The sequence below is a fragment of the Symphalangus syndactylus genome, chromosome 9 (genome assembly GCF_028878055.3).
Source record: "Symphalangus syndactylus isolate Jambi chromosome 9, NHGRI_mSymSyn1-v2.1_pri, whole genome shotgun sequence".
Taxonomy (NCBI): Eukaryota; Metazoa; Chordata; class Mammalia; order Primates; family Hylobatidae; genus Symphalangus; species Symphalangus syndactylus.
Window position 1 is genome coordinate 84174805 of NC_072431.2, and position 72089 is coordinate 84246893.

The 72089-nt window shown below is 38.7% G+C and overlaps 1 long non-coding RNA gene across 1 annotated transcript; it reads left to right on the top strand.

Moving 5' to 3' along the window:
- Nucleotides 1–20929: 20929 nt before the first annotated feature.
- Nucleotides 20930–37036, top strand: LOC129490567 (uncharacterized). Its single transcript, XR_008660290.2, has 4 exons — nucleotides 20930–20970; nucleotides 24428–24528; nucleotides 28725–28853; nucleotides 36970–37036. It is a non-coding gene; the product is annotated as an uncharacterized lncRNA (long non-coding RNA).
- Nucleotides 37037–72089: the final 35053 nt, after the last annotated feature.

A 72089-nucleotide genomic window follows, 5' to 3' on the forward strand; every position in this document is an offset into this window, starting at 1 on the left:
CAGTTTCCTCTGAAAATTCGTGCTTGTGGATTTGCTGGTGGACTGAAGTTGTTCAAGGATTTACATTTACTATTACTTATTCTGTATGCAGATATTGTACTATTCTGCCCCTATGTGCAGTAATTTCAATACATTTTAATGCATGAGACCACACATGTAACTCAAATTCAAAAGAAAATCATTTCATTTGATGAAAATCTCTGTTGATTATTTGCAGAACCCAGAATGAGATTTGGTCATCCTGACCAGAGAACCCAACTACACTTTGTATCTGCTTTGGGAATATCTCACATAGTTATTTTCTTAGCAAACACATCTGCAAAAATATCAAATATACAATGTTTAGAGATTTCACAAAGTGAAAATTTCTCAAATTTCACAAAGGTGCCCAGACTGGCCACTTACCCCAGGCTATAAGTTTTTTAACTGAAGTTTATTCAACCAAGTTTTATTATCAGGGGTTGGGGGAAAGCATGTCATTTGAAGATTATAGCTCAAGATGGGAGTGTCTTGATAAAATTATTAATATATTATAATATCTCTTTGGTATCATCTCCAAGTCACCATTGTTATCAGAAAGGTTAACAGTACAATGTTGATTACTTATCTTCTACTCTATTATTGGATGCTTCCTTTAGCTTTCTTTTTTCTTTTGTCACAAATTATGGGCTTTTTTATGCTTTCTCTTGAAGGAAATTTTTTAAAATTATACTTTAAGTTCTGGGATACATGTGCAGAATGTGAAGGTTTGTTACATAGGTATACATGTGTCATGGTGGTTTTCTGCACCAATCAACCTGTCATCTACATTAGGTATTTCTCCTAATGCGATCCCTCCCCTAGGCTCCCACCCCTGACAGGCCCTGGTGTGTAATGTTCCCCTCCCTGTGTCCATGTGTTCTTATTGTTCAACTCCCACTTATGAGTGAGAACATGCAGTGTTTGGTTTTCTGTTCCTGTGTTAGTTTGCTGAGAATGATGGTTTCCAGCTTCATCCATGTCCCTGCAAAGGACGTGAACTCACCCTTTTTTATGGCTGCATAGTATTCCATGGTGTATATGTGCCACATTTTCTTTAACCAGTCTATCATTGATGGGGATTTGGGTTGGTCCCAAGTCTTTGCTATCGTGAACAGTGCTGCAATAAACGTATGTGTTCTTGTGTCTTTATAGTAGCATGATTTATAATCCTTTGGGTATATACCCAGTAATGGGATTGCTGGGTCAAACAGTATTTCTGGTTCTAGAGCCTTGAGGAATCACTACACTGTCTTTCACAATGGTTGAACTAATTTATACTCCCACCAACAATGTGAAAGCATTCTTATTTCTCCACATCCTCTTCAGCATCTGCTGTTTCCTGACTTTTTAATGATTGCCATTCTAACTGGCATGGTACAGTATCTCATTGTGGTTTTGATTTGCATTTCTCTAATGACAGTGATGTTGAGCTTTTTTTCATATGTTTATTGGCCACATAAATGTCTTATTTTGAGAAGTGTCTATTCATATCTTTGCCCTTTTTTGATGGGGTAGTTTGTTTTTTTCTTGTAAATTTGTTTAAGTTCCTTGTAGATTCTGGATATTAGCCCTTTGTCAGATGGATAGATTGCAAAAGTTTTCTCCCATTCTGTAAGTTGCCTGTTCACTCTGATGATAGTTCTTTTGCTGGGAAGAAGCTCTTTAGTTTAATTAGATCCCATTTGCCAATTTTGGCTTTTGTTGCCATTGCTTTTGGTGTTATAGTCATGAAGTTTTTGCCCATCCCTATGTACTGAATAGTATTTCCTAGGTTTTCTTCTAGGGTTTTTATGATTTTAGGTCTTATGTTTAAGTCTTTAATCCATCTTGAGTTAATTTTTGTATAAGGTGTAAAGAAGGGGCCAAGTTTTAGTCTTCTGCCTATGGCTGGCCAGCTATCCCAACACCATTTATTAAACAGGGAATCCTTTCCCCATTGCTTGTTTTTGTCATATTTGTCAAAGATCAGATGGTTGTAGATGTGTGGTGTTATTTCTGAGGCCTCTGTTCTGTTCCGGTGGCCTATATAACTGTTTTGGTACCAGTACCATGCTGTTTTGGTTACTATAGCATTGTAGTATAGTTTGAAGTCAGGTAGCATGATGCCTCTAGCTTTGTCCTTTTTGCTTAGGATTGTCTTGGCTATACAAGCTCTTTTTTAGTTCTGTATGAAATTTACCATAGTTTTTTATAATTTTGTGAAGAAAGTCAGCGGTATCTTGATGGGGATAGCATTGAGTCAATAAATTACTTTGGGCAGTATGGCCATTTTCATGATATTGATTCTTCCTATTCATGGCCTTGGAATGTTTTTCCATTTGTTTGTGTCTTCTCTTACTACCTTGAGCAGTGGTTTGTAGTTCTCCTTGAAGAGGTCCTTCACATCTTTATTTTGAGCCTACGTGTGTCTTTGCATGTGAGATGGGTCTCCTGAATACAGCACACCGATGGTTCTTGACTGTTTATTCAATTTACCAGTCTGTGTCTTTTAATTGGGGCATTTAGCCCATTTAAATTTAAGGTTAATATTGTTATGTGTGAATTTGATCCTGTCATTATGATGCTAGCTGGTTATTTTGCCCATTAGTTGATGCAATTTCTTCATAGTGTCCATGGTCTTTACAATTTGGTATATTTTTGCAGTGGCTGGTACTGGTTTTTTCTTTCCATATTTAATGCTTCTTTCAGGAGCTCTATTAAAGCAGGCCTGGTGGTGACAAAATCCCTCAGCATTTGTTTCTCTGTAAATGATTTTCTTTCTCCTTTGCTTATGAAGCTTAGTTTGGCTGGATATGAAATTCTGGGTTGAAAATTCTTTTCTTAAGAATGTTGAATATTGGCCCCCACTCTCTTCTGGCTAGTAGGGTTTCTGCAGAGAGATCCGCTGTTAGTCTGATGTGCTTCCTTTTGTGGGTAACTAGACCTTTCTCTCTGGCTGCCCTTAACATTTTTTCCTTCATTTTAACCTTGGCGAATCTGACGATTATGTGTCTTGGGGTTGCTCTTCTCGAGGAGTATACTCGTGGTGTTCTCTGTGTTTCCTGAATCTGAATGTTGGCCTGTTTTGCTAGGTTGGGGATGTTCTCCTGGGTAATATCCTGAAGAGGGTTTTCCAACTTGGTTCCATTCTCCCTGTCTCTTTCAGGTACACCAATCAAACGTAGGTTTGGTCTTTTCACATAGTCTCATATTTCTTGGAGGCTTTGTTTATTCCTTTTCATTCTTTTTTCTCTAATCTTGTCTTCACGCTTTATTTTGTTAAGTTGATCTTCAATCTCTGATGTCTTTTCTTCTGCTTGATCAATTTGGCTATTGATACTTGTGTATGCTTTTCGAAGTTCTCATGCTGTGTTTTTCAGCTCCATCAGGTCATTTATGTTCTTTTCTAAACTGATTATTCTAGTTAGCAATTCCTCTAACCTTCTTTCAAGGTTCTTAGCTTCCTGGCATTGGGTTAGAACATGCTCCTTTAGCTTGGAGGAGTTTGTTATTACCCACCTTCAGAAGCCTATTTCTGTCAATTTGTCATACTCATTCTCCGTCCAATTTTGTTCCCTTGCTGGCGAGGAGTTGTGATCCTTTGGAGGGAAGAGTTGTTCTGGTTTTTTGAATTTTCAGCCTTTTTGCGCTGGATTTTTCTCATCTTCATGGATTTATCAACCTTCGACCTTTGATGTTGGTGACCTTCAGATGGGGTTTCTGTGTGGACATCCTTGTTGCTAATGTTGATGCTATTCCTTTCTGTTGTTAGTTTTCCTTCTAACATTCAGGCCCCTCTGCTGTAGGTCTACTGGAGTTTGCTTTTGTTTCAGACCACTTGTAATCACATATATAAAAACATATTTATAGATTTTGTCAATGCTTCTACTAACCTCTCTTTCTCCTGATTTTCTTTGATATCACTTTTTGATTTTCTGTTACCACTTTTCTACTTTATCCACTCTCAATTGTTGGTAGAGTAGTGGTTTCTTTAGAGTGAATTGATCAGTATGATAGTCAACATACTGATTATAGTGGTATGCAATCAATTGCATTAAAAGAATCAGGTAAGAACCAAAAACATTTGCTTTTCCTATTTTTTCCATTGACTCCTTCAATCACTGTGGATAGTCTCATTATGTGTTTTATAATTGTGAATTGTGAACTCATCTTCAACAAGGCTGTATCCATGGGAATCCTCTACTTGAAGACATTTTGTTCTAGTGATATTGTGCATTATCTTTGAAAAGATTTCCCAGGTATATCACACTTCTAAGAGCAATTTTATTTAATTACTAAGTTTAGGGTTTCTGGAACATAGGTATGCTATTTGATTTTTTTTTAAAATAGCTTTATAAATATATAATTTACATACCATAACATTTGTCTATTTAGAGAGCACAGTTTGATGTGTTCAGTATAATTTCAGCTGTACAACCATCGCCATAACCTAATTTGAGAAAATTTTTATTATATGAAAAATAAATTTAGTACCCATTATCAGCATCTTTGTCCATTTGGGATACTGTAATAATATACTGTAAACTGGGTGGCTTACAAATAACAGAAATTTATTTCTCACAGTTCTATATGCCGAGAAGTGCAAGATCAAGATGCCAGCAGATTAGGTGTCTGGTGATGACCTGCTCCTCTGTTCATAGATGGCACTTTCTCACTACATTTTCACATGGTAAGGCGATGAATGAGTTACATCAGGCCTCTTTATAATTGTACTAATCCTATACATGAGGGTTCTACCCTCATGAGCTAATCACCTCCTGAAGACTTCATCTCCTAATACTATCATCTTTGGAGTTAGGATTTCAACATATAAATTTTAGAGGACACAGTCATTCAGATGACAGCAAGTAGCTATTTCTTACCAATTCTGCAACATTTCCCAAGCCCAGGGAAACCACTTATCTACTTTCTGCATCTATTGATTTAACTATTACAAACATTTCCTATGAAGAAAATCATATAATATGCAGTCTTTTGTGACAGGCTTTTCTTTTTATTAACATAATGTTTTGAAGTTCATCCATGTTGAAACATGTCAGTATTCCTTTTTATGTTAAAATAAGAATTTATAGTATAAATATACCACATTTTGTTTTTCTTTTAATCAGTTGATAGACATTTAACTCTTTGGCTATTAATAATACACTTAGGAATTAGAATCTTCATATGCAATTTTTTCATGGATATATGTTTTCATTTTATGTGAATATCTACCTAGGAATAGACTTTCCAGGTCATGTGATAGCTCCATGCTTAACATTTTGAGATAATGCCCAGTTGCGTTTCAAAGAGCATGTATATTTCTATGTCAATTAGCAATAAATGTGTTCCAATTATCCACATTCTTATCAACACTTGTCTTTTTGTTAAAAATCTTATTCTTTTTTAAATTTTTTTTTTAACTTTTACATTCAGGGGTACAACTACATGTTTGTTACATAGCTGAACTGTGTCATGGGGATTTGTTATACACATTATTTCAGCACCCAGGTATTAAGCCTAGAACCCATTAGTCATTTTCTCTTCATCCTCTTCCTCTTCCTCTTCACACTCTCTACCCTTGAAAAGGTCCCAGTGTGTGTTCTTCCCCTATAGAGTAGTTTTAGGTTGACAACAAATTTTAGAGAAAAGGACATGATTTCCCATAATTCCCATCTCCCACATATTCACTGCCTCCCTCATTATCAACATCCCCTGGCAGAGCAGTATGCTTGTTACAATTAATGAATCTACATTGACACATCATCACTCAGAGTCCAGAGTCCTAATGTTAAAAAATGGTTTACATTAGGGTTCTTTCTTGATGTTGCACCTGCTACGAGTTTAGACAAATGTATAATGGCATGTATCAACCACTATAGTATCATACAGACTAGTTTCATTGCCCTAAAATCCTCTGTGCTCCTATTTATCCCTCTCTCTTCCAACCCGACAATCACTGATCCTTTTACTGTCTCCATAGTTTTGCCTTTTCCAGAATGTTATATAGTTGGCATAATACAGACTAACTTATTTCATTTAGTAATATGCATTGGATTTCTTCCTCATCTTTTCATGCCTTGGTAACTCATTTCTGTTTAGTGCTGAATAATATTCCATTATCTGGATAAACCACAGATCATTTATCCACTCCCCTACTAAAGAACATTTGGTTGTTTCCAGGTCTTGTCAATTTGGGATAAGCTGGTATAAACATTTATGTGCAAGTTTTTGTGTGGATGTAGTCTTCATCTCATTTAGGTAAATGCTGAGAAGTGTAATTGCTGTATTATCTGATAAGAGCATGTTTATTTTTGTAAGAAATTGCCAAACTGTCTTCTAAAGGGATTTTTCTATTTTACATTCCCACCAGTAATGAATGAGAGTTTCTATTACTCTACAGCCTTTCTAGCATTTGATATTATCAGTGTTCTGGATTTGGGCCATTTCAATAGGTGTGTAATTATATTTCATCCTTGTATTAATTTATATTTCCCTCTTGTCTGTCTTTCTAGAAATTGTATCCATCTTATAGGGATATCAAGTGATATTGTGGTTTTGATTTGCATTTAGGTAATGTCTAATAATGTGATGTTGAGCATCTTTTCATGTTTTTATTGGCCATTTGTGTATCTTTTTCAGAGAAATGTCTATTTAGATTATTTGCCCATTTTCAAATGAGTCATTGGTCTATTTATTGTTGAGTTGCAAGTTCTTTATATATTCTCCATACATGTTCCTCTTCAGAAATATAATTTGCAAATAATTTCTTCCATTTTGTGGGCTGTTCTTTCACTTTCTTGATGGCATCTTTTGAAGCAAAATAGTTTTCAATTTGAAGTCCAATTTATCTATGTTTTATTCCTTGTGCTTTTGCTATCATATATTTAAAAATCAATGTCTAAACCAATGTTATGAAGATTTACTATTATTATTTCCTCTAAGCATTCTATAGTTTTAGATCTTACATTTTTGTCTTTGATATGTTTGAGTAATTTTTACAATGATGTAGTGAAGGTGTCCAACTTTATTCTTTTGCATGTGCATATTCAGTTGCCCCAACACTATTTGCTGAAAAGATTATTTGTTCCCCTTTTATTTTCCTTTTCACCTTTATTGAAAGTCAGTTCATCATGAATGCGAGAGTTTTTTTTCTGAACCCTCAATTCTATTCCATTGATGATGTGATTATTCTTATTCTAGTGCCACTCTCTTTTTTATTACTTTGTGTTGTATATTAACTGAAACAAAACAAACAAAAGTCTGCCCCTTCTAGTACCACTTTCCTTACTACAGCTTTGTGACAAGTTTTAAAACTAGGAATTGTGAGTCCTCCAAATTTGTTCTTCTTTTTAAAGATTGTTTTGGCTACTCTGCGTCCTATGTTTTTCCATATGAATTTTAGAAACAGTTTGGAAATCATTGCAAAAAAAACCCCACAACAAGTCATCAGGAATTTGGTAGGGGTTGTGTTCAATTTCTAGATCCATTTAGAAAGAATTGCCATCTAAGCAATATTAAATATGCTGATATATGAACATGGAATGTGTTTCTACTTTATTTATATCTTCTTTAATTTTCCTTAATTTCCTTTAATAATCTCTTATACTACTGTTTTTAATTCCAAACATTATGTACAGGATCACACAATTGAATGTTTTGATAGCTGCCAATCACCTATTACAAATGCTAGGGTAAAACAGACATATTACTTTATTTTTTTGCTATCAGCCTGTACCAATGACCCAAATTTTTCAAAGTCATGGGATATAGCCCTGGCAGTTTCTGCCTTTAGAAAAGGCATCCTTCCAAACCCTTCACATTACATTGGTCCAGTGTGAACATCCTCTCTCCAGTAATCCCAAGCCTGGCTCATGATTCATACTCCCTGTCTCTGTTTCTTCTCAAAAGAACCTCAGCATTAGTTTACTATCTTGTCTTTAATTCCTTTTTTTTTTTTTTTTGCATCTAGAGATTTCATTCCTTGCAAGATCAGAAGTATCTTATTCTTGATTTCTAGATGTTTGTGGTGAATGTATTTCACTTTGCCTAAGCTTCTACAGTGGACAAACTGGAAGTGTCTTGCCACGTACATCTTACCAGGTCTGTTTATACAAAACTCCTAGATGATACTAAACCATTATTTCTCCATAAACCATGCTATTTCTGTTATAAGAGGGTAAAAAGTCATTTTCCTCTTAAGTATTTTCAAACCAATTTGTTTTTAAATACAGTTTAAGCATAGTCTCAAGAAAAAGTGTTAGTTCATACCCTTTCAAATGAAATCCAACACCTCCCACTTTTTTAAAGAACATTGCTCTTCCAGCTTTCTTCCAGCCTTTCTCAGATATTTAGGTATTAAGTTATATTTAGGGGTGTCCTCTTTGATTGAGTGAAAGTATGGAAATCTCAACTAATTATTAAGAATTCAGAGAGATGACCATTTGATCAGAGTAGATAAAAGTAACAAACTACAAATACAAATAAACCAGAACACACTGCAACAAAACAAACAAAAATGGAGATTCAGGGAATATTATTAAATTAGCAAGTAAGAAAAAAATACGTCATGTAAAATAATTTTTTCTTCACTACTATCTCTGTTTTACAAATGAAGAAACAAAGACTGAAGAGAAATAATTTGCCTAAGGCCATCTAGTGAGTGAACGGCAGAAGCCAGATTCTAACCCATCCAATTTGATTTCATAGCCATGGCTCATTAGCTGTCTGGCTCCCATTGGGATATGAACAAAATAAACCACCATTCCCATTACGATCCTCACAGCCTTGTTCCCCAAAGTGCTCATTTTCATCTTATATTTCTTCTTCCATTTTCTAGACATCATTGGCATTCTAGTTTTCCAAATCAGAAATGTTATGATCCTCATTGCTCTTTTACCTTACATATGCAATTTGTCAGAAAAGCACTGATTCTTCTCCTTGTTTCTTTCTTGGTAATCTTTTTGTTTCACCTTATGTCTACTGTGATGCTCCTGGCTCCATCACCTCTCACCTTCTGGGAGACTTATGCTGTCTGTAATAGCTCCACCTGTGTGCTCGACCTATCCTTTGCATCTCTCTTCAAACCAGTGCCTAGCGGTTCCAGGGATCTTTTTCTAGAACATTGATGACAATCTCACTCCATCTCTAGCAATTACTTCCACTGCTAAGAAGGTGTTTCTCAAATTCACTTTAGTGAAGAACCAGTTGATTTTGTTTTTGTTTTTTAATTAATTATCAGACTGGTATGACGTTCTTGTCTCCCTGACACAGCTCATGCCATTGGAAACTGCCCATTTGAGTTCCACAGCACTAAAATCTCTCTGTGATCTGATGAGTCATGTTTATTGATTGTGCACCTGAACAACACAGCAAGGTCAGATTGCTAAGTTTCCAACATAAATTTTCCTAGATTCTCAAGGCTAGTAGTTATTTCATGACAGTCTGGCACTGGCCTTGCAGTTACACTGTGAGTAGAATCAGTTTAGTGACTTCTATGGACTGAATGTTTTTATCCCCCAATAATTTATATGTTAAAATCCTAAACCCCAAGGAGGATATATTAGGAAGTAGGTTTTTGGGAGGTGATTAGGACATGAGAGTGGAGCCTCACAAATGGTATTAGTGTTTTTATAAAAGAGGCCCTAGATGCAGTGAGTCGAGATCGCACCATTGCACTCTAGCCTGGGCAACTGAGTGAGACTCACTCAAAAAAAAAAGAGGCCCTAGAGAGTTCCCCCACTTCTTCTACCCTACAAAGGCACAACCAGAAGACCCCATTTATGAATCAGGAAGCGACCACTCATCGGACAGCAATCTGCTGATACGTTGATATCAGAGTGTCAGCTTACAGAACTGTGAGAGATCAATGTCCCTCCTTCATAAGTCACCCAGTCTATGGTGTTTTGTTATTGTTGCCTAAATGGACTAAAACAGTTACTACAGCAAGAATTTGTGTAAGATTTAGGTGTGAATCCTTTATTGGCTTCAGAAAAAAATGGAGTGAATTGGAGCAAGTCACTTGGTTCACTTCCTTTTTTTTGAGATGAAGTCTCTCTCTGTTGCACGGGCTGGAGTGCAATGGAACTGTTTCAGCTCACTGCAATCTCCGCCTCCTGGGTTCAAGCGATTCTCCTGTCTCAGCTTCCCACATAGCTGGAATTACAGGCCCCCGCCACCACAACTGGCTAATTTTTGTACTTTTAGTAGAGACGGGGTTTCACCTTGTTGGCCAGGTGGGTCTCGAACTGCTGACCTCATGATCTGCCCACCTTGGCCTCCCAAAGTGCTGGGATTACAGGCATGAGCCACTGTACCCAGCTGTCACTTGGTTTACTTCTCAAAAAAAAATATTTTTTTTAGAGATCATCACAGAGCTGCTGTGACCCTCAGAGAATATAAAATTACAACATGATGTCCAGCACATTAATTAATCGCAGGCAGTGATATTTCTATTTCTGACGTAAATTCAGACTCCTTATCCTTTTCCCACAAAGTCCTTATTATCTGGCTTTTGCCTAACCATTCAGCTTCCTTTCCTGGATTTTTGCCACAGGCCCTAGGCTTGACTTTTGCCACATCATGGCTGTTCTTTGGCTGAAATATTCTTCCTCAACTCCAGTTATCTGTTTTCAATAACTCTCCCCTAGGAATGATATCTAGCAACATCTTTTCTTTGTCTGAGGAAGCTGTGCATCCTCTTTGCTGGGTGCTCTTTATGATGGAGTACTTACTGCATTGTATGTGTTCACTTGCCTACCTTATGATAAAATCACAGATGAATATTCATCTTCAGTGCCCATGTCTACCAGACACGTACTAGAAGCTCGGTGAATTAAAGAACTGATAAATGAATGATTGAGTAAATGAATAAATGGCCAGCTCATTTGAATGGAGTTCAAAAAGTTGACAAATGACTTCTCTAGCTAAATATATAATTGATTATTTTTTTCTTACTAAAATTACTGAGACTATGGAAGCTGTCATTTCTAATTTTTAAGCTTTTTGCACCTTATGTTTACCTAAGTTCATTGATATGCATACAGTTACATCAAAGAGAGATTTTAATTGGAATCTAATGCACAACATGAAATCTAAAGGATGCAAAATCAGAATTAACCACACACGATGAGGCTATTGATTGAATAAAGGCTTTTGTTGTTTTGCATTTCTCAATATGTAAAACTGGAAATAATTATAGAGCAATTCAGCAGAAGTGACGGGGAAACTAGGTTATTTCCACTATAATCAGTGGAGCTATTGACAGTGGCAGCCCTTGTCTTTCATTCCTGAGGCCCTCAGTTTCCCTGACTCAGAGCCTCCCTGATGCTGGCATGGGACTCTCCTTGAGATCAGTGTTTTCCTCTTCACTACCTACTGATCTATCCATTAAGTAAGGCACAGAGTTTCCAGGCCAAGCCATGCTCAGGTTCATAGTGACTCTGGATGATTAAGTTAGCTTAAGGGCCAAATAAGTGCTTGTGGGATAACCTTAGAAATATTCCCACTTCCTACATTGACATTGTGGGGATATGTACTGCTAGGGGAAGAAAACAAAAAGCAAACAAAACAATGATGAAAAAAACCCTTTACTTGGTCACATGTCACATCACAATTTGAAATTTGAATTATATATATTTCAAGAAGTAACATAAGGTATTTACTTTCATATTTACTAGAATATTGAACTTTTGTCTTTCTACAATTCATAACTTAATTTTAAACTATTTTTTTCAGAATATCTGAAGTGAGGTTTACTAGTGTCCATTTTTATTTTGAGAATTATGTTCATTCTTCTTTGAAATTGGTTGTTGAACCAATGTGTTCTCTGTTTTTTCCATAACTAGTACTTGTTTTAAAGGAAAAAGCAAAGATTATTTTAGAAATTAACTGAATGGTGAGGAAAGTCAAGAATGTTAATGCTATTCAGATTTGTGGTTAGATCACAGACTTTCTTCAGGAATCAAAATGTCTTCCCTCTATCCTTGTTTGAAAGAGACTTTTTTGATTTCATCAGAGGACTTCTACAGCTAAGAAATACAGTCACATGAACACAATGGGAAAAATTTAAATTTTTTCTTAATTAAAAAATGTTGAGAACTTGAGAAATTGTTCTAATATGATGGATGAGAGTATTTATCAATCACCAGAAGGTAGATTTAGAGGTATGTTCAGAGCACAACCAGCTCAAAGAATTGGAAAGGCCCAAGTAATAATTGTCACTAAAATATATGAGCAATACCCACACAAAGAGTATTCTATTCATTCTCAGAAATCTATAAAATTGAAGAACTCATAAGCATTTTTTACAGAAAACAAAACTTGTAATTGTAGTTTACGTAAAGCTAATTTATACAGCAGTTTTATAAAAGCAATGATTTATATATATGACATATTTTGGATTTGAACAATTTGAGTTTGAAGACCATTGGGCCATTTCATTTTTGCCTGCCAGTTAATAATCTGAGATTAACAGAAGTTAGTTAGTGCTGAACAGTTGCAGTATGCAAGTTCCTTGAAGAATTCACACTGAATGTAAACAGGAAGAACCACAGTTTTGCAGGAAATTCAGGGCTGATCAGATTGCAGGCCTCATTCTGGAGACAGGATAGTTTTGGATCAAAATTACAAAAAAAAAAAGAAAAAATTTTCTCTGAAATAAACTCCAACCCTTCCAAACTCACTTTTATTAACATTTAAATAGCCTAGATGTTAGTTTAATTTTTAAAGTAATAAAAAGACCATTATTTTCTGCCAGTGATTTATGATTCTGGCAAGAATTTCAATCTTAAGTATCCCAAGTCTGCTATTTATATAAAATGATACTATTTGTTTTACTTTTATTTTTATTTTAGACCAAGGCAATAGATCTTGGTTTTAAGAAAAACTTGGTTTGGCAAAATAATGAAAGAAATAATAAACATCTGTAATTAAAAAACAAAATACCAAAACAAAAACAAGCTGATTAGTGTCCAGGTCCCCAAAACTTAAGTTTATTTCACTTACTTTTTCTCAGAGACAATATGAAAAAGAGAATCACCTGATCCTATTTTACTTCCTTCATTTAGTACAAGGTCTGGGATGGAAAGATCCAAGTTGATGTTTTGGCTTACCCCTTCCTGAGTGTTTTGACCAAGTTATTTCTCTGGGAAGAAGCCAGAAAAGTTATGAACCTCATAGTTCTATGAAGAGAGATGACTGTGAGAATGACTATAAATCTTTTAGAAACTTGAAAGCATGTTCTGATAGGTGTTGTTACTGTTGTTGTTACTCTTTTCATCCTGGCTAACATCTTAGAGTAAAACCAGTACTGGGCATCTCTCATAAATCAAGAAGAATTTTCCAAAAAGAGAACGCTGGATGCTATGATCTGTGAGTTGAGACGCTTTATGTGGGTCCCTGGCAAAATTTAGAATGGGATCTTCATGTGGTTTGGTTTAGGACAGAAAATATATATTAAAATGATCACCAGGAGCTTGCACAAATTAACTCTTAGAGAGACAGGAAAGTACTACTGTGCTTTCTCAACCAGCAGATAAAAAGACTGTCACAGATGTTGAATCATTCATTTTACAGGTTTTTAAACAGATTTTTGGAACATCTCGGGGTAAAATGGGCAGGATGCTAGCTCCATTATTTGCTTTTATGTATGTTGAGATATTAAACCATATAATGATGACAATGGTGATGATAGTGAAAGGAAGGGGGCCATGCCAACACACTGTAGCTCTTCCATGGCTCAGTTCCCACTTGAAATGTTCTGTCATTGGAGAAGATAATCATATTGCTAAATTTAAGGTGACAGAATGATGAGAGATCCAGTAAGATGATCCCAGCTTCAAATGTCAAAATCATTAAAATCAAGAGATTAGAGAAAGAATAAAAATACTCGCAATTAAGTCTAATAAAGCTAAGGGTGAAGTTTCTTCTTAATATTTAAAAATTCCAAAACACATATTTTCTGCATGTAAGCAGATAATTAATCAATATTTCAATATTTTTCTTTCTTTCTTTCTTTTTTTTTTTTTTTGAGACAAAGTCTTGCTGTCACCCAGGCTGAAGTGCAGTCATGTGATCTCTGCTCACTGCAGCCTCTGCCTCCTGGGTTCAAACAATTATCCTGCCTCAGCCTACTGAGTAGCTGGGATTACAGGCATGTGTGCCACCACACCCAGCCAATTTTTGTAATTTTACTAGAGATGGAGTTTCACCATGTTTTACAGGCTGGTCTTGAACTCCTGACCTCAACTGATCCACCTGCCCCGGCATCCCAAAGTGCTGGGATTACAGGCGTGAGCCACCATACCTGGCCATCAATCAATATTTCTTAAATTAATACATAAATAAATGCATGAGTGGGCAGAAGGATAGATGAATTTCACATTCTGTGTGAAGAAGAGTTTACTTGACTGTAATTTATACTTAAAAATACAAATGCAGAAGTCATGAAATCAAAGCTGGGGTTCCCTCACAAACCATCTGAGTGTCTCTATGGGAGTTCTTCCACTGGGAGAACTGAGGTAAGGTGCCCATGGCCTCCCAGCCAGTAAATAGCACATCTGAGCTCAAAGAGGTGCTGTTTGCCTTCACACCTGGCAGGTAAGAAGAGCAGAGTCAAAGACAAAAGGAGGAATGAGGGAGCCTTGAAAGATTAAATTGTAGAATTAGTCATGACTGGCTACTGATGGTCATGTTCCCTTCCATGCATATCACTTGCTTTTACTGTTTGAAAATTCTCCACATGTATCACCTCATCTCCAAGTCCAAAGATAACCTGAATAGGTGATCTGGACATCAGTTCAAAGGTAAGGAGATGAACATCTTTCTTTATGGATATTTGGATGTTAATATGTTTGTAAAGCATGCAAACATCTTTTAAGCTCTATATTCTGCACCCTTGAGAAGATGTCTGTATTGCAGTGGTTCTGAAACTGTGGTAGCCACATCAGCAGCATCAGCAGCTCCTGGGTGCTGGTGAGTAACACGAGTTTTCAGGCCCCACCCAAGACCTAGTGAGTCAGAACCTCAGGACTGGGCCCAGCAGTCTGCGTTGTGTCAAGACTTCCGGCTCATTCTAAGGCACACTCAAGTCAGAGAACCACTGTTGTATTATTGGTGCAAACATCCCAACAGAGAAAGTTAGAAATACAATTTATGAAGACGTGGAAGAATAAGAGATGTCAAGGTATCTGTAAAGGAAGAATAAAATCTTATTTAGATGGTTAAAGCCCAGCAAATATGTAGTGTTTAATTGACATCTGGGAAGGTTGAGTCACTTGTCAAAGTTCACACAGCCTCCTAGGAGTTTAAATCATTATGAGTTTAAAAACACATTTAGAATGACTACTGAGAATAAAAATGAAAAAGGACAACAAAAAATATTCAATAGGAAGTGATTCCAAATGCTAGGAATTGCTAAAAGAAGCTAGAGAGGAATTTATCTGTCAAAGCAATGCAGTTTGCTTTTTTCTACCCTGTGGTACTAAATCATGCTTTTAATTCAATAATGGCATGTAAGAATAAGCTCATTAAATGAGTTAAACTTTTGTGACCCTGAAAACTAGTTTTCTGCATGTTGAATCTGTTGAGAGCACAGCTGAGACCCATCTTCTACCATCTCTGTTGACATTTTTATCAGGCAAGAGGTCACTATGGTAATTATAGAAGAGAAAAATATAAACAAGTGCATATTTATTGTATTTCAGATTTTATCTTCCGTGTCTTCTATCCTCATAGGATGCAACTATCTTTCACACTGATAAGAGTGGCCTTCCTCCATGTTCACTCTGTCAAATGCCTTGTCACTTCGTGTTGGAGGATAATGTCTATGTCCATGTGAATGAAAAATTCAGACAGGCACAGATTTCAAACTCTCAGCAACTAAGAACAAATAAATTTTGAAGTAAGAAATCAAAATTTTTTAAAAGCTTAACATTTGTTTCACTTATTTAGAAAATATGATTTTAAGCATTTACACCCTTTTTTTAAACATTAAAAATTGCGACGAGACACACCAAGTGTGAGAAGCCTGTTTATCAGGTGGCCACATAAACTCAGGAATGGAGGAAATGTGATTGATGTAAATTTATAGTAAGCGGTTAGTGACTCAGGTGGTAGGTTAATAAAAAACTCCTCAGAAAGGGCAGGATGGACCTCAGGCTAACAAGGCTGGATTGTATATGTTTAAATATCTTTAAAGATAATGAATTGGCCAAAGAGTCAGGGAACTGCCATGAACACAGAGAAAAGACAGTAGTTGTGGCAGAGGCAGATAAGACAATTGACCCATGGACAGCAATTGCTACTTTGCAAAAACGACAGCTGTACTGCCCTGACCACGCTTTTTAGATTACCTGCTCTCATTTTTTTCTGATTCTGTATCTCATAAAGCCTTGCTTTTGCTAGTTTTCCAAATATGGGAAAAAATGCCTGGTCAAACCACTGTGCATTCCAACCTGCAGGAGGATTTTTATTTATCATTGTGAATTAGTAACACTGACATTGCTGTTGAGTTCATTTATTCATCCAAGTATTTCCTTAGAAAGGAGCTTCCTGGGTTTCTGAGATAGTGAGCACCCTGGTAGGGGGGAGAAAGATGGCATGCAGGTGTTACTATGACTTACTTTGGAAAGCGACCCAGTGGGGGACAGCCCAGGACAATGATCTACCTGTCAAGGAGGAGGTAGTGGCACCAACTGCACTTTGGAGAAAATGACACCCTTGAGCTGGTTCTAAAATGACAAATACAGTTTGGCCAGATTTGTGTTTTTGTTTTATTTTGCCTTAAAGGAGTAATAGGAAAGGACTTGGAGGCAGAGAAGGGGACAGAAAAGCACCCCTGTAGGTAGAGTGCCCCATGGGGGGGGGTGGTGTTAGGAGAGGAACTGTTTCCACTAGGAGCCTGTGAGTTGTGATGTGCCAACTTCCAGCCGCAGTGCCCAGGGCAGGGCAGAGAAGTCAGGCTTCAGGGAACACTGGGCTGTATTCCACAGGCAGATGTCAGGAAGGAAGAAGTGAAGAGCCAACAGAGCACTTCACTTGCTGGTAGCAGGTGGAATATGGATTGAGAGACAACCAATGGATTGAGAGGTGGAACATGGTGGGAGGATTGGTTGAAACAAACAATAGAAATGTTGTGTGATCCACAAAGGCAATTTTAAAATTCTTTTTTTTTTTTTTTTTTTTGAGGTGGAGTCTCACTCTGTCGCCCAGGCTGGAGTGCAGTGGCACAATCTTGGCTCACTGCAAGCTCTGCCTCCCGGGTTCACACCATTCTCCTGCCTCAGCCTCTCCGAGAGGCTGGGACTACAGGCGCCCACCACCACACCTGGCTCATTTTTTTGTATTTTTAGTAGAGACCGGGTTTCACCGTGGTCTCGATCTCCTGACCTCGTGATGCGCCTGCCTCGGCCTCCCAAAGTGCTGGGATTACAAGCGTGAACCACCGCGCCTGGCCTTAAAATTCTTTAATAGCCACAAGAAACAAGTGAAATAAATTTGATAATGTAATTTATTTAACACAATACATCCAAACTTTTGTCATTTAAAATGTCATCAGTATACAAATTTATTAATGATAGTTTATACTTAATCTTCTTGTACTCGGTGTTTGAAACCTTGCATGTATTTTACACATAAAGCATATTTTTATTTACAGATGCTAAACTCATCACAATTACTAGATCTGTATTTAGATTTCATTAAATTTAAAGTTGAAGAGTACATTCACAGGCCGGAGTTTTTCAGAGATTCTGAAAGGGTTTTTTTCTCTCTCTTTTGTTTTTTTGTTTTTCTGTTTTGAGATGGAGTCTGGCTCTGTTGCCCATGCTGGAGTGAGGTAGTGTGATCTTGGCTCACTGCAACTGCCACCTCCTGGGCTCAAGTCATCCTTCCACCTCAGCCTCCTGAGTAGCTGTGACCACAGGCACATGCCACCATGCCCAGGTAATTTTCTGTGTTTTTGATTGAGACAGGGTTTCACCATGTTGCCCAGGCTGGTCTCAAACTCCTGAGCTCAAGCAATCCAACTGCCTCAGCTTCCCAAACTGCTGAGATTACAGGCGTGAGCCACCATGCTCAACCAGAGATTCTTAAGTTTTCTAACAACTGAATCCAGTATCTATATTTTCTTGATTTGATGAAATTAAATACTACTAAAACTTTAGATAACTGGTTACACCAGTCACATTTCAAGTGCTCAGTCGATAGCAACATGCGGCCACTGGCTAGCGTATTGGACAACTCAGGGATAGAGCAAGGAGACTTGGAGGATAGGATCTATTTGGAAGATTTATGTTGTGGTCACAGAAATTATGACAACATTTTAAACAAGGTTAATCATAGAAGAATGAATATGAGATGGAATATTGGAGAACTATTAGAAGGCATAACGGACAAACTTAGTAAGAGAGAGAGGGAGTAGTCAGGCAAGGTCCCCAGGGAGCTGGTGGGAGGGAGTGAGCAAATGGTGCTCTCCCAGGAAGACTGTGTGTACAGGAGAAGACAAGAGTTGAGAGAGAAAGAACAACTTCTACTTTGGACAAAGCAATTCCAAGGAGCCCATGGGACTCTGAAGCAGACTGACCACACACAAATAGCCCTGGAGGATTAGTTCTTTGAAGAGAGTTGGAAAGTAGTTATTGAACTTTGAGAGCCATCCGCAGGTGGTAGTCAAAACCCGCCAGGCTCTATGAGGTCTTTGTTAAAGTGAGTCCATCTCTGAGCTGCACACGTGCTTCAGCACACAGAGAAAATTAGAGTTTGAGCCTGAAGAGTCCTGGCACAAATTGTGGCCTATGTTAATTTGACCTAAGTACTGCCTGCTGCTGACATCTTGGTAGGCAATTTGCTAGTGTCTTTGGGAAACTCCTAGATTCACAACTTTGTTCCATATTTGTCTTCCAGATTTTGCAGGTGTCATCTGCTTGTCATCAAAGGCTTATAAGCAAATATATTTAAGAAACATTTTCCTTTCTTTACTTATCCCTAATAGATAGTAGTTTTGTGTCTCATAGGTTACATGCAAATTAAACACATATGAATGGGAGAATTCAAATACACTGAGGAAAGCTCTAGATAATAGATGTGGTGTTATTTTGTAAATGTAAAAGCAGTCACAAGTTATACAAGTTACCACTAATTAGTACAGAAATTTAATGAAACTTTTTTTAGTACAGCAAATAGGAAAACTCAGTTTTAAGTTTGGATTTTATATTACAATCATTAAATATGAACTCAATTTAAATTGGAGAAATTTAAGCTTTAGAATGAAAAGATTTCTTTCTACTTTTATGGAAGAAAGTAGAATTCTTTCATCATTACTGTACTTTCTTTATTATTTATTATACTTTAAGTTCTGGGGTACATGTGCAGAATGTGCAGTTTTGTTACATAGGTATACATGTGCCATGGTAGTTTGCTGCACCCATTGACCCGTCAACTGCATTAGGTATTTCTCCTAATGCTATGCCTCCCCTAGCCCCCACCCCCCAACAAACCCTGGTGTGTGATGTTCCCCTCCCTGTGTCCGTGTGTTCTCATTGTTCAACTCCCACTTATGAGTGAGAACATGCTGTGCTTGGTTTTCTGTTTTTCTGATAGTTTGCTGAGAATGATGGTTTTCAGCTTCATCCATGTCCCTGCAAAGGACATGAACTCATCCTTTTTTATGGCTGCATAGTATTACATGGTGAATATGTGCCACATTTTTGTTATCCAGTCTATAATTGATGGACATTTGGGTTGGTTCCAAGTCTTTGCTATTGTGAATAGTGCCACAATAAACATACGTGTGTGTGTGTCTTTATAATAGAATGATTTATAATCCTTTGGGTATATACCCAGTAATGAGATTGCTGAGTTAAATGGTATTTCTAGTTCTAGATCCTTGAGGAATTGCCACACTCTCTTCCACAATGGTTGAACTAATTTATACTTGCACCAACAGTGTAAAAGTGTTCCTATTTCTCCACATCCTCTCCAGCATCTGTTGTTTCCTGACTTTTTAATGATTGCCATTCTAACTGGCATGAGATGGTATCTCATTGTGGTTTTGATTTGCATTTCTCTAATGACCAGTGATGATGAGCATTTTTTCATATGTCTGTTGGCTGCATAAATGTCTTCTTTATATGCAGAAAACTGAAACTAGACCCATTCCTTACACTGTATACAAAAATCAAGTCAAGATTGATTAAAGACTTAAATGTAAGGCCTAAAATCATAAAAATCTTAGAAGAAAACCTGGGCAATGCCATTGAGGACACAGACATGGGCAAAGACTTCATGACTAAAACACCAAAAGCAATGGCAACAAAAACCAAAATTGACAAATGGGATCTAGTTAAACTAAAGAGCTTCTGCACAGTAAAAGAAACTATCATCAGAGTGAATAGGCAACTTGCAGAATGGGAGAAGGTTTTTGCAATGTGTCCATCTGACAAAGGGCTAATATCCAGAATCTACAAAGAACTTAAACAAATTTGCAAGAAGAAAACAACCCCATCAAAAAGTGGGCAAAGGATATGAACAAATACTGTACTACTGTTAATAAGAATCATATATAATAATTCACAAACATTTCATTAAAGGGCTGGTTAGAGTAGCCTTTCCTTTATGAGTTCCTCTTCTTTAAAGGACAGAAATGGCAGTGGATTGCAAGTCTCCAGCAGGAGACAGCCCAGGTGCTCACAATGGGGACACAATTGATGACACAATGACCCAAATCAAACAAAGTGAAACATCATAGAGGCAGGAAATTTCTGCCCCAAACCCTACAAGAACAGGGATTTAGAAAAGCTTAGACATTCGTAGGAATAAGACCTCCAGCTATTTATTGGTTATTTACAAGCTCAGTCTGATTCAATTGATAATTAGATAGTAGATATCACCTGTAACAATTGGAGACCTGCAACCAAGAGGACCCTGTGAACTATTTCACCTGATTAGGCCACACTAGGCTTTTGTGCTTGGGTAAGAGGTCGTGCTTCCCCAGGACACGGGCAGCAGCCTGGAGAGAGGAATCTCAAAGGGTAACCCTGCTCTTCTCAAATATGGAGAGCTCCTATGTGGAAGAGCAGTGAGTGGGATTTATCTTTTTCTGGGGATTCCAGATGGCAGAGAAGTAAGTTACCAATAAGCAGTGGTCAAGGGTTTGAACTGAGAAAGAGGAGCACAAGTACTTCCCAATTCTTCCCACAAAAACTTTTGGGCATTACACATAATGCCTCTCTGCCTGCCAATGTCTCTTATGAACCAACATAAAAAGACACTGGCAGGCAGAGAGAAGGCAGCCCAGCGAGGGACCTTCAGACTCAAGGCCCGGTGTGGTGGTGAGCGCCCTGGTTTTTTCTTTTTACCTCACATGTTACAGACTTGGATCTCAAGAAGTGAGCAATGAGGAAAGGCCAACAGGCACAGACAAAATGAATAAATAAATGCAATCCCCCAAGAAAAAGCTCGCTGTGTCTAGCGAAAGCACCAAGAAAGGGGCAGCCTAGCAACACAGGAAACTTTTAAACAATAATGTCCCCACTCCAGCCAAATACCAGAGAAAAACTGTGGCCCCACCCCCACCCAGGCCAGGAAAAGCCAGGCAGGGACCCCAGACTTCCACCCTGCACTGGCCAGAACAATAGGCTGCAGGGAAGTGTCCCAACCCCAACCTGCAGCTGAGGAGGTGTTAGGGAATGCAGAATAGGGACCTGAGACTCATATCCTCACCTAGTGGATGCCACCCCTCTTCCCCAGTGTAACAGAAACCACGCACATGTGGAGCAGATGTGGGGCAGGGCTTCCACCACTACTAGGCTGTCCTCCTGCTCCACCAGAGAAATGTCAGAACTTTCACCTCTGCCCAGCAGTAAGGAAGCCAAGACCCCTCACCGGGTGTCTGTGAAGGCCTCTAGGGAAGCACTAAAAGGCAGAACCACTTCTCCTGCCCAGGTAATAGCAGAGGCCTCATGGATTTTACGAACCCCCACCTCTACCCAGAAAAACTAGGAGTCTCTCCCCACACTCAGTGTAAATAGACCCAGGTGGAGAATCTTGACTTCCACCCCACCTGGCAAGGTAGAGGCAGTGGGCCACTTCACCAGCTGGAGAAGTGTCAGAGGAAGCCACTAAAACAGGCAAAGGATTCAATAAAATCCAGAGTTTTAGAACATAATGCCCCAAATGCTCAGATTTTAATAGAAACTCAAACATAATACTAACAACCAGGATATGTTGGATAAAGTTTCCAAGAAAATTCCTTTCGTTTAGTGATATGTGAAGCAGAGGGGGAACTGGCTTCTTGAAGTTAAATTGTGAAAAACCCTCACAGGGTTTGGGGTTCATATAAAATTTAGATTGGGACATCCCTTATGACTTGGTGATAGTACTGTAAGAAATAGCTTTTCTACAGTTGGACTGGGATATGTTACTTCTAATTGGATGGTTATGGTGACCCTGGTATTAACTTTGGCTAAAATATCTAATGATGATGGTAATACTTCAGCCTATAGCGATTCCAAAGTCCAAATGTAGCAAGAGGTTAAGTTGGTTACTGAGGCTAAGTGTTGCATTTAAATAAATAAATTTAATATTTATAGTTTTCTGCCTTTTAAAACATATTTCATATTATATGTGGCTAATTAATTAAATAATTAATGGAAAATGGCCATGTAAATTGTGTCCAGTTAGGCCCACACTGCTGAGTGGGATTTGAGTGTGAGAATCCAAGCACAGAAGCTGAATTTGGGAAAATAGTCTTGCTGAAGAAAGGTAACCAAAACAGATATTCATGTTGAATCTAATAAGAATCTTTCTTTAACTATACAATTATTTAAACTTTTGTATTTTATCTTTGTTAGGCATTGTTGCTTTTTTGAGATAGGTTTTAACAGTTTCTTTTCTTTCTGCATAAAAATATCATTTGCAGATTTCAAGTAATACAGCATCCACAAGAAATCCTTGCTATTCTAATTCAGTGAGTCTAGGAGGAAATTTCTCACTTAAGTGTCCATTTCATTGAACAGTAAAACAAAACTTTGAATGGAAAGAGAATCCATTTGTTGAAATGTAGGAAATAAAACATAATAATAAAAATCTGTGGCTGGGCACAGTGGCTCAAGCCTGTAATCCCAGCATTTTGGGAGGCCAAGGTGGGCAGATCACCTGAGGTCATGAGTTCAAGACCAGCCTGGCCAACATGGTGAAACCCCATCTCTACTAAAAAAAAAAAAAAAAAAAAATTAGCCGGGAGTGGCGATGGACACCTGTAATCCCAGCTACGCAGGAGGCTGAGACAGGAGAATTGCTTGAACCCGAAAGGCAAAGGTTGCGCCGAACCGAGATTGTGCCGCTGCACTCTAGCCTGGGCGACAGAGTGAGACTCTGTCTCAACAATAATAATAATAATAATGATGATGTAGAAAAGGGGTTCAAATATAACTTTTTTAAAACAAAGGAACTGTAATGACATGACAACACAACTTATCAGCATTTCCCAAGGGCAGTCATTAACATGTTATTTAAGATGTAACTTCAGTAGAATAACAATCTTAGGAAATGCTAGATCAAAGTTAAGGTGACTTCCTTCTGGGAAAGTCTTGTCAGTTTTTACTGTGGTACTGGTCATAGGCATCTCAGAAGGAGGACATGGTATTGCAGGAGCCAGCACCTCTCAAACTGATACAACATGGAACCACCCCTGCCCTTCCTCTCTCCCCTTTCTTTGCAAAGCAAATTGCACACTTGTTCCCATCTTTCATACAGTGACTAAGGGTTGGGGGGATGTGTCAGACTTCAAATTAGCGTCCTGGATTCAGGTAGGTATCACCGATGAGTTGATTTTGAGAATTTGACACACTTAGTTACTTTTGGCATCTTTTTCCTCATTGTTAAACAGGTGATATTATACCTCCCTTGTAGAGTATTTTGAGAGAATGACTTGTTATATATGGGGAAATATTTTGGAACTTTCATATGAAAAATAACCCTTAATGCCTAGTGTACATAACTGGGTCATGACTTACTGGTCTCTGTTGGCACTGGCTTCAGTGATTACTTTCTTTTTGCCATTATTAGTTCATGCACACATGGCCTTGCAGAAAGCTCAGGTCAAAGTGAGTCACATGCTGTCCAGTGAAATGCTTTTAAATGCCCTGCTGGGTCCACATGTGGCTAACCACAAGAGAGCATACAGTGACTTCTAGTGAATGGCCACAGGGAGTGAACATGACTTAACTCATTTATTTCTTTCAAAGCACGTGTGTTGTGATTATCTCTGTTTTATAGATGAGGAAACTGAGGCTTAGATAATTGAGAATAAGTAACTGTCAGTCAATGACATGATATAGGTGGGTTTCAAGTCAGGTTTCTCTGTCCCCATTCTGTAAGCTCTCATTTTAAGTTATCCTATTTTTATTCTTTAACTCTTCTCTTTCAGTGGCAGATTTTCCCGATTCCATATTTTGGAAGTATCAAGAGCTGTTTCATGAGATAAGCTGGCGAGAGAAAATAGACTACTCTGGTAGGAAACTAGAGCAGGTGGGCGGGAGTGACTTTCCTCTTCTCTTCCTGTTCCTCATACCCACCAGACCTGAGGTCCCCTGCCCATCTGTTCTCTACAGACCCCACTGAAGCCTCAAAGTCCTTGCAAATGTTGCAATATCCTTCCTTCCTTCTTCCTTCCTAAAAGCTCCAGCTTTTCTGGGCCATACCTTTCCATCTCCGCTACCCCATCCCCACCTCCTTTATAAGGCTCTTCCACTCAGGGCTGCTATTGGCCTTTCTTAGTTACCCCAGGGCCAAGTGACAGACAAAAGCCCCAGTCAACACTCCAGACCCTGCTGAAATTACTCAAACTAGCTCATCCTAAGCCTCTTGTGGTATGTCATGCCTCCTGCTTCCAGGGAACTGTGAGCTTAAACTTCTTCCATTATGACAGTCATTTCTGTGTCTGTGTCTGTTGTAAATAAATCCTGGGTATAATTAAAACACCATGCATCAAACTCCAAGAAAAACCAGGATTCATCCTCTTCTGTGCTTTTTCTGAACACTGGTCAGAACCTACTTTGCACTTAGTTGGTATGATCTAAGCTTCTCTATCTATTTCTCCTGCTAATCTGCCTGCAAGCCCCTCACCGGAGGTGACACTGTTTTATACACCTCACTCTTAACATACTGTCAGCACAAGTGGATGTTTGATAAGTGTTTACTGAATCTGAAATGAGATTTATGTTAGAGGAGGTGCTCAGAAATTTATTTAACCTCTGATCATTATATCATTCCCTGTTTGTACTAACAACTTAACTAAATTATTAAAAGAAGTTAAGTATTTGTTGGGCACCCACTTTATCCCAGGACCTCAAATTTCCTTTACACTAAAGAAATAAAACTATGATTTGCTTCCAAGTGGTGTCCTATCAGGTCCTCAATCCTCCAAAACGGGAATAAGATCCATCCTATTTCTGTGTTTGCAAATTCATCCCAACCCATGTAAACAGTCTGCAGTGATTCCCAGCAGAAACTAGAATATAAGTGTAGAACACGATCTTTTATTTATTTCATATGTAACATCTGAAAAGTTAATTTTTTTCCCTGCAAACAATGCCCAGCAGCAGAATGAATTTGAGATCGTCCCAAAAGATGTATGTCTGCACCGCATTTTTCTTGACAGGAGAAAAAGTGACAAGAGCTAATTAAAGGAAAACAAAATGTTCTTTTTTGATGACCCAACAGACAATTCTTTTCAGTCACACTTTATTATTATTAGTTTATCACTACCCTATTTCTTTTAGGTGTACTCAAGGCAACATTCTCCCTACTTCCTGGTCTACTAGTTCAAGAAAAACGTTTGTTTTGAGTGCCACACGGCAAACCCATTTTAGAAGTGTTTGTATTACTAATAAAACATTTTCATATTTGGATAGTAATATGTGTCATTCATATTTACTTTAATTATTTCACCATCACATTTATAAAAGCTTTCCAGTTAATAATTCCTGTTTGCACTCGTGTCTCCTTTTATCCAGAGAGATAGTCACCTTGTAAGTAGGTTGGGATTGTTTTCCGGGATTTTCTTGAAGGACACCTGAGTCCCTGAGACATGCAGCGGGCCCTCCAACAGCAAACACGAGACAGTGAGCTGGACTCCAGGGCTGTTGCCATCAAATTCCACATTCTTTCTTCTCTGTTAATCCGATGCAAGTATTTCATATTTTGCCCTTCACACTTGGACTATTTGAACTGCCATTATGTGTTCAACTTGAGAAAAGCTGTGACTAGGAAACAAATATTGCTGGCTTCTAGTGACCTTGAGGTCCATCCTCCACTTGCTTTTTTTGGTTAGTTTGCCTTTATTTAAATTTATTCAGTTCCTGACTTGCTACTTGTTTTATTTCTTTATATTTACCTTCATTTGAGTATCCAACCATCACAGACACATTTTTCATTTCATTCAATGAACTGCACTTAAGCAGCTACCACTTTTCTGGGCCCTGGGTCCATGTGAAGGGCATTAGGTTGAATTACAATACCAATGTGCTCCTGCATGGAACATCGTGTCCACCAAGGGGGTCAACCTGTAAGGAGGGTGGCTGGACCCAGGGGATCAGCCTGTTATCACACAACAATAGCAACACCCCCCACCCTGCCTTGACCTCTTTGCTCGGTGTGGCCACCAGTGAAATCTGTTTAAGGCTGTTCCCTTGATTAAGGGTCTTTTGTGATTTTCCATCATGCACTGGGTCTGTTAATCTTGTAATCTGCTAAGAATCTCATAAAAGCTATGATTTTTTTAACCAAGGAAATGCACACCAGGATATATAACCAGTATTTTGCAAGCACTTCTCAGGAGCTTCATGCCCCTGACAGACATCCACTGAGCCTTAAATATCCCCTGCCTAAAACAAAAGGTCCAAATTCCTAAAATCAGCTTGTCACCCCACTTGCATAGCCAACTCACATCCCTATTTTCTCTGACAAAAAGAAACTTATTCTCCATGTTCCTCAGACAGACTCATGCCTCCCTGGTCCCCAGTCAAACCCAAACTGTTCACCTACCTGGTATGTCTTTCTCTTCAACCTGACTGCACATCTTCCGTGCTGTGTCATCTTACCTGAGTCAGTATCCTCATTTGTAAAATTAAAATAAGAGAACCTACTCTAAAGGTTTACTGTAAGAAGGACATTAGCTTATAATCTTTAAAAGTCTCTAGCCCACATAAATGCTATACAATAAATAGTCTCCTTATCCCTTATTCATCCTTAACAGTCTCACTGGGCTGACACCTTCTCTACGAAGTGTTCTCTGATTCTTATCCCTAAGATGTGAGTTGGGTGAGCTCCTCAATGCTTCCCCACATCCTGCATCCATTGGTGCTACCAGACACCAGTGTAGAAATAATTCCAATTAGAAATTTTGAGTTCTCAAGTTCAGAAATGTGGTCTCCCTCAACCTAGTGCCCAGAGTACCCACTGATAAACAGTCCTCACTCAATAAATAAATATTAATCGAAGGAATGACATGGAAGATGCACATGCTTTGCCAACAATAAAGAGCTCTATGCAGTAAGCAACTATGAGTGCCAGAACAGGTGACTTACCAACCTCCCAAGATATTCCTATCAGTGATGATTTCTCCCTAATTATCTTTATCCTAGTTTATATGTACTCTAGCAAACAAAGGATAGCAAATGTTAAAAGTTATTGACAAATCCAGAAGTTAATTTTGCTTTAATGACCCTGTTTGGTTATGAATATTAAAATTTAAATACAGACAAGTGATGAGTATTACATATATTACAGGAATAATCCTATTACATGAATATACTTTATAATATGAATATAACAAACACAGATTAATTACCTTTGGCCTGAACTCTCTTAATTCTGTTACATATATGGGGACTATTTCTGGGCCTGAGGTTGGTATAAAGAGAACTGTGTTTGCATCGTCATTGTCACTATCTAGTTGGCAGATGAGGCATTTGCTACTCCAAGTCTCTGTGTCCCTATGAATAAAATGAGGAAAATTCCATAATCCCATAGTTCTCAGAAGTTTTGTTCATTCCTTTTCCTTCTTTTTTTCTCTAATCATGTCTGCCTGCCTTATTTCAGCAAGATAAAATATGATACATATACACCATGGAATACTACGCAGCCATAAAAAGGAGTGAAATCATGTCCTTTACAGGGACATGGATGGAGCTGGAAGCCATTATCCTCAGCAAACTAACAGAGGAACAGAAAACCAAATACCACATGTTCTCATTTATAAGTGGGAGCTGAACAATTGGAACACACGGACACAGGGAGAGGAACAACACACACTGGGGCCTGTCAGAGGGTGGAGTGGGGTGGAGGGAGGGTGAGCATTAGAAAAAATAGCTAATGCATGCTGGGCTTAATACCTAGGTGATGACTTTATAGGTGCAGCAAACCACATGCCACAAGTTGTTACCTATGAAACAAACCTGCAAGTCCTGCACATGTATCCCACAACTTAAAATAAAAATAAAAATTAGAAAAATGAGGGTGATAATAACACTGAAGTTAAAACCATGCTATCTTAATTCCAAAGATGGGCATGATTTAAAAAAAATTAAGTTGGATCCCTACCTTATTCCATATATGAAAATTAACTCAAAATTGATCAAAGAAAAAAATGTAGGAGCTAAAACAAAAAATCTTAAAGGGGAAAAGTTTCATGACATTAAATTTTGCAATTATCTCTTGGATAGGACACCTAAAGCACATACAACAAAAGGAAAAAAAGATAAAGCAGACCATCAAAATTCAAAACTATGACACTATCATCAGAGTAAGAAGCAACTCACAGAATGACAGAATATATTTGGAAGTCATATCTGGTAAGGGATTAATATCCAAAATATACAAATAACTCCTATAGTTTGACAACAAAAAAACAACCTTATTCAAAAATGAGCAAAGGCATTAAGACAATTCTTCAAAGATATAAAGATAGTCAATAAGCATGTAGAAAGACACTGAATCTCACTAATCATTATGAGAATGCAAATCACACCACAATCAGATGCCACTTTGTACTCATTAGAATGGTTATTATTAAAAAAAGAAGAAGAAAATAACAGATGTTGATGAGCATGCGGAGAAATTGAAACCTTTGTGCATTGCTGGTGGAAATGTAAAAATAATACAAACACAGTAAAAAATAGTTAGGTGATCCCTCAAAATTGAAAATAGAACTACCATATGATCCAGCAATTTCACTTCCAGGCACATACCCAAAGGAACTGAAAGCAGAGATGAAAAGAGATACTTGCACACCAATGTTTATTGTAGCATTATTCATAATAGGCAAAAAGTGGACCATTGGTAAGTAAATGAGTAAGCAAAATGTGGTATGTACATGTAGTGGAATACTATTCAGCCTTAAAAAGGAATGAAATTCTGATACATGTTACCACATGGATGAAACTTGAGGACATTATGCTAAATGAAATTGGTCACAAAAAATACTGTATGATTCCACCCATAGGAGGTACTTAGAGTAGTTAAATTCACAGAGATGAAAAGCAGAATAGTGGCTGCCAGGGGCCAATGGGGAGAACAAAATAGGGAATTATTGTTTAAATAATAAATAAACTACAGAGTTTCAGTTTGTAAAAATGAAAAAATTCTGGAGATGGTTGGTGGTGACATTTGCACAACAATGTGAATGTAATTAATGCCACTGTATACTTAATAATGGTTAAAATGGTAAGTTTTATGCTTTGCATACTTTATTACAATATTTTAAAATATTGACATGCCATTTGTAAATGTTAAAAACAGGGAAAGAATTTATCTGCCTCTCACAGGAGTGTAAATATAATAAGTCAAGGTAACATGTTACATAAAATATACATCATTAATCCCAGGCTCAAACATTTATTTCCCTATGTCTGGATGGTGACTAACCTTTCTCCAAACTTAGAACAAATTATGGATTCACTCTAGTTTTCAATATCATAAATATCTGTCCTCTTCCTTTTATGGTCACAAAAAGAATTACTGTGGCCCATGTATGTTTAGATTTGAAGACCCTAGTAGATGGCATTAATTAATATATGAGGAACTGAAACAGAGGCAGGCACCCAGGGCACATCCATCCCAAAAGATTATGCCATTTTACCACACCAAGACCTGTTTTATTTTACTGAAGAGTATAACAAATCATGGAAAGTGTGAAATCTTATAGATGTTCAGGCTATGACATCTTTTGGGGCTAATAAATTTCCAATACCTCATATCCACCATGATAAAGGCTCCTTTCCTGCTTTTCTGTCTATATCCTTTGGTGGCTGAATCTAGTTAGAGAATGATAGAGAAGGAGAGGATTGTGCAGTTTCCAAATAGAAACAGTTCTACACCGGGCAACTGCTAGGTGATGATGGTGCCCCAGGAGGCTTCACAGGATGCTGCAGCCTTTAAAAGAAATGACAAACCTTGGTGAGGCCAGGGGAGTTTTGGGAGAGGTGGTGGAGTCAGGCTGAGGACCTGGTATTTATATACCATTTCCTCCAGTAAAGGGGCTGGTGATAGAACTGGAAATGGTGAAACAAGCATTCAAGTGGGCAGTTGGATCCTGAGTTAGGTGATGATAGAGAGGGAACAACAGCTGAATATTCAATTCAGATGTGCAGGTCTGGTTGGCTTTTGCTAACAAAAAGTAAGGACAGCTAGGTGGATAGTTAGAGCAAGGTCCCCAGTAGAAGTCTTTCCAACAAAAGAGCAGCCTGAAAACTCAAGCTGCTAGCACAGATAAGGAAGCAAGATCCAATACAAAACATCTTTGTCTTTTGCAACTGGCAAGTCTCATATACATTCAGTGGGCTTCAGTGAGTACATTCTTTTTCTGTTTCGGATGTACTGAGATAAAATAACTTACACAGGGTGCTTGCATAAGACATGTCTGCAGCTGCACAGTTAAGAAGCATCACACAGAATCAGACATGTCCTCGAGGGAAAATTCCATCTCCCAAAACATGCTCAGTAAGGGAAATAAAACAATATGGAGTGACTCAGGCTAAGGGCCTGTATGCACGCTAGAGGAACAAAGTGGAGCTGCCAAAAATGTATGTCTTATGCAAATAAGACACCCAGCCTTAACTATTTTTTCTGGGTGTGTGCCTTATGCCAATGAAACACCCTGCCCCACTAGCTTGTTCGTAAAAGCCTTTGTATTCAACTGTAAAATGGCAATCCTCTTTCGGGCCATCTCTCCACAGTGAAGAGCTTTCTTCTTTCACTCATTAAACTTTTGCTCCACCCTCACCCTTGCTGTCTGCACTCCTTAATTTTCTTGGTCATGAGACAAAGAACTCTGGGTAATACCTCAGACAATGAGACTGCCACATCTGGGACCATTGGAGAGGTGAGTAAGAGCAGATCTCCAACACTTTGCTTTAATTTTTGAAGCTTCTTGTCCTCAATTTGCTTTCTCTAGATCAAACAATACACTAGGTCCCTGTCAGTCCAAAAGTGGGAACCACAGCTGCCAGCCTTATGAGAGTCAGGAGACAGGCTTGCTGGAGAGGAGTTTGTCAATCCCCCATTGCCCTCGGGTGTTGGAAATGTTGGCTGTTACAATCTAGTTTCATATCATGGTGGACCCAGCCATCACATGGGACTGGAAGGAGGTCCTGGGGCAACTGAAGGTTTCTGGCTGAGGCTAGAAACCTTCAGTGTTACCTGAAGTACCCTGGACTAACTTTGGCTATTGACCACCTGTCAAGGGGTCGGCACCAGGACTCCCAGTCTTTCATATTTCCTTCCTTTCTTTCCCCTGTGGCAACCATGTCTCTTATCCCTTTGTTGTATGCCATGTTGTAGGTATTTTCACAACCTGGGCATATAATCTTTTTGGGTAAAGTGAGAAACTGCTTTAGTAATCAGGAATGTAACTCAAAGAATTGCTGTTTTTGTAATTTCCTAGAAACATGAGGACTTCAAGATTTCAGTTTAAATTTTCACCAAGTAAGAGCCTTTTTGTCCCCCCAGTGAGAGACATTCATGGCACTGTATAGGAGGATATTTTACCCCAAGTAGAAGTGAATACTCTTCGCTCCATTTTTTTTTCCATATAAAACTCAGCAATGCTCAATGAATCTGGACAGTTCATCATGAGACAAGTTAATTTTCTTCTGTTGGGTGGCATACTAGGAGGATAGCCTATTAAGCCCCAAACGTCCATCCCTTTCTCTCTCTCTTTCTTTCATTCTTTCTTTCTTCCTTTCTTTCTCTTTTTTTAATGGAGACAGAGTCTCACTCTGTTACCCAGGCTGGAGTGCAGTGGCATGATCTTGGCTTACTGCAACCTCTACCTCCAGGGATCAAGCAGTTCTCGAGCCTCAGCCCCCTGAGTAGCTGGAACTACAGGTTCCCACCACCATGCCCGGCTAATTTTTTGTATTTTAGTAGAGATAGGGTTTCGCCATGTGGCTCAGGGTGGTCTTGAACTCCTGAGCTCAGGCAACCTGCCTGCCTTGGCCTCCCAAAGTGTTAGGATTACAGGTATTATCCACTACTCCCAATCCCCAAAACTCTCTTTCTAACCTCTGCCTGGAAAGAATTTGGAGCCGTGATTTTTACCTCATGCTTAAAGTCCTACCACTCCACCTAGTGAAATGGGATTTTTCTCTGTGGTGGGCCCTATAAGCCTTTAGCCATAACCTTTAATTCCCCACTTTCTTTCCCTCCTACATCCCTTTATCAGCAATCAGGACCTATTCCCTATTTGTAGACAGAAGAACTCCATTTTCAATAGCCAGAAGAAGCCATCCTGGCAAGACAGATTCTAGTCTCAGTACTGTCCCTGGCAAAGGGAGGAGAGCCATTCAAGCCATATGTTATTTTGAGACATTTGTTCTGCATCCAGCTACATTGATATTTAAAGAAAAAGGGTTTTACGTTTAGAAATCAATCAGTCCCACTATCTGGAAATCCAATGCTTTGCCAGGGCCATAGCTAGAGAAGGTAAGGACAGAATTAATATATCCCCCCATTAAATGGCCTTGCCCAAATCCAAGTACTGTACAATCTCTCCTGGGCCCCTGTGGTACCTTGAGAGCCTTTTGGATCAATTGGTCTAGGAGACCAATAGGGAATCCCCAATTGAGAGCAAGAGCATCGCACAGGTAAGTATGACTAGGTAAGCTTGACTACTGCCAACTAGCTCCTCTGGATCCATGGGTGAAGGTCATGCTTGCATCCGTGGACAGCACCTATGGCAGTTGCTGGGACCCAGAGAATACAGAGAGGGAAGGAGGAAAAGGGGGATGCCCTTTTTGTTTTCTCTCCACCCTGGGTTGCTCCAAGAGGAGGAAGGAGACAAAGGGATGCCTTTTCTCCATTCTCTTTCTAGATGGGTAACAAAATCATTTTCAGTCTGCACTCCTCTCAAGTGCATTCTGAAAAACTGGAACTCCTTTGACCCTCAGATTCTGAAGAAAAAGTACGTCATATTCTTTCACACTCAGGCATGGCTGACTTACCAACTGCAGGATGGGGAGGCCTGGCATCCTCAGAGAAGTGTGAATTTCAATACTCTATAACAACTAGATATTTCCTGCAGACAGGTCAAATGGTCAGAGGTTCCTTATGTGCAAGCCTTCATTGCCCTGGGAGATAATCCAGATATTTGCCAAGGTTGTAAAATTGGCCCGGCCCTCTTAGCTGTTATATAAGGCAAACCCACAGTAGACAATTCCCCAAAATCAGAGAAACAACCCCCTGGGGAAGGCTAATATTAAGCTCTTTGATTCCCCAGCCTTTCCTGTCCTCTCTATCCAGGACCCTCTTTAGCCACATCACCGGTTCCTCCAGTTTTACAACCCCCAAAATCTTTGACTTCACTATTACCCCTAAAGGAAATACTGATGGCCTAGTGCCACTGGGGTCCAGGTTACTTTTTCCTTGCAGGACCTTAGACAGATAACGGGGGACCTAGGCAACTTCTCTGATGACCCCAATCAATATATAGAGGCTTTCCAAAAGCTGACCCAAGTGTTTTACCTTACATGGAGAGATGTTATGTTGCTCCTAAATCAGACCCTAACTGCTGCCAAAAATCAAGCAGCTCTGTAGGCAGCAGAAAAATTCGAGGATGACCAACATGTCTCCTATAACCAATCATGAAGAAAATAAAATGAGAATGAACCATAATTCCAATACCCTATAGGAAGAGAGGCAGTGCCCCTTGTAAGCCCTAGTTGGGACCCCAGTGATCCCTTAGATGAATGGAAATGAAAACGTTTTTAAAAGTGCATATTAGAGAGCTTATGGAGGACCACAGTCAGACCATTCAATTACTCTACACTTTTCATGATAAATCAAAAACTAGATGCAAGTTCCTCCACCATTTTGGAAAGGCTAAGAGATTTAGTAAAACACACCTCTCTATCTCCTGACTCAATTGAGGGACAGCTAATTTTAAAGGACAAGTTTATAATTCAGGCAGCCCCTGTTATTATAAGGAAGTTACAGAAAGAGGGCATAGAACCAGATAGCACCTTAGAAAACCTCAGCCTTTTACAATAGGGACCAGAAAAAGAAAAGGAAACACAAGAAAATGGCAGTGGCTCTGGTGGCCACACTGCAGGTCAATAAAATCCAGAATCTTTGAGATGTACCTGCTAACTGCTACCATTGCAGCAAGCCAGGACAATTTAAAAAGGACAGCCAAGGCACCAAAAGAAAGTTACCTCGACCCTGTCCTGCCTGTGGTGGTGACCACTGGATGGCAGAGTGCCCCCAGAGGCATAGGCCCAATGGGTCCAAGACCAGTCTCCCACATGCTCCAGCAGGACTGATGGGTCCCAGGGCTCAATTCCCCGGCTCCAATGGCTCAGACTGCCATCACTATCAAGGAGCCTGAGTGATTCTGGAGTTTGAAGGGAGGAAAATAGACTTCCTACTGGACACTGGATCTGGTCTCTCTGTACTCTTCTCCAATCTAGGCTTTCTCTCCTTGCATAGTACAACTGTCATGGATGTCTCAGGAAAGACTTTAACCCAATGTTTCCCTCAATCCCTCAGTTGTAGCTGTGGAGACCTACTGTTTACTCATCTTTTTAATCATACCTGAAAGTCCTACTCATTTACTAGGTGGAGATATTCTAGCCCATATGGGAGCCATTATCCTTACAGATACAGAACAAACCCTTTGCCTCCCCCTAGTGGAAACCAACATTAATCCAGAGGTTTGGACAACCCAAGGAAGAATTGGCCGAGCTATAACTGCTGTACCCGTCCAAATCCACATTAAGGATCCTATCTTCTTCCCTAACCAGAAGCAATATCCCCTAAAACCAGAATCTAGAAAAGGGCTAGAAGCTATTATTAATAACTGAAGAACACAAGGCCTCTTTAGACCATGCAACAGCCCCTGTAACACCCTAATATTAGGGGTGCAAGAACCCAATAGGGACTGGAGGTTCAAGACCTCTGCCTCATTAATGAAGCTGTGGTTTCAATTCATCTAATAGTTCCCAATCTCTATACCCTGCTAACTCAAATACCTGAGGGAACCAAATAGTTCACCATGTTGGACATGAAGGATGCCTTTTCCTGTATACCACTGCACCCTGACTCCCAATATTTGTTTGTATTTGAAGATACCTCCAATCAGACCATCCAATTAACCTGGACAGTACTGCTTCAGGGCTTCTGAGACAGCTGCCACCTGTTCACACGTGCCCTGTCAAAAAATCGATTTGATGTCTCTCACCCTCAGGCTGAAATTTTACAACATGTAGATGACATCCTTCTCTGTGCCTTAACTGAGAAAGCCTCTTGGGAAGGCATTAAGGCTCTTCTTAATTTCCTACCTAACAAAGGATATAAGATTTCAAAGTCTAAGGCTCGGCTCTGTCAGACTTCATTAAAGTACCTAGGTCTAGTCTTGTCAGTAGGGACCAGAGCATTAGGTGAGGAGAGGATTAAGCCCATTTCCCCCTTCCCCTTCCCCAAATCCTCAAAGAGCTAAGAGGATTATTGGGCATTACAAGTTTCTGCAGGTCATGGATACCTGGGTATGGTGAGATAGCACTTCCCGTATATCACCTTATAAAAGACACTTGGGCAGCTAAAACTTATTTCTTGATCTGGAAATTTGAGGTTCCAAAAGCCTTTAACCAGCTAAAACAAGCCTTACTTAAAGCACCAGCCCTCAGTCTTCCCATAGGGAAGCTATTTATTTTTTAAGTCTTGGAAAGGAAAAAAAATAGCCTTGAGAGTTTTAACCCAGGCTCAAGATACAACTCAACAATCAGTTGGTTACATAAGAGAGGAATTCAACTCGGTGGCTAAAGGATGGCCAGCTTTCCTCCAAGCAGTTGCAGCAGTAGACTTGATGCAGCCACAAGCCACTAATTTAACCATGGAGAACATTTAACTGTATATACACCACATAATGTGGTAGGACTGTTATCCTCTGTTATCCTCTAAGGGAAGTCTCTGGCTAACAGATAATTGCCTCCTCAAATATCAACGTTGGGTGTTAGAAGGATCAGTAGTTCAGTTAAAACCGTGTCCCTGCCTGAACCCAGCCACTTTCTTCCAGGAGAAAGCTGGAGAACCCGAACATAGCTGTGGAACAGATAGTGGCTATGCAGCCAGGAAGGACCCCAAACTCCCCTGGAAACCCCAGACTGGACTTTCTTTACAAATATGAGCTCTTTTGTAGAACAGGAAATCCATGAAGCAGGATATACAGTAGTCACTGTAAATAACATTATTGAGAGTATGCTTCAGCTCAACTAGCTGAGCTAATCACTTGAGAATCACTTGAATTGAGCAAGAGAAAAAGTAGCCAACATTTATATGGATTCCAAGTATGCCTTCCTATTTCTCAATGCCTATGCCTCTATCTGGAAGGAAAGTGATTTCCTAACTGCTAATGGGTCTCCCATCAAATATCATCAGAAAATCAACAGGCTATTATTCTCTGTTTTCCTCCCACAGGAAGTGGCAGTAATACATTGCAGGGGACATCCAAGGGGGATAGAAGCAGACCAGATGGCTAAGTCAGCCACAAGAAGGCCCCAAAGTCCCAACAACATTTTAAGCCCCTCTAATCTGGGAGGGCTCCATAAGAAAAATAAAGCCTTAGCATTCCCCTGCAGAATGGACCACCTCTTGAGGATACATTTTTCAGCCCTTGGGATGGTTACAATCAGAGGACAGCAAACCTCTTTCAAGCCTCCTGTTAATGGAAGATTCTTAAGCTCCTTCACCAAGCCTTTCACCTAGGAAAGGATAAGACATCAATGCACCAAGAAATTGTTCTCAAAGGAAAATACGCTAAAAAATGTCAAACAGGTTGTCAATGAGTATGAAATCTGTCTTAAGAATAATCCCTTTAACAGGCAGCTCCTCCCCCCATGAGCTCAAAGATAGGAAGTTATACAATGGGAGACTGGCAAATGGACTTCACTCATATGCCAAAAGTAAAGGGCATCCGATATCTTTTAGTATGGGTAGATACCTTCACTAACTGGGTAGAGGCAGTTCCATGCCAGACAGAAAAGATCTCTGGGGTAATAAAAGTAATAATTAATGAAATAATTCCTTGTTTTGGACTCCCCAATTATCTACAATGTGACAATGGCCTCTCATTTAAAGTGGCTATTACACAGGGGGTCTCAAAAGTGCTAGGCGTACAGTACCATCTTCATTGTCCCTGGAAACCACAATCTTGAGGAAAGGCAGAGAAAACAAATGATATTATCAAAAGACACCTCAGAAAATGTTCCAAAGTAACTCACCTACCTTGGATTACCCTTCTTCCTATAGCTTCACTAAGGATAAGGAACACCTGTTCAAAGTTAGTTTTAAGCCCATTAGAAATTATGTATGGGTGGCCTTTCCTCACCAATAACCTTTTACTAAACCAAGAAACTTCTGAATTAGTTAAACATATAACTTGCTGGCTCACTTTCAACAAGAATTAACACAGCCAACAAAAGCTCAACCCCAGAAAATAGGACCACCTTTATTTAACCCAGAAAACTTAGTACTGGTGAATGCTCTTCCCTCACTTTCCCCATCTCTAGGCCCCAATTGGGAGGGACTTTACACTCTTCTCCTCTCCACCCCCTCAGTGGTAAAATTGCAGGAATCAACTGCTGGATTAATCACACTCAAGTCAAAGCTTGGAAAGCAGAGGGAGCAACCCCTAACAGCCCAGAAAAGCAATCCAGATATCAATGTGGAAAAAGTCAGGGGCCTTAAACTGAAAATTACAAAAGATAAGTAGATGAGTGAGGACAACTTGTCCAGCTCAATCCCACATTTACCCAACCAAACTCTTCCATCTATTTCTATGTTTCCTATCAAAATCTGCCATCAAATATTACAATTTCTTTTTGATGCATATTTACAGAGAGACTGATTATCCATGGGACCAAGTTTGTAACTTTGTAGACCCACAGAGGGAAATCTAAAACTTTAAAGGATAAAACCTCAGATGGAAGTCATTCACTGTACCATACTTACAGGTATTATTTTGTTCATTCTACTTATTGCAGTAGGGTTATCCACTGTGTAGCACCTTCTGAGTGGAGTACCAGACAAAGAACCTTAATTGCTCTAATATTTTGCTTAGGTATTATCCTCATAGCAGGGATAGTAGTTGCCAATAAAAGACAAACATGAAGATTTTGTTACTGAAGTACTTTTTCCCCTTCCTAATAAGATGGTTTGATCCCCTATGCACCATTATACAACAACTACAACACTTGGCCTCAGTAACCAACTTAACCTATTGCTACATTTGGATTTGGAATCACTATTGGCTGAAGTACTACCATCATCATTAGATAATTTAGCAGAAGTTCATACCAGGGTCACCATAACCATCCAATTAGAAGTAACATATCCCAATCCAACTACAGAAAAGCTACTTCTTACAGTACTATCACAAGTCATAAGGGATGTCCCAATCTAAATTTTATATGAACCCCAAACCCTGTGAGGGTTTTTCACAATGTAACTTCAAGAAGCCAGTTCCCCCTCTGCTTCACATACCAGTGAAAAAAAGGAATTTTCTTGGAAACTTTATCCAACTTTTCATATGAAGTTTTTCTTAGATACCCCAAGAAATATCTTGTAATTCCTCAGAAAAAAAATCAATTTATACCTCAAACCAGAAAAACAACACCAATTCCTTCTCATTAAATATCCAAACCAAAGAAGCCCTCAATATACCAGCAATGAGACCACTTTAAATATTTCCATGGGTTGATCCACAATATTAATAAATAATTCATCTTTGCCCTTAGCTCAAATGTTGGCCAGGGGTTACAAAAGACGATTTTAAAATTTTACCCTGACTCAGCTTTTCATTCCAACCTCCAGGCACAACTGGCTGCAGATGGGTCTCTTATGTGGGAAAGACTCACTGGAACCTCTGGGAGCTCACAAAATCCCCCTTTGGAACTAGCCTCCTCAGGGTATGAGGTATCTTTAGACCCCAAACAAGGGCTATACTTCATATGTGGAGACTCAAGATATATGAGTCTTTGAAGCCATTGGAAGGGAACTTGTGGCATTGTTGCAATATTTCCAGAATTGTCTTATGTCAATGCCATTGCAGCATTCCTCTTTCTTATAAAACATATCTATGCCATGGTAAAGACAGCAAGCCCCACAGTATTTCTTCCTTTAGCTGCTGTTGTGTCTGAACTTCTGGGCACCACTCTTGGGTCCATCTGTTTTCATCTATCCTCCCAACAAACTCAGGTCCTAGCTGAAATAATGGCTGCCATTCACAAACTACAACAACAATTAGATTCACTTGCAGGTGTTACCTTACAAAATTGTAGAGGATTAGATCTCCTTACAGCAAATCAAGGAGGAATATGTGTTTTTCTCAAAGAAGAATGTTGTTTTTACATTAACTCCTCTGGCAGGGTACAACAACATCTAGTAGAAGCAACCAATATTATAACTCATCTACAGAAATCCAACCCATCAGAATGGCTGGCAGCTATCAAGCAAAACTTACTGTCATGGCTATGGCCAACAATACCTCCATTAATAGCAATGATCTTAATAGTCATATTCAGGCCCTATGCTCTAAATCTTCTTACAAAACTTACCTCTTCCTGCCTAGAGACTATCAAACTCCAGATGCTACTACAAATGAAGCCCAAGATGGAGACACCTTTCATCCAAAGACTCTTCAATCGATCCCAGGAGGAACCCTGGCTACTTTCCCCACACAACATCCCTCTCCAACAGGAAGTAGACAGAAAGATTGTCACCCAACCTCCCTAACAGCAGTCTAGGTCTCCACTCATGAAGGGGAAAATAAGAGGGGAGAAAATAAGAAAACAGTTAAGCAGATATTTAGAGCAAAGTGCTTGACATAATTCTTTCTAGCAGCCTGAAAACTCAAGCTGCAAGCAAGGTCCAACATAAAGCATTTTTGTCTGTTGTAATCAGCACATCTCACATACACACAGTGGGCTTCAGTGAGTACATTTCTTTCCTTTTTTGGACATGCTCAGGTAAAAGAACTTACACATGGGGCTTGCTTAAGACATGCCTGCAGCTGCACAGATAAGAAGAGTTACACAGAACCAGACACGTGCACATGAAAATTTTCCTCTTCCAACACATGTGCAGTAAGGGAAAGAAAACAATATGGAGTGGTCAGGCCAAGGGCCCACATGTGCACTAGAGGGATGGGGTGGAGCTGCCAAAAATGTATGCCTTCTCCAAATAAGAAACCCAGCCCTAACTGGTATTTTGTGCCTTATGCTAATAAAACACCCCACCTGACTAGCCTGTTCATAAAAAGCCTCTGTATTCAACTGTGAAACAGCAACTCTCTTTCAGGCCTCCTCTCCTCAGTAGAGAGCTTTCTTCTTTCACTCATTAAACTTTTGTTCCAACCTCACCCTTGATGTCCATGCTCCTTAATTTTCTTGGTTGTGAGACAAAGAGCTGCAGGTAATACCTCAGACAATGAGACTGCTACATTGCCATGGCATTCCAGAAAGTTCTGTGAAATGACAATCCAGGCACAGTGGCTCATGCCTGTAATCCCAGCACTTTGGGAGGCTGAGGCAGGCAGATGATGAGGTCAGGAGATCGAGACCATCCTGGCTAAGGTGGGGTGAAACCCCATCTCTACTAAAAATACAAAAAATTAACTGGGCGTGATGGCAGGCACCTGTAGTTCCAGCTATTCAGGAGGCTGAGGCAGGAGAATGGCATGAACCCGGGAAGCGGAGCTTGCAATGAGCTGAGATGGTGCCACTGCACTCCAGCCTGGGTGACAGAATGAGACTCTATCTCGGAAAGAAAGTTCTGTGAAATGACAGTGAATAGGGGGTGAAAAATCTGGAAAATGAAAACATCTCAAAATGGGAAACGGAGTTTTCAAGACAGATGACTATAAATTTCTGAAATTATAAAAAGAATGAATGAATATCAAGAATACTACACCAATATGTGGTTACTACTCAGAAAAAAATATAGTTATCTTCAATCCTGGGCCTTACTAAGATAAACACATTAACTTTTAAACATTATCTTACAGTGCATGTGTATTTGAGGGTTTCTTTTCTTTGTGGGTGCTTCACTTCACCCCTCTTGGTTTAGAGATCCAAATGTGTTGGGTGAAGGAGTAATTCATCTTAGTGGACTTCAGTGGCACATGGTCCATTTTCTATCTGCTCTAAAATATACTGTATTAATAGAAAAGTGAAGTATAGTGAAGCCAACAGATCAGGAGATAATTACCATTGAAAAGATAGTTTGTTACCCAGTTCCCATGAGGAGAGGCACCACACTCCATGCAGGGACCTGCAGGGCAATACCAGGGTGAGTTAGGAGGCAGAGGGAGAGAAGGCCCACATGGGTACAGCCTTTGCTGTGGTTTCTGCAGGAACAATTAGGCAATGCCAATGAAGCAGGCTTAGGATAGGCTAGTTTGAATCATTTCCAGACTCTGGAGCAGAGGAGCTGCCCCTAGTTGTGTGGTACTTGGCCCTGGAGTGATCAGGGCAGGTGGACAATAGCCCTGACTGTGAGAGCCCCACAGTGGAGGTGCCTAAAAGTGTGGGTTTGGATTGACAGATTTGTATTTGAAAGTGTGTTCCTGGGCAAGCTGTTATCTATCTTTAGGAATTAGCTATCCTTAAGGGTCAGCAAGGCCCCAGAAGTCAAGGTATCAGATCATAAAAAATAAAAAACATACTTAATACACAGCTGATCTTGTCAGAGGTATTCAAATTAGAGAGATTCCATATTGAAAAGGGTCTGGGTAAAATTATGCTGAGGCCTACTGGGCTGCATTCCCAGGAAGTTTGACATTCTTAGCCATGGGATGAGATAGAAGGATAGAAGGCTGGCACAAATTAGAGGTCATAAAGACCCCACTGATAAAACAAGATGCAGTACAGAAGTTGCTAAAGCCCTCCGAAACCAAGATGGTGACAAAAGTGACTTCTGGTTATCCTCACTGCTCGTTATAAGCCAATTATAATACATTAGCACGCTAAGAGACACTCCCAGCAGTGCCATGACAATTTACAAATGCCTTGGTAATGCCCAGAAGTTAACCTATGTGGTCTAAAAGGAAGAGATGTCCTCCACTCTGGGAATTCCCTCCCTTTTTCCGAGAAACTGCCTATTTCCTCATGAATAATTCACGCTTCATTTAGCATGCGAGCAAGAAATAATTGTTAAAATAGCCAGCCCAAAGCCCTCGAGGCTACTCTACCTATGGAGTAGCCATTCTTTTCTTTCTTTACTTCTCCAATAAACTTGCTTTCAACTTATTCTGTGGAATTGCCCCAAATTCTTTCTTACACGAGATCCAAGAACCTTCTCATGGGGTCTGGATTAGGACTCCTTTCCAGTAACAATCAGACAGCAGACATACTGTTAAATTAAATTTATCCTAACGCCGTCTTTTTACATATTTGAAGTTCAGGCTAAAGGTTTCTCCATACATGGTTACACCTAACTAGATGTGTAAATAGACTGGAATCTGCTGTCTTAACAAATAGCCAAGTCACAATCACAGTGGCTGCATTGCATCCACTCACGGTTGGCCAATTTTTCAAACCATGCTCAAATAAGGCAAATGCCAAGCTGTCACTAGTCCAGTTGTTTCCATACCTCACTTCCATTTTCTGTACGTCACTTTCCTTTTTCTGTCCATAAACGTTATCTGATCACTTGGCAGCCTTGGAGACTCTCTGAACCTATTCTAGTTCTAGGAGCTGCCCAATTTGATAATAGTTCTTTGTTCAATTAAACTCTGTTAAATTTAATGTATCCTAAGTTTTTCTTTTAACATGCAAACTGAGGACCTTTGCCAGGCCAAGAAGGCAAGATCAATACAATCTATGCTGACTCTCATGGATGCAAATCAACCCTCTCCCATAGAGCATGCTAATTCGGATTTTATTATAAAAACTCAGTTTCATTTCTTTAACTTTTCTCCATGGGTGTGGAGCACAAGAGTGCATACACACACTTTTATTTATTTATTTTTTGCCCCACCAATTTCTTCATTAAAAGCCATCTAACCAGCTTTTGGCCACGTATTTTGTAAATCTTGTCTAACACATTACTTTGGAAATTGATATCTTTATATTTCAGCCAGAAGTTCCATTTTAACATCTTATTACAGTCCTTCTAGGGCAATTTTTGCCTTTTCATAAAGTATCAAGAATAATATTTGGCTACAATTCCCATATCTGCAAAGATCAAGCAAACTTCTCCGTAAGTTAGTAGCTATTATTATTATTACTGCTACTACTACTAGTCTAGGAGTTTCTAATGGTCCTAAAGGAAACCAAAACTATTTAACCCCAAAATATACTTTTTTGACATATTTTGAGATGGCTGTTCAGAGGTCCTGCAGATAAAAGTAGCCTTGCAAAGCTGTCTTTTGTGGGGGAGATTTGCATCAGTAGAGGAAATAAAGTGAAATAAACAATGGATGCAAGTAGGCTTTCTCTGGAGGCCCCCTTGTCTGGATCTAGAAAAGATTAACTGAGAGTCTGATACCCTTAATGGTTTGATGGAAACCATTACCACTGATTACCATCTACTCTCTCTGAGGGCTGCTACCTGGGGTTTCATTTGCATGAAGTTTCCAACTGCTTTTGCCCTACACGTTTCCTTTCTTCCCTCTCCCATAACCTGTCTTGCCCTATTCCAAGCCCCTCTTCTTTCTGTAACCTCAGGATGGATGAAACTTGTACCATCTGGTCTTTTCTTTGAGTTTTCTTATTTTTTATGACTTCCATTTACACATGTGCATGTAATATATTTGTATGCCATTTTTCCTGTTAATCTGTCTATTATCAGTTTGTTTTATATGTTCAAATTATCCAGACTTCAGAGGGAAAATTTAAACTTTCCTACAGTCCCAACACACATCTTTGAGCATTTTTAAAACTCCTGGGATGAAACTACCTTTGCCAAAATTAGAACAGTGAGAAAATTATGACAGTGAAAGAGGTCTGATCTAGCAAAATTCTGTCTTGCCTTTAACCTCTTAACTACCCTTAATCATTCCTGGGTTTAGGCCAAGATAACTTTGGGGGATGTTGGGTGGCAAAGACACGTAAGGTACCACAAGATGGCGACAGTTCCGGGTTCTTCCTCCCTCTCCACACCTGACGCAATGTTAAACCCGCCAAGAAAGACCCAATAAGAAAATAACGCCTCCCGCTCCCCCACGCTCATCCCCAGGCCCGCCCCCCAGACCCAATCATCGATACCCACGTAGCCCTAAGGGATATAAATATCCCATCCCAACAGCACTCTCTCTCTCTGCGCGACCTGACCTGACTCTGCTAATAAAGATCTCTTGACTGCGTTTGGCGTGCTCTGGGTCTGCCTTTACTCTTTCAGGGGACATTTAGTTTATAGTTTAAATAATAATAATAGTCCTTTCCCAAAACTAAACTGACTTTGTAAAGCTAGTGAAAAACCATCAGGTTAGGTGGATGAGAAGCCTGAATTCTGCCAAGGTATAGACTTAAAAACAATTACCAGCCATTATTCCGGATGTCACAAGATTTGAAATTTCACCAATTACTCCTGCAGATAACATCAGTATTATGGAACTGAAGATTAGCCTTTGAGATGTCTTTGAGGTTTTTGCATTTCTAATGATGATGGCTCCACCTGAACCCACCAGCCATCCTGTGGCCCCACCCAGAAGAGAACCACTTTCCACACCCCCATTATCTTGCCCGCCAAACTATTCTGGAAAAACCCTAGCCCCCAAGTTTTTGGGGAGTTGATTTGAGTAATAACTTTGTCACCCAGATGGCATGGCTGGCCTCATGTCAGTTAAACTCTTTATCAAAGTGCTGTGGTCTTAGTCAATTGGAATTGTTTGTGCAACAGGCAGTAAGAACTCATGGGGTGTTTACAGGGAGAGTACCAATTAATAAATAGTTACAATGAACACTCAAGATGTGAGATATAATAATAAATATTTCATTTGTGCTTCTCTGGCTTCCCCTGTGAGTCACCATTGTTAAGTCTCTTTGTCTTTGAATTTTCTGTTTTTCTACTTTTTACTGTATTTTTCTTGATTTATTAAGATAATACGTGCTCTTTAAACAAAACTCAAATATTATATAACTAAGAAAAATAAATGTTTCAATAATTTTATCTTTTAGGTTAATAATATTGATGCAAATTATTTCACATTTTTCTTTTACATACTTCTCCCATTAAGAATTATCTATTTTATTATTATTAGCTCCTTTGTATTAAATAATGGAATCACTGACTATCTAGAAATCAACAAATCCTTTCTAGATACCATGGCTAAGCATAGCTTGGCTTGGTAAGCAAAACACATATTCCGAATACTTAAAACCAAAACCTTCGGGATGTTTTTTCTCTTGGCTCATGTGCAATTCCATAACCCTGACGCATAACAGTCCATTAAGTTAGATGCCAGTGGGAAAGTCTCACATGACTATGCTGCATGTTCAGTCTCTAGATACACTCTGTCCATGTCTGCAGCTGAGCCCTTCCCTTAAGCATTTTCCTGATCCTGGACATATCTGGACTCCTGCCGTGGTGTGAGCTCCTTACAGGCCCTGCCCTTGTTCGGTCTGTGTCTGTTTCTCTAACTCCAGGCACAGTGCCTGGGCTCAACTGAATAGAGTCTCAAGAATTCTTGTGAAGCACAGTAATAGGTACATCTTACAAGGAAAGCCAAGAAGAAATGCAAGTTGATATTTATCATAAGCCAAAATTCAGGTGTGCAGATTGGATACAAGAAGTGTGTGAGTCAAATGAACTACAACAACTGGCTTCACTCCAGCAGCTTGATTAGAGCCCTGGGCAAAGAAGTATCTGGTACTCTCTGCCACACCACACACCTTGGCGCGCTTAGGTTCCAGGGCACCGTGGGTAGTCCTTGGCACTATTATTTCTTTTTTTTTTTTTGAGATGGAGTCTCGCTCTGTCGTCCAGGCTGGAGTGCAGTGGTGCAATCTTGGCTCACTGCAAGCTCTGCCTCCCAGGTTCACGCCATTCTCCTGCCTCAGCCTCCAGAGTGGCTGGGACCACAGGCACCAGCTACCACGCAGGGCTAATTTTTTGTATTTTTAGTAGAGATGGGATTTCACCGTGTTAGTCCTTGGCACTATTTTTATATGGTACAGCCATAAAATGGAATGAGTTTGTAAAAGTGAGACCCTATGATGAAGAGTTTGTGACTGTCAAAGCTGTGGACGATGTTAGGGTTAAAAGGCGAGTGCATTCGCTATTTTCCTGTATCTAAATAGGGGTCATGTAGAATTGAAGGCCACTCTCGTTTGGACTGACTTCAAAAGATAAATTTATAAGATGTGACAAAATAAGCTTTAGTGTATTATGAGGAATGTTCTATATGATTCTTCAGGTGTATCCTGTCCAGTTGAATCCCAGTTGCCTAGAGGGATGACCGACTGATTAGTACACTTTAAAGCTTTCCTTCCTCCCATGCCTCACCTCCCTATTCTCTCTCTCGTGCTTCTTGTGGAATCACCTCCAAACGGAACCTCTTGCACTTAAGATCTTGCTTCAGGATCTACTTCTAGGTAGAATCCAAACTAAGACATCTATTCCTGCAGGTGTGGGGCTAGGTTATGGAGTATATCCTAGTTCTCACTGTTGAAGAGCATGGTCTGTTTGGAGCAGGTGGACGTTACAATGAAAAAGGACTGTGAGAGGGATTGCATAAGGTCATAAGACACATGAAGCAGGTGGTAATCAATTCCCCTCAGGATGCTGAAAGAAAACTCACAGAAGTGTCCCCTTCAGCGGGAACTTGAAGAATAAGCAGAAACTGAACAGGCTCATAATAGATTAGCAGTGCTTCTGGCGCAGAAAATGCCATGTGAACAGAGAAGGAGGCTGCAAGCAACCACAAGACAATCAGGAGTGACTCCACGAAGACTGAACAGCAGCCTGGGAAGCCACGGGAGAACAGAGGGAGACGGAAGTGCAGAGCTTGAGCTTGTCGGGAGCAGAATGTAGAAAGCCAAGCTCTGGGCTGTGAGAATTTGGCTGCTATAGTGTAAGCAGAGGGGGGAATTTAGAAGATTGAAATTAATAATAATAAAACAAATACAAAGAGTAACATAATCAACTGCCATTTTAGAGAGCAAGAACTTTATTTGCAATGTGAAGAATATGAATTGTCAGTAGGGAGTTTAGAGAATAATGTATTAAAATTATACCCCTCAGAAATTATTAGTGTCTTGTCCAGGATAGGGACTGTTGAGGCAGAGAAGAAAGAAGGGTTATGAAGAATATATTGGAGATACAATCAACACCACTTAGGTTGGATTGAAGGAGCGTATGTATAAGTGCATGCACATCTGTGTGTGGTGATGCATTGATAAGAACTATTAAGGCGGGCACTTAGATTTTGCTCTTGGGTGATTGGAGCATTTGGGAGATGTGAGTAAGTAAATATGTAGCCGATGAGATAACTCTCCTATCATCTGTTAACTGAGCTGGAAACGTCCAGGAGACAGTTGGGAACATCTCTGCAGCCCAAGGGAGAAGTCCAATCTGTGCACATGGATTTCTTCATTCACTGTACAAAGAATAACCCTAGAAGAATAGAAGAGAAAAAAAATGCCAACTATGAAGAACATTAATTAAAACAAATTTGAGATTTTATTTTAATGACTTCATGATTTTCTATTACATGACTATTAACCAGCCCTTAGGAAATGGACGTTTGTTGTCAAGTATTTCAATTATGTAAACAACATAGAGTTCATTATAGATTCTGGATATTAGACCTTTGTCAGACGAGTAGATTGCAAAAATTTTCTCCCATTCTGTAACAAATTTACAAGAAAAAAACAAACAACCCCATCAAAAAGTGGGCAAAGGATATGAACAGACACTTCTCAAAAGAAGACATTTATGCAGCCAAAGACACATGAAAAATGCTCATCATCACTGGCCATCAGAGAAATGCAAATCAAAACCACAGTGAGATACCGTCTCACACCAGTTAGAATGGCCATCATTAAAAAGTCAGGAAACATCAGGTGCTGGAGAGGATGTGGAGAAATATGAACACTTTTACACTGTTGGTGGGACTGTAAACTAGTTCAACCATTGTGGAAGTCAGTGTGGCGATTCCACAGGGATCTAGAACTAGAAATACCATTTGACCCAGCCATCCCATTACTGGGTATGTACCCAAAGGATTATAAAACATGCTGCTATAAAGACACATGCACATGTATGTTTATTGCAGCACTATTCACAATAGCAAAGACTTGGAACCAACCCAAATGTCCAACAACGGTAGACTGGATTAAGAAAGTGTGGCACATATACACCATGGAATACTATGCAACCATAAAAAATGATGAGTTCATGTCCTTTGTAGGGACATGGATGAAGCTGGAAACCATCATTCTTAGCAAACTATCACAAGGACAAAAAGCCAAACACTGCATGTTCTCACTCATAGATGGAAACTGAACAATGAGAACACATGGACACAGGAAGGAGAACATCACACACTGGGGCCTGTTGTGGGGTGGGGTGGGGGGGAGGGATAGCATTAGGAGATATACCTAATGCTAAATGACGAGTTAATGGGTGCAGCACACCAACATGGCACATGTATACATATGTAACTAACCAGCACATTGTGCACTTGTACCCTAAAACTTAAAGTATAATTAAAAAAAAGAACACAGAAATTAATATACTTGTATATATGTATTTTCCAACTTGTAAAATTCGCTTATTGAGGTAAATTTATAAAATAGAGATGTACATGTTAAGTTCTTATATGTAGAGTAGTATCAGTCAGGATTTTCCAGAGAAACAGGAACAGGATATACATATTTTTTCAGTGAGAAAGAGGCTTTTTTTTTTTTTTTTGGAGAGAGGGAGATTTAAGGAGTTGGCTCATAGGATTGTGGCAATCCAAAAAATCACAAGTCTGAAATTTGTAAGGCAGGCCAACAAACTGGGAACTCAGGCAGAAATTGATACTGGAGTCTTGAAGCAGAATTTCTTCTTCCCCAGGAAACCTCAGTTTTTGTTCCTAAGATCTTCAAATGATTGGATAAGGTCCATTCACATTATCGAGGGTAATCTCCTTCACTTAACGTCAACTGATTGTAGATGCTAACCACATCTATAAAATGCCTTCACAGCAACCCCTAGATTGGTGTAGGATTAAACAGTTGTCTACTGTAGTCTAGCCAAGTTGACACATGAGACTAACCATTACAAGTGCCAACATGCTCACTATAAATTTCTACCAATTTTACACCCCCACTATTAGTATTGTTTGTGTATTTCTGCAAAACTTCAAAACTAAGATTGTCTTTTGAAGTTTTAATCTTGCCAATTTGATATGTCTTCATGTTTTTGTTTTATCTGGTTGCATTTTAGGTTTATTGCCAATTTTAACTCTTCTTTTGTAAGATGCCTTATCTCATGCTTTCTTTCAATATTTTTATGCCTTTTTCTTGCCCATTTACATTTTTGAATCATATAAACGTAAAAATATAATGAGAGGAATAAGGATCCAGCTTTTTGCCCTAAACATCTAGCCAATTGTTCTAATGATTATTCAGTAATCCATCCTTTCCTTGTGTTTATTATAAGCCAGCTTCCTAATATACTCTGTGGCTTTTTTTTTTCTTGAATTGATTTGGACATAGTAATAATTTTATCAGCGCCATATCCCATGAAATAGATGTCATAATTCAAGTAAGTATTTTTCCATAATAAAGCTTAAGATTTAACTTCTGTAAATTTTATATATAATGACATCCTTTTTTAAACATTTTTAAAATTTAAAATTTTAAAAAATTGTAGTCTTGTTATAGTATAGTATTGGTATGTTGCCCAGGCTGGCCTCAAACTAGTTGGCTCAAAAATCCTCCCATCTCAGTTTTCCAAGTAGATGGAACTAAAGATGCATCTCACCACAGTAAATAGTAATATTCCAAAAAGATTGTTTTATGTAACTTTTTCTTAATCATTTAAATTAGGGCAGTAGTGAGTACCTGTGTTTAGATTTATATAGCAACACTAAAATTTCCTTAAGTTGTGATAGTTTCTGATGGGTGAATATAGTATGCATTTGGGGAATTTCAGAGCATTGCAATCGCTACCAATTATTACAATACCTCCTTAATCCCTGGCCTGCTGTGGCTAAATCAACATTAACAGGGTCAGAAATGTCTGATACTGCAGTGACCAAGTTGTGGCCATTTGTCACATATGTAATGAAAATCCTACACATATCCCCTGTCAATGCTCCCTGATAATGTAAGAGTTTCCTATATTCTTTCATTTTCATTTCACATTCATTTACCTGGGAAGTCTTTCCGAGCTCTGACCTCACCATGTTCCTGCTCTGGAAACTCTCATGGCTCTCTACTGCTCACCTAATAAAGAAGTCCCTAGCAGCTCTTTAGGTTATCCATCTACCTTCCCAAACTTATTTTCCACTATTTATTTCCCTTCATATATTCTTGCTCCAGTCAAACTGGCCTATTCTTCACTGCCTGAGCAAGCTCCTTTCCTTTCCTTTATAGAAAGCTCATGCTCTTGCTTCAAGTATTTCCCCCGTCTAATGGTCTAACATGTCTAACGTTCACATGTCCATCTTCACTCCAAAGTCACCATGTAGCCCCACCTCTTCATTTAATCTGCTTGTGCTTTTTCACCAGCTGGCTCAAACTAGGTCTCTCCAGGTCTTCTAAACTCCCAGTGTGCTTGCTTTACACATTTCTTACGGACTTCATCTTGCCATCATAAGATCAAAGAGATTTGTGGATTTCTCTGACTTTTTCCACCAAGTATCTTGGATGCTTCTTGAATGCAGTTACTAAAACTTAGTCATGATTTCTTCCTTTTTTAATGACAAACACAGATGCCTAGTATAACTATTGTACAGAGTTTTAAAATTCAGTAATCTCCAGGATAGTATTTGTTCACAATAAGACTTAAATGACTTTATCTAAATAAAGTTATAATAAAAAAGATGAAAAATCACATGAGAAATGTAAGCAAGAAAAAAAGAATGGGAATTAAAAATAAAGTGCCTCAATTCTTCTGTTGACCATGTTAGGTAGACAGGCAATCTCCCATTAAATTGGCTATCAGAAACCAGCTTCTCCATAGTTGAAATTGCCATCTTGTTGGAAGAGATAATGTGAAAACTGTGGACCTCAAAAAAGCATTCTAGGATGTGTATCCTTTCACACTGTTTGATTTTGGAAGGTCAAAGTGTGAACTCTACCTACCAGCGTGCCTGGCTTCCAGAGTGCACTAAATATGTTACTTTCATTTCCTCTTGTTAAGAGAGAGAAGATAAACATCTGCTTACATCAATGTGTTTATAAACCAGGGAAATTCTACAGTGCCATATTTATGATCAAGTCTTATAATGATCACATATAGAATAATAGTCATCATTGGTTCACTTGCTTGACTAATGAATAGTTTAAAGCTAATTTTATGATCATTTACTAATAACATAATTATTTAAAAATGAAATAAGCTACTCGTCCTTCTCTTAATATTTGTTTTCCTTAAAGTCTTTAAATGATTATGATCTTCAGTAAGTTAGAAAAGATGATTTGTTCTAATGCTTTCCTTTTGGTTTTGGATTTGGAAGGTCACATGATTCAGTGTCACACTAAATCAAATTGACATAATATTAAAAACACATTTTCTAAATGGATTTTTTTAGCTAAAATTTTACTTGGATGAAGATTATCAATATTACCTTGAACTTCTCAGAGCCAGGAAAAGAGGCAAAATAGAGTGTTTTATTTCTCCCTTTATACTTGCAGGACTGTTGCCCAGTCCACCTCCAAAAGTCAAGCCTTTCTTGGTGGAGTCTTATTTACTGTGTCAAAAGGCATAAATATTATATCTCATCCTGAATTTGAGGGAGTTGACACCTCTTAACCAAAACCAGCCCTTAGTCAGAATTATGACTAATGCGTAATGGGCACATTCTGTGCTCACTGCATGTCTTAACTCACTTAACTTCCATGAATATCTCGAGAGGCAGGTACTATCGTTATACCCAACTCACAGATGAGAGAAGCAAGGCACAGAAGGTGAAGTTAATGTCTGGCCTGGAAGGCTGCCTTAAAGATTTTGGTTTATATTCTGGGGGAAATAAGAAACTACTGTAGGGTTCTGAGTCTGAGAATAACACAACGTGATTTAATGTCATATGCCCACTCCAGATGCTTCGTTGATTCTGGACTGTGGTAAGTTGAAGAAAAAGGTAGGAAGACTACTCACGCCTGTAATCCCAGCACTTTGGGAGGCCAAGGCGGGCAGATCACGAGGTCCAGAGATTGAGACCATCCTGGCTAACATGGTGAAACCCTGTCTCTACTAAAAATACAAAAAATTAGCCGGGCGTGATGGTGGGCACCTGTAGTCCCAGCTACTAGGGAGGCTGAGGCAGGAGAATGGCATGAACCCAGGGAGGCAGAGCTTGCAGTGAGCCGAGATGGCGCCACTGCACTCCAGCCTGGGCGACAGAGTGAGACTCTGTCTCAAAAAAAAAAAAAAAAAAAAAAAAAATAGGTAGGAAGATGAGCCAGGAGATAATCCAAGCCTGAGATTGATAACTCTGATCAGTATGTAGGTGGTAGGGCTGACGACAAGAGGTTGGTTTCTGAATATATCCTGAAGGTAGAGCCAAAATGATTTTCTGAAAGACTGAATGTGGGATATGTAAAACAAGATAAAAATGTGACTGACTCCCAGGACTCACCGATGCTCCTGGAAACAATGAGCTTCCAGAACCCAAGTAAGAGTAGACTGTGATTGCTACAAGTGTGGGTGGGTTCTGAAAGGAACATGTTAAATGGGAAGCACAGATTATGCATCCAATCAGAGATGTTAAATGAGTGATTGGACATATGGGTGGATTTCAAGAGAGGGCTGCAATGGAGATTAAAGTCTGGGAATCTTTTCCATAAGAATAATATTTCTAGTCAAGAGGCCAGGAGAGATTGTCAAATGAGCATTAGAGATAGATACATGAAAAGCATAAGTCGAACCCTGGGGTGTTCCAATGAGCAGGTGTTCCTATGACAAGGAAGTGATGACGTCTACCAGCTACTTCAGACACGGAGATTATGGCACAAAGGGATCCTAACTCAGATGTATGCATGTTCTTCCACACCTTCTCCTCAATCCTACTCCCAGAAGCTACCTTGGTGTTGGTGGCCTGAGCTCAGTGACATGAGGAAGTGAAACTGGACAGGCTGACTCCAGAGCAGGTTCCAGTCTAAGTGCAGGTCAGCTTAATAGAATGGAAGGCAAAAGGTGTTGTTCTTTGTCTTCCCGAAATGGCATTGATACAACCCTGCCTACTTTATCTCCCAGTGAAATTTGCCTCTTCCCCTATTGACCAATTAAGTCTTATTGTGACTTTTCAACAACTTAGTTAGGCAACTAGGGATGATACATTTTGGGGAAAAAGACCCTAATCACTTGGGTCATATGGTTCACAGCTCACATAGCCAAAGAGCCTGAGTGTCATTGCATGAAGGAAAAGATGCATTGAACAGATCGGGCCTCCAGAGATGCCTGAGATGGGATTCAGGAATTAGGAGATCAGATGTTCATGATGAGAAGGGACATACCACCGTTGTAAGTTTGTTATTGTCATACACTTAATTCAAATTCACAAGAATATGTATTTGAAAAAAAAAACTATAATGAGCTGATTTTCCAGTGTTCAGAGGAGAAAAGCTTGGATTTTGTTAGACTAAATTCCATGAAGATCCAAATTCCAGAGATACTAGTACAGTGTGTGCTCATCTGTCCTAAGACTCAGATTTATCACCTTTGAAATGATAGCCTGTTCACCTTAGGGAATCTCCACTGTTCTGGGTCAGAAAAGAAAGGGGCAGTGCTGTAAGATCTTGTATTTTAGTTACCCATTAAACTAAGATTGCATTTAAACTTGCCACTGTGACACTTTATAGCATCCTGTAAAAGAGAGACCTTCTTAACCTGAAAGACAACAATTCTGTATTTGATGGATTAGGACAGGTACAGATGCATATGTGTGGCCAGCAGAGTACCTCTGGCCTTGGGGGATCCTGAATCTTAGGGGGACCAGAAACATGGGGGCTTTAAAGTATAACAGTGAGACCTTAGAGGGAACTTCCACAGTGTGGGAAGAGCTTAGAAAATACACTTGTCCTTACAACATTGTATGCCACAGAATTTTTCCTCTTCCTAAGACATAAGGCAAAAAGTAACACTTGAAGTGTCCTAAAAAGAAACCATAAAAGCCCAAGTAGTTATCTCACCTGGTTACCATGGGTCATTTCTTGTTTGCTATTTAAAAGAATGACTTCAAATCAATGGCATTACTTCCAAAGAACTATTTAATATATGATTGGATTAATACATTTTTTTCTCTGCTTGGAATTTGATTAAAGTGGATTTAGATTTTGCTTTTTTCATTTAAAAGACTGAATACCTGCTGCTCTGAAACAACATGTTGACTCTCAGTCCAAAAGCTATTAATTGCAACAGTTTATTTCCTTGTTTTTCCAGGAAGCATCCATGATGCCCAAACCTTAAGATGTGAATAGAATATTTGCCAAGGTGAAGACCTAGGTACCCAGTGGTAAAATGATGTTGGTACAGCCTGAAGTTTGCCTTTAATCAAGTCCATTGATTGACATGTGATAATTTTTTTGCAATTTCTTAGCATCAGAAAAAGCATTTTCTTCCAAAAAGATTTGAAAAGTCAGAGCCATGGAGAAGGGCAAGCACTTTAATCCAGTGCCGACTTGGCCCCTTTATTGAAGAGTGACGAGAAGAGAGATGACAGACCTACTGGAGATCATCAGATTGAAAGCCCAAGGGGAGATTCATTCTTTCCCAACCTAGTGGACTCTTCTGAAAGCAAAAAGTCAGCTCAGTGTGGGCTATTTTTGATCTGTATGAAGGACTGAAAGTACATGCTTGCTCTCCCACACTCTCATTTTTGTAAATACCAGATCACTTATCTGTGGAACACTATTTCTAAAGGGGTCAGCTAAGAATATTATGAGGTGATTCCTGTTCTTGGAAAGTTAATAAGCAAGGTTAGCCCACCCAACAGTGAGGTACTCAAGTTATGCACTGAGTTTTTTTAGTATATTTTTAAAAACTTCAAATGTGCCCACAAAAAATATTGTTGGTGATGCCCATGTATTCTTTGTGTTTTTTTTTAATTCTCCTTTTTTTCCTCACACAACCTCATACCATGTTTATGATCATTTATAGGGACATAGAAAATAACTAACATGCTGACTCTCCTAACTTGAGCTTTTTCCCTTGAACTGGTTAGAGTTTTGGGAGCTCTTCCATGTTCCATGTCACTCACTTTCTGTCCCCCTCTCCAGCCCACTGAGCTCTCTGGTCCCCCCATCATACACACCTCCATTCATAATACTACTCATTCATCCAGAATGTGATGAAAGCCTGCCTCACGCCAGAAACTGCATTAAGCACTCAGGAGACCCAAGGGACAACTGTCCCTGCATGCCCTTGCTGAGATTGTACAGATCAGGGAGGCAAACAATGGCCAACAAATACAACTCACCATATTATTTACTATCTAGGTCAGAGGTATGTGTTCTGAGTTATTCCAGGGCCAGGAGGGGTGGCCAGGGAAGGCCTCGCTGTGAAGCAAAGGATGAATCTGGTAAAAAGGATACACATCGTGGGACAGCAGAGCAAAGGTCTTACCCAGAGGGTCTGGACTGTCCAGGAGCAGCAGGGAGGCCAGTGTTGTTGGAGCCCACGGACAGGGGGAGTCACTGTAGGGAAGGGGTAAGGAAGGGAGGTAAGAGCAGCCAGAAGAGAAATACTGAGAATGGAAGGTTGAACCGAGTGACATGGAAACCTTCCCTTAGCCTAAGAAGAACAGTTTCTGCAGAGTTGTGGGGACAAGAGCATGAGAGGAGTGGGCTCAACAGTAAATTGGGGAGGAGACAGGAATAGTAGGCAGAGATGCATCAGAGGCAATTCCTCTGTGAAAGGGGGCTAAGAAATGGGTCCTTAGTGAAAACAATGGGGCCAAGTTAATTCTTCATGGAAAATTGAGGGATTTCAGTGGGATGCCATTAATTAAAACTGGCACAGAGGAATAAACTTGTCCCAATTTAATGATAAAGGGCTTAAAATCATGCCATCTGTGTGGTTGAAACAATAGAGATGTGAAGATCTAGTTGCCTTTAAATTTTAAAGCTTACCTGCCTATAATTTTAAAAGGCTTATCATTTGAAGGAGGGATTAGGCTTTTTCTGCTGGCAAATCAAGGGAAATGATACAGTGAGAAACAGATTTTGGCTCCATTCAGTGGAGACTGATAAACAATCCCTACTGATTCATGCTCTGGGAGGGACTCCCTGTCTCCATCACCATTTGCACGCTTGAAGGCAGTTGTAAATGGTGTTTCTTCACAGTGTCAAGGGATAAAGCAGTGATTCTGCAGGTGCCCTCCAACTTTGAGTTTCTAAAGAGGAAGTGATGCTTTGAAGAATGTGCTCTCTGTGTAAATCTATTCTGTTCCACAGTGAAGGGTCAGAGTTGGCTACTTTCTCCCAATGGGTCAGAAGTGAGACTGCACAGGTTTCATTCAGCCTCTACCTTCTGCTGTGTCACCTTAATCCAAAGCTTATCTTCTCCAGTACCTCAACAGATGCATGTTACTAAAATACCTACAAAAATGGTAAGTCAAATATAGTAATTTACAGAAAATTAGCTCTCTGAGCCATGTATATTTCCACAAGACAGAATGGAGAATTCTAGCCATACTCTTTCATAATCAAGGACACGGCTTAGAAAGAATCCCTAATCAGGATCAAGGAGATGAACTGTTTTGAACAAGGATAAGTATCATGCAAATATCAGACAGAATCAGAAAGCACGAGTGTGAAAGAAATTCCTGCTCTGCCCCTTTGTGTCTAGTGGAGCCATTGCCATAAGGCTACAGATGAAAATGCTCAGGCTACACCATGGCATGTGCTGTTCTCAGAATATGGACTATAACAATAGTGCTTCAGGAACACAGAAGACAGAGCCAGCACTTGACTCTGCCAAGGCTATGTCAGGGAAGGATTTGGAAAAGACAGGACAACGGAAAGATGAGTGACCGTTCCTTAGAAAAGGAAAGAGGGTGTTTTCACCCAGAAAGAAATCCTTGGGCAGTGTACAAAGACCACCTTGGGCTTTTGGCATGGCTCAACCTCAGGATTTGTTTTCGGGAAGAGATGACAGATTTGACTGGAAGGAAATTAAGACCAGGTCTTGAAGGGCTAAGCTATTTGGACTTTCTCCTGGAGTCATCAAAGGATAATCCCATCTTCAGGTCACATAGATGATCCAGATGGCATGACTCAGACACACTTAGTCACCACCTTGTCCTGAAGACACTCGACCACACTGTACTATCATCTCTCACCTGCATTTCCATAATTGTCCTTTACTTGGTGGCCCTGCTTTTCCCTGGCTGTGTTCTGCTATGCATTCTTAACACAACAGCCAAAGTGGTCCAATCAAACACTAAGCAGAACTGCTTCTGATCCTGTCACACATCCATCTCATTCAGAGAAAAAATTCCAGTCCCTACAATGGCTAACATCAGAGGAATTTTTCTGAGCTCAGAAATTAGCACTTCTCTGCTCTAGAAGCTCTCATGGCTCCCTATGGCTCACCTAATAAGGAGAAGCTTCTACCAGCCCTTTAGACTCTCCACCTACTTTTCCAGACTTACTCTCTTCTATTTACTACTTTTTGTATATTCTTGCTCCAATCAAACTGGCCTGCTTCATGGCTTGAGCATGATCCCTTTCCTGTCTTTTGCTCATGCCGTTGCTTCAGAAACTGTTTCTCCCCTCAAACTGCCATGCACCCACCACAATGCCAAAGTCACCATGGAAGTCTCCACCTTTTTAATGAATCTGCTTTGCTTTTCTACCAACTAGCCCGAACCAGGCCTCATCAGATCTTCTAAAGTGAGGACAAGGATCTTCTAGAACTCCCAGCTCTGAACATTTCTTATAATCTCATGAACATTTCTCATGAATCTCCTCTTGCCACAGCAAGGATGCTATAAGCCAGCTGTAGAAGGGACCTGCACACATATTTGTAGCAATATGATAAAACCACCACAGTGATTAATACTTGTTTCTGGGGAGATACTTTGAGGCTATGCAAATCTTCTTCTTCTCCTTAAAATGTCACCCAATAATGTCAGTGTTGGTTAGTGGATCTTGCCTGCAGAAAATGTTACCATGGTTTGCTAATGGCAATTTTGTATTTCCTTCACTTCTACATTTATTATTTGGGATTCCCCTGTAAGGACCATTTGCCCACTTTCCCTTATTTATGCATTCAATCATTTATTTTTATTAGTAGAAATTTATGGATATTTATTTTATTCTTACAGTTATAATCCAATACATTCATAATTTTTCTTGTTCTTATTAAAATAGTTTCAGCTTTGGCCACTGGGAACTCCTTCGGATGTTTCTGTGAGGTTTTTGTTTGTTTGTTTTGTTTTTTGACGTGTTCTCATTGTCTCTCTCTTCCTTGCTCCTTTCTTCTTCCTTCCCTTTCTATTATATTTTCTCTCTCTTTTCTTTTTCTTCTTTCTTGCTTTCTTTTTTTCTTTCTTTTTCTTCTTTATCTTTCTTTCTCTCTCTTTCTCTTTCTTTCTTTCCTTCTTTCTTTCTTTTTTCTTTCTCTCTCTTTCTTTTCTTTCTTTCCATTTCTTTATCAGCCCCATAAGATGCTTCAGGCTCTTCTTGTATTTTCTATGCATCAAACCCAGACTAAAGTTATTCAGGAAACCCTGTTTTTAGTATAGGTAAATGGCACCTAAAAAGATCTGACTAATAGGTATTTTAATTGCTTCTGAAATATTAGTGCTTCTAGGGTCCTCAGCAGACAGAGATAAGAAATATATATATATATATATATATGTATATATATATACACATACATATATATAGTAACCATGAATATCCACATAACTATATTTCTATAACAATCATCCTGTGTATATATATCTTGATATCTCTGACTGTAATCTAGCTGTGATTTCAATACAACATCACCTGTGTGTTTATTTTATCATCATCATGGTTTCCTCTTGCTTAGAAGAATGTAGGCCAGATTTAGAAAGGTTTTGAAGTAACCTTGATTCTCTCTTTAATAATGGCTTATTTTGATTCTCTCTTTAATAATGGCTTATGTTGTTAAATTATATCTGCCAAGATAGAGGAGATTTTGTTAAGTTAATGGATACCTCTAAAATCACATTAGCTTAAAAAAATAAAAGTTTTATTTCGGGCTAAAACAAAGCCTTTTGTGTGGCCAGAGGGCATGCTAGTGGAGCTTTCTTTCTTTCTATTTTTTTGTTATTATACTTTAAGTTCTGGGATACATATGCAGAATGTGCAGGTTGTTAACATAGGTATACACCTGCCATGGTAGTTTGCTGCACCCAACAACCCATCATCTACATTAGATATTTCTTCTAATGCTATCCCTCCCCTAGCTCCCCATCCCTCAATAGGCCCTAATGTGTGATATTCCCCTCCCTGTGTCCATGTGTTCTCATTGTTCAACTCTCACTTATGAACGAGAACATGTGGTCTTTGGTTTTCTGTTCCTGTGTTAGTTTACTGAGAATGATGGTTTCCAGCTTCATCCATGTCCCTACAAAGGATATGAACTCATCTTTTTTATGGCTACATAGTATTCCATGGTGTGTATGTGCCACATTTTCTTTATCCAGCCTATCATTGGTGGACATTTGGATTGGTTCCAAGTCTTTGCTATTGTGAATAGGGCCACAATAAACATACGTGTGTATGTGTCTTTATAGTAGAATGACTTATAATCCTTTGGGTATATACCCAGTAATGAGATTGCTGGGTCAAATGGTATTTCTGATTCTAGATCCTTGAGGAATCACTACACTGTCTTCCACAATGGTTGAACTAATTTACACTCCCACCAACAGTGTAAAACTGTTCCTATTTCTCCACATCCTCTCCAGCATCTGTTGTTTCCTGACTTTTTATGATCGCCATTCTAACTGACATGAGATGGTATGATCGTTGACATACCTGACAAAAACAAGCAATGGGAACTGATCCCTATTTAATAAAGGGTGTTGGGAAAACTGGCTAGCCATATGCAGAAAACTGAAATTGGACCCTTTTCTTATACCTTATACAAAAATTAACTCAAGATGGATTAAAGACTTAAAAGTAAGACCTAAAACCATAAAAACGCTAGAATAAAACCTAGGCAATACCATTCAGGACAAAATCATGGGCAAAGACTTCAGGACTAAAACACTAAAAGCAATGGCAACAAGAGCCAAAATTGACAAATGGGATCTAATTAAATGGAAGAGCTTCTGTACAGCAAAAGAAACTATTATCAGAGTGAACAGGCAACCTACAGAATGGGAGAAAATTTTTGCAATGTATCCATCTGTCAAAGGGCTAATATCCAGAATCTACAAGGAATTTAAACAAATTTACAAGAAAACAAAAACAAACAACCCCATCAAAAAGTGGAGCTTTCTTTCTTAAGATTCTTAGCATTGTTTCTCCTTGATATGATGTATGTAAATCATGACATACAAAGAAAGAGAGAAGCGAAGAGCTCAACACCAGCAATTAAATGTTTTAAAGCAGAAGAGACACAGGGTCCTGTTGCTCACACTTTACTGTCAAAGCATATCTTATGACTATAATCAACTTCACACGGGGGCTGAGGAACTCTAGCTTTTCCACATGTCCACAAAAAGAACATAGCAAATATTGATGGACAATAGAAAAATTTGCCCGAAACAGTAAGTGAAGTATTTTTTAAATTATTCTTAATATAACTACTTATCTTTCTATTTTAACTTGTTTTTCTATTATTTCCCTTACATGGTTTTATGTAATATTGTGATGTTCATATAAGTTTGAGAAAATTATCATTTTCTTATATAGCCTACATTTGTTGAAAAAAAGGATGAAAAAATTGCTCCTCTAATGATATTTCCATGGAATGGAAGGATATATATGTATGAGGAAGGATGGCAGCAAGTGAAAAGCACAGTAATGGAATTACAATCCACACTGAAGTTTTCTGCCACTGAGTGGGATGGAGGATCCACTCAGCCCAGCTTCTCACTGAGAACAATCTGAAAGCTGGACAAATTCCCAAATATATGACCTGCCCACATGTAGGTATCAATATAGATGTAGCAACAAAAACTAAAAGAAGAAAATTCCAGATGAGAGGGCATGGTTGTAGGAGATTCCCAGGGTCCCTAGAAACCCGAGTAGCATCTGTTGGTTTTGAGAAGGAGCCAGAGCTGCAACACTGGGCTTGAGTGGAGCAAAGGGCAGCTGCTGATGGGCAGAGAGGTTAGACAAGCAGAGGGGGCTCATACGCAAGGCAGTTTCTCCCTTCAGGTATTTGGTAAACTCCGAAGCTGTGTAGGCTGAAAACCAAAGAGCTAAACCACAAAATCTGAAAAGCAGCAGGGAATGTCCTTCCACCTCCCAGCGTTTGGATGCTCACAAGACAAGGACCCAAGAGAAAAGGAGGTACTGGACACACCGGTGAGAGCTGCAAGCTGGAGGGGTGAAGAAGTGAAGTGATATGGAAAATCTGCCACCACTTTCTCTCTGGGACCACCGGCCAATCTGGGCAAAGCTGAAGGATAAGTAGCTTATTATTTTTATTTTTTTAAACTGTGGCTGGCATTTTACCAAAAATTGCTAGCCATGAAAATAGATGGGATTATCTGAAAACCAAAAGAAAAATCAAGGCAGACCTACAGGTGGTTATAATTACAGCTAGCAGTATACTTTAAAGTAACTATTATGACTATTTTTAAGAAAATAAGGCCGGGCGCGGTGGCTCACACTTGTAATCCCAGCACTTTGGGAGGCCGAGGCGGGCAGATCACGAGGTCAGGAGATCGAGACCGCGGTGAAACCCCGTCTCTACTAAAAAAAATACAAAAAATTAGCTGGGCGTGGTGGCGGGCGCCTGTAGTCCCAGCTACTCGGAGAGGCTGAGGCAGGAGAACGGCGTGAACCTGGGAGGCGGAGCTTGCAGTGAGCCGAGATTGCGCCACTGCACTCCAGCCTGGGCGACAGAGCGAGACTCTGTCTCAAAAAAAAAAAAAGAAAAGAAGAAAAGAAGAAGCACAAAATAGGTGAAAAGCTATGAAAATTTAATAGAAATTTTTATATGAAGATAAAATTCATATTTAACAACTGAGGAATAACAACTGAAATTAAGAACTCAATGTATTCATTGAATAAAAGACTGCAGAAAAACACAGAATTGATGACATAGAAATTAGATTCATAGGAACTACACAAATAGAAATACAGAGAGAGGAAAAAAATGTTAAAACATCACAAAACAGATTAGAAATGATATATAGTACATCATCAGAAGGCCTAATATTCCTGTAATTGCTGTCCCAGAATAATATGGGAAAATGGGTTAAAAGTAATGTTTTTTACAATGGCAAAGAATTTCCCTGAAACTGATGAATAACATCAAACTGTACATTTGAGAAGCTCAGCCAGCTCAAGCAGGATTTTTTTAAACAAAGAAAAGAAAAAGAAAAAAAACACACACACCCAGAACCCAGACACAGAAAGTCCAACTATTGCAAATCAAAGCAAGGAAAAAATGATAAAGCATCCAGAGAAAAAAGGGCACACTGTTTATAAATTTACAAGTAAAATATGCACAGCTGACTTCTCAGAACAATGGGAGAGGTCAATATGTGAGAAAATACAAAAGGAAACTTACTACACAGGCATTAACATTAGCATCTTATAGGTTTAAAATGATAGTAATTAAAACTTATGGTTAACATAAAGCCAGATATATATATATATATTTCTGTGTGTGTGTGTATATATATACAATTCCAAAGTCCTGAGAGTATTAGAAAATAGTAAAAGTAATAATTTGGTTCATCGTTTATATTTTGTAATATCCAAGATGACAACAAAAGTATACTCAAAGATGAAAGATAAAACGCAACTATAGCAGTAATTCAATTAAATGCAGGAGGTCTATGTCAATTTCAAACAAAAATCCCAGCAGATTTTTTAGTGGAAATTGGCATGCTGATTCTAAAAATGTATATGGAAATGCAAAGGCAAATATATATTTAAGAAAATATCGAAATAGAACAAACTTGCAGGACTGGCAGTTCCAGATAATAATGCTCACTGGAATTTGGTAGTAATCAAGACAATGAGGTAGTAGGGCAAATACAGACACATATACCTAACGCATATCTCTTTTCTATTTAAAGACAGCATTTAAAGCCCATATTGGCGGTATAAAAGAGATGGAATTCAAACTGTGGAAAATCCAATTAACAGATTTGGATGAAATACCTGAAAACCTCTACCCAGACTTCAGGGATAAAAGAGAGGCATTAGAAAAAATGTAAAGTGGATACGTCTTTGAAAAAAAAAAAAGTGAAGATTGCCACATTATAGGCAAATTCCATGAATAGGAGCAAAACCTGATCACACTCTTACAAAACATTTAAACTAGGGAAATAAAGAAAAAAGTATTCTATCATTCAAGTAGGAGAAAATACCAATTTTGACCCAAAGAAATAAACATCTGCCTAACATTAAGCTATTCCTAGCAACACTAAAAAATAGAGCAATGAGCAAAGATTTTAGAAGGCAAAAGTGGTAGACATATTAACTTTCATTATTATATATGTGCGTGTATGAGTGTGTGTGTGTATATATATGTATATGTACTTGTGTGTATGTATGCATTTACTTCTATCTATGAAGAAATATTACCCCATCAAATAAATGAAGAAAAGTTAGATATTAAGATATGGAATAACCAATAGTGAGTAACAAAATCATTTAACGAGAAAAGGCAAAATAAATATTGCCAGTTATTTTAGACCATCAATGACCAGGGAATTCCCTGCCACATGAACTGTTTCAAGAATAAGAAAAATAGCAAAAGCTTCCTTTTTCCTTGTATGTTAGCATGCTCCTAATTCTTCATTCATTCCATTTTCTGATCCCCCAAAAAAGGTTTAAATTAAAACTGCAAGCATAAATTATTTGAAACTAGAGATGAAAAATGAAAAACCAAGCAATTATAATTCTCAAATACAAAATCCGAAACTAAGTTATAAGCAGGCAATGCATATTCATGGATGAAAGTAAAATTTCATTTTGAAAGTATATATGAAATAATGAGCCCTAGAAACAGAAGGAAAGATATAGACAACTAGTAGGCATTTGAAAACATATAAATTTCATAGGTGGTTAAACTAACAATTATGAAATGGAAAAGCAGAATCCTTCTTTAGCATGACAAACAACATCCATCTTAAATCAAAGGGACTTCCAGTTTCCAGTTTGACATATAAAGAGCTTGGAAGTCCATCAGCCCCATCCTCACAAGAAAAAAGATGAACAAGATGAAAATCAGCAGTTCTTCTATCTGTCTTGGAAGAAGCTGAGGGATGGGGAGAACACCTTACTTACAGAGAAGTGAGGATTGGAATTACACTGGACTTCAGAAACAAGACCAACAAGAAGAGAGTGGAGTAACAGTTTTAAAGCTTTGAAGGAAACTAAGCTAGAATTCTATATCTGGAGAAATTATCTATAGAAAGTGAAGAAATAGTTTTTTTCAAACAAAAATTGAGAGAATTTGTCACCAGTAAGTTCACCACGCAATAAATTTTGAAAAAAAAATTAATTTAAGAAAAACGGAAAAATGTGCCAAGTCAGAAACTTGGATATAGATACAGAAAGGAAGAGTGATAGAGAAGGAACAAATGAAGGTAAAGTATTATTTTTATTTTTCTTATTCTTAATTGATGTAACAAATAGAAGTTTGTTCAAATTAATAATAGCAACAATGTGTTCAGTGATTATAATGTAGATAAGCATTTAAATGAATGAAGGAATGTTATTAGGGATAGGAGGAAGATATTGAAAATATTCATTTATAAGGTAGCTGCACTTCTTGTGAAATGATATCTGTTTTTCGAAAGTGGACTTAGATTAATTGTAAATGCATATTGCAAACTCTAGGACAATCGCCAAATAAATTAAAAAGAGAAATGTAATTGATATGATAAAAGAAGAGATAAAATAGAGCATATAAAATACTCAGTTAAATACAGGAAAAGCAGAAAAGAGTGAAGGACAGAAAAAGAAAAAGGGAACGCAAACAACAAATATAAAACAGTTACAAGTATATGCATATAAATACTATATCATATTAAATGTGAATGACCTAAATACACAAATTAAAAGACAGAGCTTATAAGAGTGGACTGAAAAAAAACAGGAGCTATGTATAGTTGTCCACAGAAAACACATTTTAAATATGAAGACACAGGAAAATTAAAAGTAAAGGGATGGGAGAATACATACCATGATAATACTAATTGACAGAAAGCTAGAATAGCTATATTAATTTCAGAACAGCAGATTTCAGGGCAAGCTAGTTTATTAGTGACAAAGGGGGACATTACAAAATGATAAGGGAGTCAGTTCTCCAAGAAGATATAACAGTCCTTAAAACGTATGTACCTAACAACAAAGCATCAAAATACATGAGGCAAAACCAGATAGAACTGCACAGCGAAATAGATGAATCCACTATCATAGCTGGAGACTCCAACACTGTCTATTAGAAATGAACAGACCCAGTAGGCAGAAAATCAGTGAAGACATAGTAGAACTCAACACCACCATTAATAAATTTAAAGGAGTAGAAAAACACCTTTAACAAATTTAGAAGAGTAGAAGTCATGTGAAGCATGCACTCAGATCACAATGGAATTGTACTACAAATTAATAACAGAAAGATAAATGGAAAATCCCCAAATATTTTAAGTTTAAACAACACAGTTCTGAATAATACATGGATCAAAGAAGTCTCAAGAAAAGTTGAAAAAAGATCTTGAACTAAATGAAAATGAAAATATAAACTATTAGGCCAGGCCCAGTGGCTCACACCTGTAATCCCAGCACTTTGGAAGGCTCAGGCAGGTGGATCACTTGAGGCCAGGAGTTTGGGATCAGCCTGGCCAACATGGTGAAACCCCATCTCTACTGAAAATACAAAAATTCCCCAGGTGTAGTGGCACTTGCCTGTAATCCCAGCTACTCTGGCACGAGAATCACTTGAACCCAGGAGACAGAGGTTGTAGTAAGCTGAGATTGCACCACTGCACTCCAGCCTGGGCAACAGAACAAGACTCTGTCTCCAAAAAAAAATTTTTTTAATACATAACTTATCAAAATTTGCAGGATTCAAGAAAATAAGCACTTAGATGGAAACTCATAGCATAAAATACATATATTAGAAAAGAATAAAGATCTAAAATTAAACCAATTGTCTGAGATGCTCAAGTGGTATGATACAATTATTTTAACATCTGTCCCAAATGTCTTAGAATCACAACTCACTATTGTCAGAACAAGGAATCATACATACAAAAAATAATCAAGAACTAAAATTTTTAAAAGCTGTAAAGGACAAAAAATTATTCTAATTTAATTGTCATTTTGGAAGGAAAAAATAAAGAGAAACAACTAGAGCAAAGAACAAAATTAAATAAAGTAGGTGATTAGAAAATAGTATGCACTTGCCAGTAATAACTCACTATATAATATAATAGATTGATATTCATATTTTCAACAGCAATAAAAGTATAGAAATAATTTAACGATTTTCAAAAAAATTCTTTTCTAAGATCTATCAACAGTTTAAATAAATTAATAAAAGAGTCAGTAGAAATAGATAGTGTTTGTAAATAATACGAATCAATGGTTTAAAAAGGAAGACTTTCCAAATCAGTTCACATATTGAGGTTTTGTTTTGTTTTGTTTCTGTTCCTGTTTGTGATAACATCCCAATGAGATATTTTTGTAACTTTATAAACTCATATTTACCTTCCTGTAGAATCAAATTCATAAAAGAAAAACAAAGGAATATCTGAGAAAGAAGGTTCCTTATGGAGAAAATGCCATTTGTAGGCTTTATGTTATAAATCTGTATGTGATAAACAATATTGAGCTAGATTGATAAAATCAAACCAATCAATGATACAGACTAACACTATAGTGTACTATAAAACAAATTATAAAAAGGTGAATGCCAACAAATTTTGCTCAAAATTTGATACTCTTACATGCATGCATAGATACACAAATGTATTTAGATGTGTATATTTAGATACCCATCAACCCATCTAACATCATTAAGCAATTTTTATGTATGCCTTTTCTGTGCATTTGTGTTACTTTCTAGCTTTCTACCAAAAATAGATACAATAATGGGTAACATTGTTAGACTCATGCACTAAAGTCAAAATCTATAGGTCAAAGATAATTTAAAATTAAAATAATATAATGAATATTTGGACCATTTTTTTTCTATATAAAGTGGAGATCTTACCCATTATGAATTAAGAAGAAACTCGGCAAATACATAAAGGGCACATTGCAAAACAGTGTATGCCATATGTGTTCATCTGTTTTCACACTGCTATAAAGAGCTGCCCGAGACTAGGTAATTTATAAAGGCAAGAGGTTTAGTTGACTCACAGTTCTGCATGGTTGGGGAAGCCTCAGGAAACTTACAATCATGATAGAAGGCGAAAAGAAAGCAAAGCACCTATTTTACATGGCAGCAAGAAGGAGAATGGCTGAGCAAAGGGGGAAGAGCCCCTTAAAAACCATCAGATCTTTGAGCACTCGCTCACTCTCATGGGAACAGCACTGGGGAAACCACTCCCATAACTCAGTTACCTCCACCTGGTCTCTCCCTTGATACAAGGGCATTATGAGGACTATGGGGATTACAATTCACGATGAGATTTTGATGGGGACAGTTGGGAGCATGCCCCCCAGAATCTGGCCATAAACTGGCCCCAAAACTGGCCATAAAATCTCTGCAGCACTGTAACATGTTCATAATGGCCCTAACGCCCAAGCTGGAAGGTTGTGGGTTTACGGGAATGAGGGCAAGGAACACCTGGCCCACCCAGGGCGGAAAACCCCTTAAAGGCCTTCTTAAGCCACAAACAATAGCCTGAGTGATCTGTGCCTTAAGGACATGCTCCTGCTTCAGCTAATCAGCCCAACCTATTCCTTTAATTCGGCCCATCTCTTCGTTTCCCATAAGGGATACTTTTAGTTAATTTAATATCTATAGAAACAATGCTAATGACTGGCTTGCTGTTAATAAATACGTGGGTAAATCTCTGTTCGGGGCTTTCAGCTCTGAAGGCTGTGAGACCCCTGATTTCCCACTTCACACCTCTATATTTCTGTGTGTGTGTCTTTAATTCCTCTAGCGCCGATGAGTTAGGGTCTCCCCGATCGAGCTGGTCTCGGCAGAGACATAAAGCCTAACCGTATCACCATATAATCTCTTTTATGTATGTACATTTACAAGTATGTGGAAATTAGATATTAAACATTTTATGTAATAGTATGTATATTAATGTATTATATGTAAGCATACGCAAATAGCAAATAAACTTTGTTGTTATCTCTGCGTGGTGGAATTACCCGTGATTTTTACATTTATACATGAAATGGTATCAGTTCAGTAATAAGGAAAGTTGATAGAGATTACAATTAAGGCCAATATATTTTGTAGTGAAAATGTTTAGCTTTTATTCTTCATCAGTGTGTTTACTCAAAGATGTTAAGATCTTTCTGGCCCATGTCTGCTCCAAGAGCATCATTTTGCATAGATCTGTATGGGGATTATTTCCAACTTTTCGGGTAAGGTTTTATGTCCACTGCTGAGAAAATCAATAATTTTATACACAAGGCTGTATTTTTATTTTTGTTTCTGAAATTGTTTATTTGCTTAAGAGTTATCCTAGCCTTGGTTACCCTTTCAGCTTGTGTTTATGTTTAAAGAACACCTTCCAGGCCAAGGTCAGCCCCTGTGGAAGACTCCTCAACAGTCGTGGACGGGATGGAGGAGGGAAGTCACAACATGTTTCTTGTTAAAAGAAACTTTAAACCATAAATCACTTTCTCACAAGGAATTTGTTCATGTTTATTTCCTAAGAGGATATTGAGCAATGTTGCCCCCTGAGCCTGGTAAATATGTTGATTTAAGATGTATATCTAATAGTTCCATGATGCATTTGACCACAGTGGTTACCTAAAGGGTGGAATGAGGTAGCTATCTCCAAGGGAGGGATAAGGAGAGCAGTGTCCTCTGTCATGATAACTGGACGTCACCAGAGAATGAAAGGCAGGCATGAAGCAGACATCCAGAGCTGAGTCAAAGACGGGATGGTGAGGGGAGCAGAGGAATGCGTTACATGGTCATCAGCATTATCAGTTGCCTATAGGGTGCCTCCTGGCACTATATAAAGCATTAAAGCATAATTTCTCAGCAAGCCAGGCATATATCTGGAATCTAAATTACATCCCACCCAGAGTGTTTACTCCTTTCTCTTTTCTAGAACTCAATAAACCTTAATTGAAAAGAAAATGTCAAGGTGGAAAGACTGTAGAAAGTAAAATTAGACAGATACAAAGCCACTGTTTTGTCCTGTGTTTGCCTCTGTGAATCTGTTTCCTATCTACATACTTAGGCTGTTAATGCAAAGATCAGTGTAAGCCCTACATGAGTTCATGCAAAAGAGAATATCTCAGCATCAGGCCCATGTACCACCTTCAGATACCAGTATCTTTTATTCCTCTCTCTTTTCAGGATACTAGATCAACTTCAGTGAATTGTAGCAATGTGAAATATAACATTCTTTGGGTACTGCTAAAGTTAATGGAAATTAGGTTATCATTATGTAGTTTGGCTTGAGAAATCGCTGAAATGGAAAGAGTCAGAAAACTGTATAATACAATGTGGGATGATAAATTGGAACCATGCTCAGATGGTTCTAGAAAAGCAGTGTGAAGCACAGGGTGCCAGTCTGTGCGTGTGGCAGAGGGAAAATGACAGCGTGGCAGAGGACCAAGGACCCTGCATACTAAGGTCAAGGGCTTTGGTAAATACTTTATGAAATGCTCTCCTGAAACATCAAAAATTCAAGCAAAAAAGTGGCATTTGATTTGCATTTGGAAGATGCTTTAGGTAGAACTTTTACTTCGTTCAGCTACTAAAATAATGGATTACACTGGTTAATTGTAAATATTGAAAAACTCTTGCATTCCTGGAATAAGCCCCATGTGTATAATTCTTTTTATATGTTGGTGAATTCTGTTGACTAATATCTGGTTAAGAATTTTTGTTCATATTTACAAATGATATAACTTATAGTTTCATTTTCTTTTTTTCTTTTGTACCATCTTTGGTTTTAGTATCGGGGTAATACTACCTTCATAAAAATAATTCAGAATTTTTTCTCGTAATTTCAGGAGGGGATTATGTACAGTTAGTGTTAATTCTTCTTTAAATGTTTTGTAGAATTCTCCAGTGAAATCATCTTGGCTTGGACATTTTGGAGGTACAGGGTGTAGTTATTAAACCATACATTATAATTTTCCTAATACAGTGTTATTCAGATTATCTATTTCATATTAAATGAGTTATTAAAGTTTTGAATTGGTCTATGTCATCTAAATTGTCGAATAGATATGTTTAGAGTTGTTGATAGTATTCCCTTTTTATTCTTTTGATGTCTTCAGTGTCTATAGTGATATTCCCTCTTTCATGCCTGAAATTAATAATTTATGCCTTCTCTTTTTTTTCTCTGTCAGTCTTGTGATATGGTTTGTTTCCACACCCAAATCACACCTTGAATTGTATCTCCCAGAATTCCCATGTGTTGTGGGAGGGACTCCTGGGGAGGTAATTGAATCATGGGGGCCGGACTTTCCCGTGCGATTCTCCTGATAGTAAGTAAGTCTCACAAGATCTGATGGGTTAATCAGGGGTTTCCGCTTTTGCTTCTTCCTCATTTTTCTCTTGCCACCATCGTGTAAGAAGTGGCTTTCACTTCCCACCATGATTCTGAGGCCTCCCCAGCCCTGTGGAACTGTAAGTCCAATTGAACCTGTTTTTGTTCCCAGTTTTGGGTATGTCTTTATCAGCAGCGAGAAAATGAATTAATACAGTAAATTGGTACCGGTAGAGTGAGGCGTTGCTGAAAAGATACTCAAAAATGTGGAAGCAACTTTGGAACTCCGTAACAGGCAGAGGCTGGAACAGTTTGGAGGGCTCAGAAGAAGAAAAGAAAATGTGGGAAAGTTTGGAACCTCCTAGAGACTTGTCGAATGGCTTTGAAAAAAAATGTTGGTAGTGATAAGAACAATAAGGTCCAGGCTGAGGTGGTCTCAGATGGAGATAAGGAACTTGTTGGGAACTGTAGCAAAGGTGACTCTTGTTGTGTTTTAGCAAAGAGACTGGCAGCATTTTGCCCCTGCCCTAGAGACTTGTGGAACTTTGAACTTGAGAGAGATGATTTAGGGTATCTGGAGGAAGAAATTTCTAAGCATCAAAGCATTCAAAAAGTGACTTGGGTG